At 33.4% G+C, this 56,874-nt stretch overlaps 6 protein-coding genes and 1 non-coding gene across 10 annotated transcripts; 5 read left to right on the top strand and 2 right to left on the bottom strand.

Annotated features, from left to right (window-relative positions):
* Window positions 1-9,757: 9,757 nt before the first annotated feature.
* LOC140803570 (tropinone reductase homolog At5g06060-like) lies at window positions 9,758-12,366 on the top strand. The gene is made up of 5 exons (XM_073159475.1): window positions 9,758-9,876; window positions 9,974-10,181; window positions 11,504-11,720; window positions 11,807-11,913; window positions 12,009-12,366. The coding sequence occupies exons 1-5, from the start codon at window positions 9,785-9,787 to the stop codon at window positions 12,189-12,191; spliced, it is 807 nt and encodes a 268-aa protein (XP_073015576.1). The 5' UTR covers window positions 9,758-9,784; the 3' UTR covers window positions 12,192-12,366.
* A 7,322-nt stretch (window positions 12,367-19,688) lies between these two features.
* Window positions 19,689-22,004, top strand: LOC140803685 (protein FAR1-RELATED SEQUENCE 5-like). The gene is made up of 2 exons (XM_073159581.1): window positions 19,689-21,850; window positions 21,923-22,004. Exons 1-2 carry the CDS (start codon window positions 19,689-19,691, stop codon window positions 22,002-22,004), a joined length of 2,244 nt encoding a protein of 747 aa, XP_073015682.1.
* A 2,442-nt stretch (window positions 22,005-24,446) lies between these two features.
* On the top strand, window positions 24,447-28,094 carry LOC140842508 (aldo-keto reductase family 4 member C10-like). The gene is made up of 7 exons (XM_073210471.1): window positions 24,447-24,665; window positions 25,278-25,328; window positions 25,739-25,815; window positions 26,082-26,169; window positions 26,560-26,835; window positions 27,190-27,438; window positions 27,838-28,094. Exons 1-7 carry the CDS (start codon window positions 24,546-24,548, stop codon window positions 27,922-27,924), a joined length of 948 nt encoding a protein of 315 aa, XP_073066572.1. The 5' UTR covers window positions 24,447-24,545; the 3' UTR covers window positions 27,925-28,094.
* Window positions 28,095-28,660: 566 nt separating this feature from the next.
* Window positions 28,661-34,596, top strand: LOC140842507 (uracil phosphoribosyltransferase). Of its 3 annotated transcripts, none has more exons than XM_073210469.1 (13): window positions 28,661-28,899; window positions 29,002-29,094; window positions 29,228-29,306; window positions 29,810-29,868; window positions 30,146-30,223; window positions 30,698-30,779; window positions 31,189-31,237; window positions 31,453-31,514; window positions 32,216-32,283; window positions 32,482-32,537; window positions 32,645-32,692; window positions 32,778-32,867; window positions 33,743-34,596. In XM_073210469.1, exons 1-12 carry the CDS (start codon window positions 28,753-28,755, stop codon window positions 32,827-32,829), a joined length of 873 nt encoding a protein of 290 aa, XP_073066570.1. In that variant the 5' UTR covers window positions 28,661-28,752; the 3' UTR covers window positions 32,830-32,867; window positions 33,743-34,596. The 3 variants fall into 3 exon arrangements, with proteins under 3 accessions (XP_073066570.1, XP_073066569.1, XP_073066568.1); XM_073210468.1 differs by lacking the exon at window positions 33,743-34,596 and adding an exon at window positions 32,967-33,111; XM_073210467.1 differs by lacking the exon at window positions 33,743-34,596 and having other exon boundaries at window positions 32,778-33,111.
* A 1,331-nt stretch (window positions 34,597-35,927) lies between these two features.
* Window positions 35,928-36,001, bottom strand: TRNAV-CAC (transfer RNA valine (anticodon CAC)). The gene has a single exon. It is a non-coding gene; the product is annotated as a tRNA-Val (tRNA).
* A 3,262-nt stretch (window positions 36,002-39,263) lies between these two features.
* LOC140842506 (uncharacterized) lies at window positions 39,264-42,869 on the bottom strand. 2 transcript variants are annotated; one of them, XM_073210464.1, is made up of 7 exons: window positions 42,451-42,869; window positions 41,964-42,140; window positions 41,701-41,868; window positions 41,106-41,207; window positions 40,913-40,983; window positions 40,742-40,809; window positions 39,264-39,856 (listed from the first exon to the last, which is right to left on the bottom strand). In XM_073210464.1, exons 1-7 carry the CDS (start codon window positions 42,664-42,666, stop codon window positions 39,615-39,617), a joined length of 1,044 nt encoding a protein of 347 aa, XP_073066565.1. In that variant the 5' UTR covers window positions 42,667-42,869; the 3' UTR covers window positions 39,264-39,614. The 2 variants fall into 2 exon arrangements, with proteins under 2 accessions (XP_073066565.1, XP_073066567.1); XM_073210466.1 differs by having other exon boundaries at window positions 41,701-41,853; window positions 42,451-42,866.
* Window positions 42,870-52,371: 9,502 nt separating this feature from the next.
* Window positions 52,372-56,521, top strand: LOC140842505 (BEL1-like homeodomain protein 9). The gene is made up of 5 exons (XM_073210463.1): window positions 52,372-53,580; window positions 54,535-54,902; window positions 55,039-55,099; window positions 55,479-55,994; window positions 56,284-56,521. Exons 1-4 carry the CDS (start codon window positions 52,648-52,650, stop codon window positions 55,974-55,976), a joined length of 1,860 nt encoding a protein of 619 aa, XP_073066564.1. The 5' UTR covers window positions 52,372-52,647; the 3' UTR covers window positions 55,977-55,994; window positions 56,284-56,521.
* The last annotated feature ends 353 nt before the right edge of the window (window positions 56,522-56,874 follow it).

The raw sequence follows: 56,874 nt of genomic DNA, 5'->3' as shown, positions 1-56,874 counted from the left end.
GAATCAAACTCCGGTGACTATAAAAAAAAGTTGTTGACAAGTTTCGTTTATTTCTATGTAAAAGTTCGTGATTCTTCTGGCATTTTTGGCCCGAGGTTTCTTTATATGAGTTGGAAACAAAATAAACCTTGTACTACGAGTAGAGATAATTTGGCAACTTGCAAATAAATATCTACTTTTATTAAAACTATATAATATTTTTTTCCTCATATGATATATAGTTTTTGGTTTTTCCATTATAAAAAATTAAAATATTTTTTCTCATCACATATGTATTTCGATTAATGTTTTTTTTATATAGAATTTGTCGTGAATGATTTTATAATCAACATATGTTGACAACCAGGGACGGATCCAGGAATAAGAGTTGGGGTGGGCTTGAACTCAATATGATAAGTTATATATTATTAAAAAAAAAGTACATTATATCGTTCAACGAAGTTGTGCATTACGGGATTTTAAAATATAAAATTCATCAATAATAGAATTTAATGTGGTAATGATGTTCTATTGAATAAACCGTCGCTAATTAAAACCGCCGATCCACCTTTTTTTTATTTTTTAATAATGTAGCGACGGTTTTAGCAATAACCGTCGCTAATAATTGCGACGGTTTTTGATAACCGTCGCTAAAACCGTCGCTAAATAAAAAAAAATGGGCTGGGCTACAGCCCAGTATAGCCCTAGCGTAGATCCATCTCTGTTGACAACCCTTCTTACATGGTTTACGAGGAATCTTCTTTGTTTTAGGCAATGAATTGAGCAAAGTTCTCCATTTTCCTTTGCTTTCATCGACTAAATTACATGGAGTAACTGACAAATTAGATTATAGAAGAAGCGTAGCGACTGCGGGTTTCATCGTCGAAAAACCAACATATTCTCAAATTTACCATGGCCTAAAACAATTTTTGGGTTTGACAAACATTGACTTCCTTTTAAAAAGACTGAAAACCTCACAATTTTAATGGATTTACAAAGTTGACTGTGGACCACAGTTAATCCCTTAACTGGTTAAAGTAAAAAAATAAATAGGACTAAACGTTGATTTATGATTAAGAAACGAATATTAAAAAATATATATTTAATTAATTAAATGTGTCTCTCAATGTTTATATAAAATAAAATGTGGAGAAGGTACTGAATGGGACAGATGGACACTTATCCAATACATTTTGATCGAATTTTCGAGAAAAAAATATTATTATATTTACATGTCATTAAATTAAATTAATTATCCCTCAATCTATTAGTGAACCATGATCTCCATGAGTGAATCGAAAGTTGGATATATATTAGATCTCACCCGAATCGACTCATCTATTCTCCTGAAGAGAGGTTTTGTTTCATACCCCAGTTCGAATATAAGGAGTACGTCATGCTATTATTGTTCAACTTATTAAATGAACTATCCTTATTTTTCGAAATTGTCTTTGTAACAAGTTGCTAAACAATTTCATAGAAAATAATTTGTTTTTAAATAAATAGATTTGTCATGCATTTTGAAATTGTGATTCCGATTGCCAGCAAATTTGACACTAAAATCTCAAGTTTTGACACAAAATATCGAGTTCGAGACTCCAATTATAACATAACCCTTCGTTATTAAGAGCACCTCGAAGTTGGAACATGAACTTTGTTTCATCGTTGAAAATTGGTGTAGTTTTTAGGATTAAATAATTTTTTTTAAAAAAAAAAATACTCACACTACTATACATGTGGATTATGGATCACAAACAATACTTTCTCAACGGGCCTGCCTGAGACTAAAAGGCCCGATTCATAAGCGAGTCCAACGTAAAAGGAAAAACAACGAAGACAAGAAGTAATAAGGCCCAAGGTCCAATTCATAACTCCTTGCTCTTTAATCCCAATCCCAATTATATAAATGTCGGAAATAGTATATTTCACTCGTGGAATTGATTTGAAATTCAACTTAATGAATCAAAAAATAATTAGTTGAGATTTTAAAGACATTATCAAACCGATTTATCCAAATAAACCAATGAATTTATTATTATAAATCTGAATTTCTTAGCATCGAAAACCTCAATTTCCGTATACGGGGCCAAAGATAAATGATAAAAACTTTTGTGAGACATTCTCACGGGTCGTATTTTGTGAGACTGTTTTTTTATTTGGGTCATCCATGAAAAAATTATGTTTTATGCTAAGATTATTATTTTTTATTGTGAATATCGGTAGGGTTGATATGTGTCTCATATAAAGATTCGTGAGACCGTCTCACAAGAGACCTACTCAGTATAAATATTGCTTTATAAGTACAATACCAAAGTTCACACGTTATAACATGTGAAATAGGATTGTGATCTCATTTGAATTGATAATATGATAAATTTATTACTATAATTTGTTGTTCATATTGTATTAAAGATAAAAACTAAAATAGTATTTTTAAATATGAAAATTCCAGTGGGAAATATTATGTGATATATTTTATATGTGGAGTATATATCCCTGCATGTTGCAGAACAAATCGAATTTTCAAAGAATTTAATGTTTTAGCAATTAGCAGCAGTGCTTCTCAACGATTTTACTAAATAATGGGTTTCTTTCCCCTTTTTGAATAGTTAAATTAAAAATAAATAATTTTGGTTGATTTGAACTATTTTTTCTTTCTGTCTATTATTGATTACAACAAAACCCTAGTGTCCAAATAGAATACAAGTTTTTTTCCTGGAAACTCGAGTCAATATTATAAAAGAACAAATGAACAATATCATCATTATAGCTTTAACTCAATTACAAAGTAATGGGTTGAGTATATAAATTTCTTATATACACTACAACAAAAACGGCTTTCTGCAACATGCATATAAGCTTTCCGCAGCGCGCATTGCACGCTGCAAAGTTCCAAGCCGTTAAAAGTTCAAGATTATCCACGGCGTGCATTGCACGCTGTTAATACTATTATCAACGGCGTGCATATGTACGCTGTTAATACAACTTTCCGCAACGTGCCTGCGTACGCCGTTAATAGTCATAAAAAAACAAAATACTAGCGACGGTTTTGGATAAAACCGTCGCATATCAGCGACGGTCCCGAAATTAAACACCGTCGCTACGATAGCGACGGTCGTAAAATAATGTGACGGTTTAAAATTTCGCGACAGTTCCAAAAGCTGTCGCTAAATTTTGCGTAAATATAAAAAAAATTTACTTTTATAATTTAATAAATTTTAATAAAAAATTAAATTAAAAAATTAACCAAAAATTGAAACAAAAACAGGTATCTAAATCGAAATTAAAATCATATAACAAGAGAAAAATTTTAAGTGTTGTTAAGTGATGTGGAAGATGCAAAAATGTCGATACCAACAATCAAGATGAGCTCTCATTGATTCTTGGAGTGACACAGCCGCTAGACACGGGACGATATCTTGGGCTCCCATCACTGATCGGTAGGAAGAAAAAGGAGGTCTTCAGGTATTTGAGAGACAGGCTCTGGAATCGTATACAAAATTGGCGGGGAAATGGCCTTTCGAAAGCAGGTAAAGAAGTATTGTTGAAATCGGTGGCCCATGCATTACCGGCTTATTGCATGAATGTTTTCTTGTTACCTACATCGCTCCTTGATGAACTTGAGAAGATGATGAATTCCTTTTGGTGGGGAACGGCAACGCAAAATTCAAGAGGTATACACTGGACAAATTGGAACAGAATCTGCACTCGAAAGGAAAGCGGAGGACTTGGTTTCCGAAATCTCGAAGCCTATAATCTAGCCATGCTTGCTAAGCAAGGGTGGAAGCTCATCTCAACACCAAATACTTTGTCATCAAGATTACTCAAAGCAAAATATTTTCCGAAAAAAGACTTCATGGATACAAGCCTAGGAGCGAATCCTAGTTTCATATGGCGAAGTATTTGGTTGTCAAAAGAAATATTGGCTCGTGGATTAAGATGGCAAGTAGGAGATGGGCAGCGTATAAAAATCTGGACACAACCATGGCTAAGAGACTCAAGAAACTTCTATATTCAAACACCGCATAACCCACAGGAGGAGTTGGAATATGTAAAGGAGCTGCTGATGCCGGAAACTAGGCAGTGGAATTTCGGAAAACTCAACGAAATCTTTGCCCCAAGAGATGTTCAGGAAATTATGAAGATCCCATTAAATCTGATGGCCTCAAATGATGACTGTATATGGCACTTTAGCAGGAACGGAAGCTATACAGTGAAATCAGGTTACCGAATCGTTATGGAAACTATTACAAACCAGGAGCAGGTACATCGACTGAATGGGGAATGGGCCAAGATATGGAAGCTACCCACACCTCCGAAATTAAGATCATTCTTGTGGAGAGCAGCGCGTGATTTCCTACCTTGCCGATTGAAACTTCAATCAAGGAATATACATGTGCCATCCTGCTGCGTGATATGCGAATCAGGGTTGGAAAACAATTGGCATGTATTCATTGACTGCCCATATGCAAAGGAGTGTTGGAAAATTGCAAAGCTTGATCGCTTAGTGATGAATTGTGCCAAAGAAGCAGTATCCTTCACACACTGGTTATTTGAAAGTCTGAATAAATTCCCCAAGGCGGCACTAACAGTCCTTTCGGCTACATTATGGAGCATATGGCGCTACCGAAATGAGAAACTATGGAACAGTGTGTCTAGACCTCCGCAAATCACCGTTTCACTCGGCCATGATATGGTGTGGAACTGGACTCAAACTCACAAAACCTATACCAGAGGACAAGCCCCAAGCTCTCGAAGGGACACAGACGATCGATGGACGAAACCTCCGGATCCATATGTGAAGTGCAATGTCGATGCAGCAATGTTTCATGAACACCAAGCTGTTGGCTTCGGTGCTGTGGTGCGAGACTCGACAGGGGAATTCATGGTGAGCAAAACAAGTGTGAAGTACGGTATATGTGACGTTAAAGAGGCCGAAGCACTCGCCCTATTTGACGCGATCGCTTGGACAATCTCTCTTGAACTCCAAGATATTATATTTGAAACCGACTCATTGACGGTGGTAAAGGCGATCACCTCAAAGAATGCTGACCACACAGAGTTTGGCTCAATAATCTCAGGCTGCCGTACACTTCTCGACGGGCATCCCTCTTTCAAGATTCAACATGTTCGAAGACAAGCAAATATGGTGGCTCATACTCTTGCTCGGAATGCCGTAGCTTATGCAAATCCTTTTATTATGATTGAAACGCCAGAAATCTTATGTAACTTCATTTCCTACGATTGTGAGGAAAACGTTTGATTTATGAAATTTTCATTTCAAAAAAAAAAAAAGTGATGTGGAAGATAAAAGAACGGAGATCGGTTTTAAATAGATAATTTGCGCTTTGTTGCGACGGTTTGTAAGTAAATCGTCGCCGATGTCTGTCTATTAGCGACGGTTATCTATTAACCGTCGCCGATGTACATCGGCGATGGTTTTTGTTAGCCGTCGCTAAATGTGGCCTTTAATCGAAATTCGAACTCATTTTCCGCACGGTTTTAGATAACCGTAGCTAAATGTGGCCTTAAATCGAAATTCAAACTCATTTTCGACAGCGTGCTAATAATATGCATGTCGTGAATAATACTATTAACGGCGTGCGATTAATGTACACCGTTAATGTCTGAATACGATTTTTTTTAAAAAAAATGATTTATTTTTAACAGCACACATAAACTTGCACGTCGTTAATAATATTATTAACGGCGTGCGTTTATTGTGCGCTGTCGTTTATTTAATTTATTAACAGCGCACAAAAATGCATGCTGCAAATATCACTTTCCACAGCGTGCGTTTAATGCACGCCGTCCATAATAATATCTGCAGCGTGCTTTTAAGGCACGCTGTTAATAGTATCAAGTTACTATCCGCAGCGGGCTTTATATGCACGCTGCTGATAGTACTATCCGCAGCGTTCTTTTAATGCACGCCGTTAATAGTATCAAGTGCAACACTATTAACGGCGCACAGGTGGGTGCACGCCGTGAAAAGTAGTATTCGCAGCATGCTTTTAATGCACGCTGTTGATGACGTGCTGGGGAAAATCGTTTTTCTTGTAGTGATACACCATTTATAATACCAAAAATATTTAACAACACATTGGTATCACATCATTTAGGTATAGTTTGGTACATGGGATAAGAGAGGGATTGATAAATAATCATCTTTTATCCCATGTTTGGTACATTTTTAAAAAGCTCATGATATTGTCATGAGCCCGTGATAAATAATTTTATATAGAGATAAAGTATCCCTTTTATGAGATGTGATAATTTTAATCTAATGATAAAAACACCACAAATAACTTAATTGTCCTCAATATATAAAAATCATAAACCCTATTGTTCTCTCATTTTACTTGTAGGTAGATTAAAATTAAATAAATACTTTTATTTATTTTTATATATTATATAATATGATAAATATATAAATGAACTCGAGATAATTATATAAATGATTTGTATGAATCTCAACAAAATTATTAGTATCACTCGATTAACCTTAAAAATTTATATTTGACTTGACTCACAAAATTAAGGGCTCAATTATCATATTATATAATATATAAAATTAGGTAAAATAAAAATAAATCATGCAAACACTGTCGACGCATGAACAAATAAGAAATATGAACGCAATCAACAAATTTGAAATTATAAAATTTATTATGATAAGGTTAATTTTGTCATTACAATCTAATATATAAATTTAATCACTCTTATTAAAATCATACCAAACAATAAATGTGATATCTTACATCTTATTTATCCTTAACTTATCCTTATATTATATATCGCATGTTTATCATATCATGTGTACCAAACTATGCCTTAAGGCATAATTTGGTACACATGATAGGATAAACATGTGATATATAATATAGTGATAAGTTAAGGATAAATAAGATGTGGATATTATATTTAATGTTTGGTATGATTTTAAGAAGAGTGATAAATTTATATATTAAATTGTAATGACAAAATTAACATTATCATAATAAACTTTATAATTTCAAAGTTGTTGTTTGACTTCATATTTTTTATTTGTTCATGCGTCGACAGTGCTTGCATGATTTATTTATTTTTACTTAATTTTATATATTATATAATATGATAATTGAGCCTTTGATTTTGTGAGTCAAGTCAAATATCAATTTTTAAGGTTAATCGGATGATACTAATAATTTTATTGAGATTTATAAAAATCAATTTATATAATTATCATTTTATATAATATATAAAAATAAATAAAAAAATATTTATTTGATTTTAATTTCTACCTAATAGCATAGATTTACAAAAATCATTTATAAATTGAGGGTAATTAAGTCATTTGTAGTGTATTTTATCCTTAAATTAAAACTATCACACCTAATAGAAGAGATATTTTATCTTTCAAAAAAATTATTTATCACGAGCCCATGATATTATCATGAGCTTTTTAAAAATGTACCAAACATAGGATAAGGAGGATTATTTATCAATTCCTCCCTTATCCTATGTACCAAACTATGCCTAAAAGTATATTTTATCATATCATATATTATTTTTATAATGAGTCAATCTAGAGAGAATTGATTTTCCGAGCCATTATGTGACCATCGTTGAAGTGATATCTACCTATTAGATGTGATAAAATTGTATATTCAACATGTGAATTTCATCTCAGTGATGTTCACATAAGTGCTCGTAAGATCAAACTTTTATAGATATATATACACTTCACAAATGTTTAATACATTTTATTTTGACTTTTTGTATTAGAATGGATAAAATTACCCTTAATGTCTATTATTTTAGTTCCACAATAAATATTTACAATTTTAAAGCATTATTTTTGGACCGCTATTTATTTTTAATTTTGGTAAAATCTTATATTAATTATAAATTATTATAATTTATTCGGTACATAAAAATTAAAAATAATATTTAAGTGAACAACTTGAATACAATTATGCATCATAATATTAACTAATCGTTTAATCTTGTAAATTATTCGGCATAATTAATTTCATACCACTCTTGGATAAACAACATGGTGAATTATTGCATGGAAATTAAAAATAATTTTTCTATCTGTTTAAAATATTAGAAATTTTTTTTATGTACCACACAAATAAGTTAAATATTATATATATATATATATATATATATATATATATATATATATATATATATATATATATATATATATTTATTTATTTATTGTCTCTAATAACTGTTAAGGCTAGCAGGTTTTATGAAGAGTACGAACAGCCGAATAATCACATAGAAAACACATATATAACAAAAACAATTAGCATAGATACACGAGGAAAAACTCGATAATCAGAATCTTTATTTTTTCTTGCTTAATTGGTTCTATCTAAATTAATATAATTATTCGGTTAATCGGCTATTCTACAATGTGACAGCTATCGAAAGGTCCATAATAATTTTGGATAATCGAAAGCCTGCCGATGTAGTGATTTATGAAATACAAAAAAAAAAAATTATATCAAATATCAATTTTGTAAGACGAGTCTCCTAATCGATCCAATCTGACCCGTAAAAAACTATTAGTTTTAACTCTAGACGTAGATCGAATTAATCGATCTGTCACACACATATATATGAATGAGACCGTCTCACTACTCAATGAAATTTTGTAGGCCAAGTCGACGAGATTAATTAATTGACAACTTTGTTTAATTTCTAGCGTATAGTATTAGATTGCAAATACAACAAAATCATGAGTGAACAATCAAAGAAAGTAAGCAATAATTGGAATTCAGATGGGTCAACCATATTAAATTGATGCTAATAATGTATGGTAATAAATAAATGAATAATTTTAAATATATAATAAATTGATATTTACAACAATTATATAGTGTATTTAAAAAAACAATTATATAGTGAGATTTTGTATTGAATTTTTGACAATAATTTGTGTGAGACGGTCTCATTGGTCGTATTTTGCGAGACGGATATCTATTTGGATCATTAATGAAAAAGTACTACATTTTATATTACAAGTATTACTTTTTATTGTGAATATGGGTAGGATTGACACGTCTCTCAGATAAAGATCCGTGAGACCGACTTACAAGAGACTTACTCTGAATTTTTTGTGTTGTAAGAATTTTTATACAAATCTCGTTGTACATTTAAGATGACTCTAAATAAATATGATTACATATGCATAAGCATTCAATATTTCAATCCTAAAATATATCAAATTATCACCTAATCACAATCGGGGTCAAAAAATCACATTGCCAATTTGGGATTTAAATAATATGCCGGGAAATCATAGAAACAACATAATAAATTTCCACAATAATCAATCAAAAGCACAATTTCAATACCGAAATAATTTTATTATCAAGATCTTCATAATCGGATTATAAAAACCAGAACAAATATACAAAATCATCCAATTAATCGTAATCATATATTACTTTGTTATTATATAATTAAATGAAAAAGAAAAGAAACTTTATACCTTGTGCCACCTAAACCTTTTTTGAAAGTGTAAGTCTCTTGTGAGAAGGTCTTACAGATATATATTAATGAGACATGTCGATTTGGTTTACACGTATATAAAAACATAATATTTTTAATTTAAAGAGTATTATTTTTCTATAGATTGAACAAAATTAAATATTCATCTCATAAAATTAATTCTTAAACAGTTTCATACGAATTTTCGTGTTTTCAAACTTTCACATCTGACTTAAAATAAATAATTCATGAAAAGTAATTTGCTATAAATACCAACCCCATCGAGAGTATTTTGTACAGAAATTAATTGTTCACAATGGCAAATGAAACACAGACTTGCAGCAGAAAACACAGATGGACACTCCAAGGAATGACAGCACTCGTAACCGGTGGCACCAGAGGAATCGGGTAATAAATAATATTTCAATCCACTCTCCCTCTCTCTCGCGATTTTCTATAAAAACTGATTTATGTTATATGTGCATGAATGCTATAAAATTTGCAGTTACGCCATAGTTGAGGAACTAGCAGGATTTGGTGCGAGTGTTTATATTTGTTCAAGAAACCAGGAAGAAATCAGTGATAGGCTTAAAGAATGGGAAGCCAAAGGGTACAAAGTAAAGGGTTCGGCCTGCGATTTGTCGTCGGCGACTCAAAGAGAAGAGCTCATGAAAACTGTATCTTTAGCCTTTGATGGCAAGCTCAATATTCTAGTAAGTGCTTCGTATTTCTTTTTATCATAATTTTCCTTATTTTTAATTTCTCTATTTTGTGTGTTGGAGAATTTTCTAATTTCGGTCATTTAATTTTGTTTTTTTTCATGTTATCAAATTTCAATTATAGTCATAACACAGTTGATTTTTGTCATTTTCACCTAAAATGTTGATATGATATATACGGTCATGTCACGTGACATCATTTCGGAAAAGTACTACTATTCCATATATATAGCATAGCAATATGATCTTGAGTTCCATAATATATAATTTTCGAAAAATTATACATAAAATTTTTTAAAGAGAAGAGAACTGGCCATCCGCCCTCGTAATGTGGTTTGTTTGGGGGGGGGGGGGGGGGGGGGGGGGGGGGGTGACCTGGCAGATTCGTACAGGTAAAGAGCATGCATGTAGCATAAGACAATAATAATATATTTATGTTGAGAAATTGGCCATTCTCGTCGGGACACTTGCACAATTGAAGAAGTTTGTCCTTTCTGTGCAAAGGAACAAAATAGTATAATAAATTCTAAAGAATAAATTTTTTTTTATCAAGAAAAATGTGTCATAAAAAAAAATAAATTGATTTATTTAAATATATATGAGTGGGCGTACATGATCTAGACCTTAAATCGAAAAATATAGGAATGATTGAAAAAAGTCATAAAATGAAATATATTTATGCATAAGTTGGATCAAATCTTCAAAGTGGTTCCTATATTCTATACATAGAGGGACCACTATCGATCGTAACATGGATCACTGTGTACCGAGAAGTAGACAGGGTAGGGGTCGCCCTCAAATTTTTTTTTAAATTTTTATTATTATGCAAATGTAGACTATATGCGTAACCAATATATATATATATATATATATATATATATATATATATATATATATATATATATATATATATATATATATATATATATATTCCTTTTAATTTGAAATCTGATGTTGTTTTCATTAACACTATATATGCTTTTAATTATTTTATGCAAAATAAAGTTTGGTATTATCGATTCCTGATAGTTTTTGTCGTGGATATTAAGATTGTTTTTTACACCATTTTTTTGGAAAAGTATTTCTGTGATGCCATTTAATTTACTTTATATGAGAAAATTGCAAAAGTAGTTACGTAGTTGGTTTGTTTTGTGGCTTTTAGTTAGGTTGAGCAAGTAGTCAAAGTTTGTTCGTAATCTAATAAGTTAAAGTTTTTTTTTTTTTTTTTTTTTTTTTTAATAATTATCGGCCAAATGCGAACGAGGTGTGCTTTACGCTATTATTTTCGTTTAGAACAAATTATTTAATTTCTGTAGGTAAATAATGCTGGAATAAGTTTGATAAAAAGAGCTTGTGATCATACTGCTGACGATTACTCTCGTGTAATGACCACAAACTTGGAATCCCCTTACCATATATCTCAACTCGCTTTCCCTCTTTTAAAAGCATCTCAAGTTGGGAGTGTAGTCTTCATATCTTCTGTTGCTGGTGGCATGGCTCTGCCTGCTATGTCGGCGTATGCTGCATCGAAAGGTGTATGATATATTCAATTATTTAGTACGTACATTAATTTCTATCTAAATATTTCAGTGCTCTTATGCGAAATTTTCGATCCTTAGGTGCAATAAATCAGCTAACGAGGAACTTGGCATGCGAGTGGGCTAAGCATAACATTCGTACAAATACCGTGGCTCCGTGGGGGGTTCGAACGACCATCTTGAAGCATGTATGATTCCTGATCATGATCTGTTCTCCAACTCTTCTATTACATTTATGATGAGAGAATGTTAAGATGGATGTTTGATTTTGATGAATTATAAGGAGGACGTTGATCCGAGCCTGCTTGGAATGTTTGCGCCACTAATGGATCGAACCCCGATCACAAGAATAGCAGAGCCGGAGGAGGTGTCTTCCCTGGTGGCATTTCTTTGCCTTCCCGCTGCTTCCTATATTACTGGCCAGGTTATTTATGTCGATGGAGGATACACTGCTGGAGGAATTTAGTTCAAATTCGGGACACTTTCGATTAGGCAAACATTCATCTTGAATACTTCAAAACTTGTCTCAATTAGGAATATTATGTTATATTTTATTCTGAGTAATAATCTGATAAAAGAACACATGCATGTGAAACAAATTCATTATATGGATTTAATTTAGAATAATTTTTAAATTCTCATTTAAACATTTGAGGATACGAAACAGGTTGAGATATATGTTTTAGATTTTAGGGATCATATATGCCTTAAGCTGTATTATCTGGATAATTCCATGCATGTTTTAGAACAATTTAAATTTGTCTTTCCAAAATAAAAGTTAAGACAAATCCAGTACTTAAGGGACTCGGATCACCTACAGTGGTGGTACCACTGTAGGTGATGCTGTGTCTTAGCATTTTTTTTTTTCAATTCTTTACTTTTTTTTTAACTTTTTTTCCATTTTTTTTTCTCTTTTGTTTTCCCTCCATTTTTTTTCCTTCTTTCACAAATATTAGCCAACAATTTTATATAAAATAATATAAACATTTTAATTATGTTATGTTAAATTAATAATTTTGTCATTAAAAATTATTATATTAAATTTAAACTTTGTAAAAAATCGTATAATTTTTTCGAATTTGATGAGTATTATTAATTTTATTTTTCAATTAACAAAACTTTTAACAATATATTAACATGTTAATGATTAAATTAAAATTTAGAACATTTCGATCATGCAATATCAAAAACTAAAATTCAACACCATATTTCCATAAAAAATAAATAATTCATACGTTTTGAGACTTCGTTTCAACTAACAATGTTAATCGGCTATTTTTAAAATAAAAAACTACTCAAGAACATTATTGGATATATCTTCATTGAAATCTATGGTTTCAAGAGAATGGTGATTTTCAATGTGTTCGTAAACTTATAAATATTTAATTGATCATATTAACAAATAAAATATTAAACTTAATCGAACAAGCAAGCATATCAAGTTATACATTTTTTGAGGAATTAAGTTTTATATTTATGAAAAAAGAAAATTTCATTTTTTATTTCATAAACTAATTTTTTTTACGAATTTGTTCGTTTATATGTTCTAATTTTAATTTAGTATGTTGTTTTTGTTTGCTTGTTTTTATTTTTTTATTTTTTGTATAATGTCAGTTCTTTTTCATAAATGACACGATGCAGTTTTGATATAATATTGATATGTTGTTGAATTGTGAATTGTCACAATAATATTTACGATTAAAAATTATTAAAATTGTAAAGAATATGGGTATAATTGAGAAATAACATCAAAATCATAAAAAGAAAAAACTAAAATTTTATTTTGATTGAGTGTATATTTATAAAATAATCTTTTTTTAAAAAAAAATTGGAAAAAAATCCCAAAGGCTATTACCAGAATTAGTTATCTCACCTCGTGTATGTTTTGCACAGCATCCACTGTAGGTGGTCCGGGTCCGTACTTAAGTTCTTTATTTAGATAAGGGTTTCTTTGAGACGATCTCACAGATTTATATTTATAAGATAGGTCAAGTGTGCAAGGAAAAGAATAAAATATTCAAATTATATTTTATTTGTATTTGGATCGATTTTTTTTAAAAAAAATTGAGAATTTGGACTTTAATTTACTATAAATGAGGAAAGGTTTAAGCTTGATTGTATTCATTATATTAAAAAAAAACTTAAAATAGTAGGTTTGATATAAAATCATTCAATTCCAAATATATCCAAACCTATGTAACAACCTTAAAGTTATGAAATCCCTATACTCCGAAGGCAAACTTTGTGGCATGGCCCGGAGAAGTTAGGTTGATGAACCTATCCCAACCGGAGATATACGGTACACAACGATATTCACAATAAAAAGTAATACTCTTAGCATAAAAAGTAATATTTTTTAATAGATGACTCAAATAAAATACGACCCGTGAGACCGTCTCACATAAGTTTTTATCTTAAAAAAACTATAATTTCGTTTTATATGTAAATTTGTTCACTCTCAAGTTTTTACATGATTTTGCTTTTGTGTATTCTATCAATCGCGAAGTCAAAATACTAATCGCACCAGTCCGAACTGAGTTTTACATAAAATGAATTAATTAATTACAAAAGAACATAGGCATGGACTGCATTCACTGAACGATTATATAAATATACATTAGATTAACTTAATAATCAATCTACCTAATACAAGTTTAGTCACAGCCAAATAATTGACATCATTTTTTTAAAAAAGTATATATGTATTTTTTTACCCCAAAATAAAAAAATTATATGTAATTAAATGTTTGTTACTTCTTTTGTTCTTTTTATCACACTTATGATTACGCAAGAAATGACATCATCTGTTAATTAGTAAATTAAATTTAGAGTGAATATATATGTAATAGACGAGAGGATGTATGTTTACAAATAAAAGAAATATTTTAATATAAAAAATAATTTTTTAAAAGAGTAAGTCATGATGAAATGTGTGTCCGTGGAATTATTACAAATTAAATACTTCATTGATTTTCTCATTTAATGATTATTAAGATAGATGCATTTAATTATTGAGTCTAAATTTAAATAATTGATATTAGTGAAATTTCGGTGAGGGATACAATTTAGTTTGGTGGAAACTCGTTGTCTTAATATCTCTTCGATCTTTAAAGCAACAATATCTCATTAATCAAATTAGTTTTAGGGCCTGCGGTTCATCTGTCTCCACAACATAATATTAAATTTAATGATTTAATTATGATTCTATAAAATGTATTGTATCATGTCGAACAAACTTCATATATAAGCTAATTAAGAATCATCCTCGAGGGATCAATCATATTTGTAATTATTATAAACAATGTAACTCAAATATTTTAGATTATAAAATAATATAAACATCATATTTTCTTGAACGATGCTCATCCTTTAATACGATTTTTTAAAAAAGTTCTAATTTTAGCTATGGGATCTCAATGGCAAGTGGTATATAGTAACGATTTGTTATAACTTTATGCAAATAGTGTTATAACAAATCGTGTCACTTATAGAGCTGATAGAGACTTATAAATTTTTTATATACTAAATTAACTAGGAATATTATTAATCTTTTATTGCTTTATTTTGTCAAACTTTATAAACTTCAAGGAAAATTGCATGTTGCATTCACAAGTATTGAATATCCCTAACTCATATAACCATGCCAAAGATATAAGATAATTATGGGCCAATAAAATAGAGTAATTAAGTCTCATGTGATACCGTCTCACGGATCATAATCTGTGAGACGGGTCAACCCTACCCATATTCACAATAAAAAATAATACTCTTAGCATAAAAAGTAATACTTTTTCATTGGTGACTCAAATAAGAGATCCGTCTCACAAATACGACCCGTGAGACCGTCTCACACAAGTTTTTGCCAATAAAATATTAGGCTGATTAATTTTCAATAAAATATTAGGTATAACTTTGATGATTGTAGGTGAGATTAAATCTACACAAACGGGAAAAAATAAAGAGAAACAAAAAAATTATTGTCAATTAAACTTAACTGTTCTTAAAAAAATGAAAGTGGCAAAATTGATCCTACAATCTTGTTTAATTATTATTTTTAGATTAATTATTTTTATAATCTACGTGGTCAAATTTTACTTTTTTATTCCCTACACACTTATTTCTTTTACAATTGACAAAAACTTGTATGAGACGGTCTTACTGGTCGTATTTGTGAGACGGATCTCTTATTTGAGTCACCCATGAAAAAATATTACTTTTTATGTTAAGTGTATTACTTTTTATTGTGAATATGAGTAGGATTGACCGGTCTCACAAATCATAATTTGTGAGATGATCTCACATTAGACTCACTCTTTACAATTTTTTCGTCAACTTAGTAATGTGACACCGCATATTGCTAGCATGATGTTGATAATTGGTTATATGCCACGTCAATACTCCAAAGTGAAAAAGGACCAACATTGAAGAAGAAACAAAATATCGACTAAGAATAAAATTAATGAAATATCAAAATGAAAATTAAACAAATTACAAGACTAATTTTACAATTTCTCTTAAAAAAATTTGTTTTGTTAATAATATAAAAATCATTACTTTTGAAAAAAATAATCAAGTTTCATACCGTTTAATCCAAAAATTGCCAGTGCCGTTCAAACTTTTATCATATGAACAATTTCTTTTATGAACCTTATTTTGGTGTAAACGGCTAAGCTCAAACTAAAAACATTACACCACGTGATCAACCCCAACCCTACCCCACCCGAACCACCACCACCACCTCTTTTTAAACCAAGTCCAAAGCCACGACTTGGCCAAAGGACTACGAACTTGATCCCCAAAGATAAAAACAATATGGAGGGCCTATCCCTTTTGTATATAAAGCCATAATGCAATATTATAAAAATGGAGGACAGGGGATGATTCGAACATGGATGATGAATGAGTCTCCTTCATCTGCATACACGAGACTCCCCGGTGATTCTGGCCGGTTCTTGACTTCAGATGTACAGATTTTCCGGCAAGACCGTGAATTCTCTTTGCCACCATCCATAACGAAGAGGGTTGTTTCGGCCAGAATTCAGTCTCCCCGCCACTGCTTGCCGGGGAATTCTTGTGCTGCATGATCATGCAAGGGAGCACAAGTTATCTGTTGCAAGCATTGAGAAAGCCGACGGCAAGTTAGTAAAGTCATCTTCCCAGGTGATGATTGTAATAATAATCAAGCAAACTTTTAAGTTTAAATCATCATTATTGTATCTCAATATGTTTGACACATACGTAATACGTTCCGTCTCTCTCTTGGTATGTGGAAAATCAAAAGGGCCCACACACCTTCGTATTTTGTAAAATAATAATAATAATAATAAGTGTACATGATTTTTATTCTTAGTCACATCAAAATTTAGTACCATAGAAATAGAAATAGGATGTTGTTTGTGTATGTCTGATCCGAATCAGTCTCTCTTGTGACATGTAATATAATATATATATATATATATATATATATATATATATATATATATATATAAATTAATTATCTTAAAAAATGAATTCTTGTAGGAAAACAATTATAGTTGATTTGAATGTCTTAGAATATTAAGCACGACCTATTACAAGTAAACGATAAAGTGGGGTCTCTTGAAAGAAATCCCCAAGTTTTAGAGAATTATCTAGTTAAGATATTTAGGTTTTTTGTATATATATATATGTCTTAATGAACAATTTTCTAATTAAAAATAATATATATTAATTTTAAAAAATTGGTCGAATCTTAATGAGAAATTAGGTGGCGTCGTTTTGGGTGGGTATTTTGTGGTTCTGATTCGAATTTTCGAAGTGAAATATTTGAGCAAGGCTTCGTACATCGCAATCTAAAAAGAGATTAGGAAGATTTTATTTAAATAAATTCATAATCATTTTTTTCTATTTAGACAGTGTTTATAAAAGTTTAAAAGAATTATTATTGATTTTTTTTTGTACAAATTTGCAAGATTTTATTTAAATAAATTCATAATCATTTTTTCTAAATATCAACAAATATTATTTTTATATATGTCATAATGCAAGCTCTAAACTCGTGCATGTATTATATAATTTTATTTGTATATATAGAGTAAAAAAAACTAAATCTATGCTATCTTTATTTATTTATTTATTAATAATTAAAGTTATGTCTATATAAAATAATTTCAATTGATTTGGTGAAAGCTTGACTTAAATTACAACTATATCCTCATTACACATGAAACAAGAGGGTTTTATTAATCCAATTTTTTTTTGTTTTTCCTAAAGTAATCCTCCTTTTTATCTCTCAAAATATCTTATTTTAAAAAGGCAAGAATCTGACTTATTTTATTCTCCTAAGGCATAGTTTGGTACACATGATAGGCTAAACATGTGATATATAGTATAAGGATAAATAAAATGTAGGATATTATATTTAATGTTTGGTATGATTTTAATAAGAGTGATTAAATTTATATATTAGATTGTAATGACAAAATTAACCTTATCATAATAAATTTTATAATTTTAAAGTTGTTTTTTGAGTTCATATTTTTTATCTGTTCATGTGCCGATATTACTTGCATGATTTATTTATTTTTACTTAATTTTATATATTATATAATATGATAATTGAGCCTTGATTTTTTGAGTCAAGTCAAATATCAATTTTTAAGGTTAATCGAGTGATACTAATAATTTTATTGAGATTTATAAAAATTATTTATATAATTATCTCGAATTCATTTATATAATTATCATATTATATAATATATAAAAATAAATAAAAATATTTATTTGATTTTAATTTCTACCTACTAGCATAGATTTATATAAAAAAAATTATTTATAAATTGAGGGTAATTAAGTCATTTGTAGTGTATTTTATCATTAAATTAAAATTATCGCACCATCTATTAGGGATATTTTATCCTTCTAAAAAATTATTTATCAAGGGCTCATGATATTATCATGAGCTTTTTAAAAAGATACCAAACATTGGATAAGAGGGATTATTTATCAATCTCTCTCTTATCCCATGTACCAAACTATGCTTAAGAGAACATATTTACTAAATATTTTGAAGGCATGGATATATATAATGAGAATATGAAATTTAAAATACATGAAATTTACCTTCTGATTTCGAAATAACCCGCAATAGATCTCCGGAATACCGCAAGGAAATTGAAGCTACTTGCGAAGTTGGGTTTCGGTGACGAAATTTGGGCGCAAGAAATTTTGGGGAAGGAAAGTACGCCCATTTCCTCGTAAAATTGTTTTTATATCTGTCCGATTTTTTTAAAAAAATTTAGACATTTAGCGACGGTTATTTAAAAACCGTCGTTATTAGCGACAGTGTTTAATAATCCGTCGTTATGAGCGACGGCTTTTAATAATCCGTCGTTATTAGCGACGGATTAATGAAAACCGTCGCGAATAACGTTGTTTCCTTGCATGCGCCGATTTTAAAATTTTTTAAAAAATAAAATAAAATGCACGCGTGGGCGCCAGCTGTTGGATTTTAAATGGGGTTTCGGTGGTTGTTTTGTAAATTTCATATTAAATTAAGAGAGAAGGTTGGCAAAGGGGAACACACGAAGCTAAAGATGAAAGAAAGACCATAGAGTTTATCTAAGCGATTAGCTGCGTCTCATTCTCGTGAAGCACTACTAAACTTTTTAAAATAAAAACAAGATTGTAGATTAGTGGTGAACATGTTTAATTTGTGATTGCATTCACGTCACTTGAATTTATTATTAATTGATTTATTGGAATTTTGCGGGCAACAATGGAACCCATGAATGTTATCTTTATGGTTAGTGAATGAAGTCAGCTTTCAAAAAGTTGGGCTAGGGGGTTCGTTGGTAGTGAAAACAAGAAAATACAATAAGTTTTGTGAAACAAAATTGAATATTTTTATCAATTTTAATGTTTGCGGAGCTAGCTAGCATATTATGTGTATCAATTTTAATTTTGTTATTTTCATATTTAAAGAATGGACGAAAACAGCGGCGATGAAATGTCATACATTCCCCAAGTTGGAGACAATCAAAAGCCAAAGATTGGGATGAAATTCGAATCTTTAGACGAGGCGTTTTCGTTCTACAACCAATATGCACGAGAATCTGGTTTTAGTGCAAGAATGAGCAATAGCAAAAAAAGTAAAAAAACAAAAGAAGTTATCTGGAAAAAATTTGTATGCTTTAAAGAAGGACATACAGATGCAATCAGATGGAGTAAACAATCAAAAAGTGATGAACCAATAAAGGAAAGAGCTCGTGGTGAGATTCGAACTGGATGTAAGTCAAAGATTTCAGTTGTGAAGGAACAAACCGGTCTTGGTTGGGTTATTAGTACCTTCATGGAAAGTCATAATCATCCACTATCAACTCCTTCAAAGGTGCATTTGTTGCGCTCACATCGTATTGTTTCTGCAGCAAAGAAAGCACTGAGTCAACAGTTTGCAGAAGCGAATGTACCTACTTGTCAACAAATGCGATTGTTTGAAATAGAGTCTGGAGGACCTGAACATGTTGGTTGCACAGAAAGAGATCTAAGAAACTACGAGAAAACGCTTAGGGATGAGCACAAGGGTATTGATGCCGAAACATTGATTGATTTCTTTATGTCTGAGAAAGACAAGAGCTCAACTTTCTTTTTTGATTACGAGACTGATTCAGACAATAGATTTATTCGTTGTTTTTGGGCGGATCCTGTGTCACGGAGGGCATACACTGCATTTGGTGATGTAGTGGTGTTTGATATAACATATAACACCAACAAATATGGGATGATTTTTGCACCATTTGTAGGAGTTAATCATCATCATCAGACCATTGTTTTTGGTTGTGGATTTTTAAGTGATGAGAAAACTGATTCTTTTGTTTGGTTGCTTAATAAGTTTCTGGAAGCCATGCCTAAAGGAGCACCAAACTTGATCATAACTTACCAGGATCCTGCTATAACGAAAGCCATAGCTGAAGTTTTCCCAAAAACAATACATCGATATTGTTTGTGGTACATTCTAAACAAATTCCCAGATAAATTGAACCACGTGACTTTCCGTGACCACTATCAAAGCATAAAAAATGTCATCGTATATTTTACGACTTCTATTGAATTTGAGAGATCATGGGAAGATGTTATGAATTGTGCTAACTTGGTAGAAAATGATTGGCTGTCATTGATGTATGAGTTGCGGCATAAGTGGGTGCCGGCTTATTTCAACCATGTATTTTCTGCAGGAATGTCAAGTAGTCAGAGGTCTGAAAGTTCACATGCATTTTTCAAGAGGTACGTCTGTAACAAGAACTCATTGATGGATTTTATAATTCGTTTCAATAAGGCACTACGACACCAAAGACACAATGAGTTAGTTTCCGATCATACTGATATGAACGAGCGGCCAAAGGTTAAATCGAACTGGCCAATGGAACTGCAAATGGTGAATGTATACACGAAAAACAAATGGTTGGAGTTTCAAAATGAAATTAGTCTGAGTCATGGTTATTACGTGCAACAAGCATCTATCGGAATTGAGTTTGGGGTTTACACTGTCATTAATTTTCAAGGTTCTTCTTCTGCCAAACATAGGCTGCTTACGCATGACATACAAAGAGACGATATATCATGTAGTTGCATGAAATTTCAATTTGAGGGTATTCCGTGCAGGCATATGTTAGCATTCTTTCGTATCAACCAAGTGTTCCACTTACCTGATCAGTATATACTCAAACGGTGGACAAAAGATGCAAAAGTTGGCGTACTATACACTATGGCTGAGCAAAATTTGGTCGACGATCCAGAAAGGTGTTTGATGTCTAGACATATGAGGTTATCTTGTAAAGCTTCAGCTTTAATTGATGTAGCATCTTTCAGTGATGAGGGGACAAACTTCTTGGCTGATGAGTTTGATTCTATTGATAGCAAAATGAAGGAGATGAATATTAATAGAACATTAAGCAGTAGAATTCAAAGTAGGAGTACCTTCGATGGAGCCATTGGTATCATTGATCCTTCAGAAATAAGAACAAAAGGACGTGGGAAGAGACTAAAATCATCGAAGGAGAAATCAATATCAAAGGGCCGACAGTGTCGTGGATGCGGGCGTCGAGGTGTGTCACATGACAAACGCAACTGTCCGAATTTGAAAGACGGGTATGTGTGTTTTTTTTTTTAAAGTTTATAATTTCTTTAATAGTAATACGGATGACAAAGTTCGTTTATCAGGTCAACACTAAATAATAATAACACAGATGAGAATTCAGATGAAGAAGATTTTGGATCAATAGATGGTAACTCAAATACATAAATTAATTTTTGCATTTAAATATTGTTTCTTTGATAATATTTCACTAATAATCGTTTTCATATTTACAGGTTGTACAAACACGTGGACAACTGGAATGGACTTCGACGACTGAAATTAATTTGTATGTTTTTATGTTGGATGGTGCAAAATTTTAATAAGATAATGCTCTGCTACAATGTTTGAGCTATATTAAAGTTAAATTTTAATTACATATTTTGTTGGAAAAACATTGTGAAGTTGTGTTCATATTCCTTGAATAATAATAAGATAGCGCTATGCTGATTTCTGATGCAATATTTTCTGCAGGAATGGGGCTGATCGAAGTTGCAATTGGTAGGATTCAGGGTGCTTGTCCGTAGTTATTTTAATAAGATAATGCTCTGCTTCAATTCATGGTTACAGTCATTGCAAATTTATTGCATGTTAGCGCAACAGCTTTTGACTATATTTAGAAATGGACGAGTCGTGACTTGTGAGAATGTTACCTTCTTCCCTTTTCGCATCATGGATGATTATAATAATTTACTATTGATGGTTTTCTATGCAGCTAGATGCACCTCTCTCAGAACTCATGTGTCACAAGTTCAACATCTATTGGATATGTCATTCGTCTTATGCTACAGAAGAGACATAGGAGTTTTTACACATGCACATGTGAATAAGCTTAGCAAAACTTCATCATCAATGTTACCTGATGAATTTTTTTAGCTGTCAGAAAGCAATGCAAATTCTTGAGATAGGTTCTATTATCTGCTTTAATTAGCCATGTCTTTTGGATTGTTCAATTAATTAAAACTATTGTCATATATTATTTTCCATGGAAGAGAAAGGGCAGACAGTGATTGTAGGATATATGAGTCCAGACTGGGAATGCTTTTTCTACTACCAAAACGGGAATTTTGCTTCAATATGCACGCATTAAAATTGTATTAGCTTGAAACTGCTCGAACGAATCAGGAACGATATTTTTTCCACATAATACATACATAGATACCATATGTAAAAGATCTATTTGAGTGCCACAATAGCAACAGAAACAAACTTCCTCCAAATGTAACTTCACTAATATAGAATTGCATAGCTAATATTGATATTTCATACCATGAGTGTCACAGCATAATAGTTAAACATGGGAACATAATCAAAAATTGTTTTTATATCTGTCCGATTATTTTTTAAAACTTTAGACATTTAGCGACGGTTATTTAAAAACCGTCGTTATTAGCGACGGTTTTTAATAATCCGTCGTTATTAGCGACGGATTAATGAAAACCGTCGCTAATAAAGCTGTTTAAAATTTTTTTAAAAAAATAAATAAAATGCAGCTGACGCCCACGGTTACCCTGCACCTTTGAGTGCAGGGTAACAATTCTCATATATAATATCCTCAAATTATATATACTTCAAAAGTTGATAGATTTTTAGTGTACTTCCTTTCCGGACCCTCTCTTAGGAAGGCTATTTTTTTTAATAAAAAGGGAAATTAAACCAAAATTTATAAAATAAATTAATATGTATAAAAATTTATTAAAGCATTTATTTACTATTATGTTAATCATTGAAATGTTATTGCACAACATTGAGAAAGGGCTCTAAATTTTTGCAAAACAAATGATTTCAACAGAAAAATCAATGTTTTTTTTGTGGGACAAAATTAGATTCTGTCAACAGAATAAAAGGTATATTAATATATATTATGTGTACATAGTGGTATGAGTTACTAATTTGAAAGTCTGTATCAGAGATTACGGAAATTAACGTAGTTTTTTCACGGGCTCATTCTCTGTGGATTGAGCCCGTGAAATGCCACATTTTTTTAGTGAATCATTTCATATTAATATCTGAAATTTACCCTCCGGGATAAAATCATGGATATTAATTAGTACAAAATATGTTGTACACAAACCAAAATGCGAATAAATCTTCATACATCGCTAAAAGGAAAGAGTATCAATTTATTCGATGGTCATTATCCCAAATATCACATAAAAGATTTTGGAAATAAAATACAAGATCAATTTTTTTAAAAAAAAATAAAACATAATAGCTATTGACTAGATTTCTTGTGAGATTGATTCACGAATTTTTATCTGTGAGACGAGTCAACCATACCGATATTCGTTTCATAAAATATCTTATTCGTATTTTATTAAACGAATACTCTTAGCATAAAAATTAATATTTTTTCATTAATTATCCAAATAAAATATTCGTTTTATAAAATACGACTTGTAAAATCGTCTTACACAAATTTTTGTTAGTTAAATGAAAACAAATTAAATATTTATTTATTTATTCAAACAGGCAGTATTACAAAGGCGTTCACTTTGGGCCTCGCCGGCCAACACAAATAAATTGGACGGTAATTAAATCAACGGTCCAGATCTCCATCGGAGATAATAGATGCATATTTATACACGTGGTCAAATGAAATGAAAACAAAACAGTCCCTTTCTTTGCCGTCTATAAAGCGGCAGCTCTCTTCCCTCAAAATCATTCACTCTATTTTTCTGCATTTGTTTCTTAGCTTAGAATTCTTTAATGGCGGAGGAGATTAGGTACTTTGTATTAAACACTGGAGCCAAGATTCCATCGGTCGGCCTTGGGACGTGGCAGTCGGAGCCTGGTGTCGTAGGTCAAGCTGTTGAAGCAGCGATCAAGGTATTCATTTGTGTTCGCATTGTACTTGTACCATCTTTATTTTTGTGTTCGATGCGTCGTTACGTTTTTTGAATCACTTTTAATTGGTCTCTATTTTTCCCTGAAGTTTCTTGTGATATGGAATTTTATTGGGATGTTGTGTCCGATATCAACTGTCCTGACTGGATCCTCTGATTTACTAGGTTTCGGTTGACAACCATAATATTGCAGAGAAACGATGTCATCTTCTGATATGAAGTGACTTAATAGGATTTAAAGTGAGGAGAATTGGAACTCAATTTGTTAATCCTTTATTCAATAAGCTTCAATAGTCTTACAATAACAGAATAATAACAAAATAATGCTAAAAACTGAAGATCAGCACATCATGGAATTATTAACAGAACAAAAATTTTTTAAATATGCATCTCATTGACTTAATCTTCCACCATCACCAACTAAATTATGGGGACTAAGTCTTCCATTTTCTCCACCTCCTCGTACGTGTCAACTGTCTGGCCTTGTGAGTAATGGCCCATAACATCTTCTCATGGGTTTAAATCTTCTGTCTTTAAGTAGTTCGTTGAACAAGCATCATTGAGGGCTGATGGATTTCTTGTCATTTAATTGCAGATTGGTTACTGCCACATCGATTGTGCTCGAGCTTATAACAATGAGAAGGAAGTATATACCATCTTCTATTGCCATTTTTCACTGATAAAAAATCATTTTGCTTATCATATTAAGTAGAGAGTTTAAAGAATCATTGCAACAGAGTTTTCTAGTCTGCATTGAGAGGAAAAATCTGGTATTTATAGATATAATCACCATAGAATTCATGATTCTTTTGTTCCTATAGTTTAGTTTGGAATGCAAATTAAGGAATCTTGTTAAGCATAAGTTTTGTGTATAGCATCTTTGCTTGGTACAAGACTGTTTACAAGTGGATGAATCTGAAACACACTTTTCACTTGGAAAATGCACAACTGGCAATCTGGTTAAATCAGCATTTCGCAATTTCGAAACATTAATTTGTGTGGTTGTTTATTCATGTGTATGAGACCTTGAGTCTTACTCTTGTTCCTTCTTGTCAGATTGGTTTAGTCCTGAAGAAGCTATTTGATGATGGAGTTGTGAAGAGGGAAGATTTGTTTATTACTTCGAAGCTCTGGTAATCAAAATTTTGTTGATAAAAGCATTTGGATTGTTATCTGATTCTTATTGCATCTAGGAAGAGCAAACTCGGGGGTTATTATCAACGTTTTGTATGATATAATTTCATCATGTCTAGATAAATGTGATGTCTGCTAATTGATTGAGACGAAGCCAAACTGGAACATGAGAACTTTCAGCCCCGTATGGTTCATAGACCAATAGTCTCATACTCGTTCTCACTCCTGTCACATCTGTCCTCATTTCCTGTATGTTCTTATGCAGGTGTAAGGATCATGCTTCCGAAGATGTACCAGTTGCATTAGAAACAACACTGAAGGAATTGCAGCTTGACTACATTGATTTGTTCCTCGTACGTAATTTTATGTGATATTAGTTTATTGCCTAGCTTGTGACTCCTTGTTTGTGAAATTCTGTCGATTTTTTTACCCTTTCAGAGTGAGAAAAGTTTATTGATTGGCAACTATATGAATCACTTGTACATTATATATAGGTGAATTTTTACCATAAGCCCTGAGATGATGAGATCATCAAAAAGTTCATCAATTCCATTTTTGGAATTTCAACTGTGTTGATCATTTTATCAAAAAAATTCATTTGTTACCTGGATTTTGATATGATTTTGTGCATGAAGTAGGGGCAAGTGTTTGAGTTGACCTGTCTTGTAATTTTACCAGAAGATCAAATCAAATAATGAATAAAATTATGTTCATTGGTTGATGGAGACATTATGATTTTGCAGATTCATTGGCCAATCAAGATGAAAAAGGGATCTGTTGGCTTTCGGCCTGAAAACCTTGTCACCTCAGATATACCAAGCACATGGAAGGCAATGGAATCACTCTTTGATTCTGGTAAGGCCCGGGCAATCGGAGTTAGTAATTTCTCGATGAAAAAACTTGGCAATCTGTTGGACGTTGCACGCATTCCTCCAGCTGTCAACCAGGTCGAATGCCATCCTTCATGGCAGCAGGCTAAATTGAAGGAGTTCTGTAAATCTAAGGGGGTTCACCTAACTGTAAGTCAACAAAATCTCAATTACTCAACTGCTGCGAAGATTGAAGTCCTTATTGAATTACGAAACATCCTTTGTTTGATCGATAATTGTTTGTTATATGCTACATTTGAAGAGCTTATGTGTTGCATATACCATTGATTTATTGGTCCTATACGTATTTTAGATGACTCGTGCATGCATTTTTACATACATATGCCAGGGAGTATTTCATTCTGTGTAGCACAGACAGCTGATAGATTATGTTGCCATCTTGACTGTGTGTTTTGTATCAATGGTTGATTTTAAGACTAAAGAATTCTTCAATATTCTCTTACTGTATATTTGTTTTCCTTTCAACATGTTCATGTTTTATAGGGTTATTCACCATTGGGTTCTCCGGGCTCAACTTGGCTCAAAAGTGAAGTCCTGCGGCATCCTGTTTTAGTGGCTGTTGCAGAAAAGTTGGGCAAGACTCCTGCACAAGTTTGTCTTCGATGGGGTTTGCAGATGGGACATAGTGTACTTCCAAAGAGCACAACCGAATCAAGGATCAAAGAAAATTTTGATCTTTTTAGTTGGGCCATCCCAGATGATTTAATAGTCAAGTTTTCTGAAATCGAGCAGGCAAGTTAATTCTAATCTCCGTTTTAACTTTGTAAATAAGAACAAAATGTATTTTCACAGCATATATAGTTAATTTGCTCGTAAACCCATCATTCCTTAGAACATGCTATAACCTAGAAATTAGCGAATTGAAAACCTCGTACTTTTTAACAGATAATTGCAAACCCCCGAACCAACAAATTTTAGTGGTATATTTGCTTTTTATGTCTGTATGCATGAAATTATTCTAAAATTAATATAACCCACGAAAGGTATAAATATGTTTCTTTTATTTTTAGTTTTTAGCACTGTGTTCTTAAAAAGTACTCGAACGTACTGAAAAAACAAAGAAGATTACACTTGGCTATTGAAACTGCATTGGCACATTGTGAAATAGATTGTTTGCTTCCACATGTACAGGCAAGATTGCTTCGGGGCACATCTTTTGTCCACGAGACACTCGGCGAATACAAGACAGTTGAAGACCTTTGGGACGGAGAGATATGAACACGAATTTTTTAAGCCAGAGTTTTTCATGTTTTAGATGAATTTCTATCATGTCGTAACAGTACATCTTGATATCTGCTAGAACTAAATTTATTCTTATGGATTCTGTTTGAAGGATTAAGCGGCACAATTGTTCTGGTGATACGTTCAAGTTGTTCGTAGTTCTCCTCTTCAATAAAAATGATCGCAAAATTCACTCTGTATCAACTGTTTCACATGAATAATTAAAACTTCCATGATAAACCAAAACTTGCATAAATTTTTGTTCTACAGGATTCTGCTCTATGACGTTTTATTCTTGTAATGCCAAAATATTGGATGCACAAATATATCCAATATTGGGTTTGGAATAGTTTTTTCCACATTAACATTTAGTAGCTAAAATGGTGATGGTATGACTCACAACTTTGAAGTACGCAAGATATCAACAATATGATCCATGTATATAAAAAAATCTTATCAAAAATAAGAATTACAATTATGGTGTGATTAGACATCCAATATCTCAAATGCAAGATCTTTGGATCATTCCCCAACTAAATTTAATTATTGCTCGAGATTTTTTTATGACCTTGTATATAACCAATGCTTTAAATTTTAGAATGTTACTTTATTCTAGTTCCATTAAATTAGAATAAGATTAACAAATTTGAATTTTTTTATTTCAAATCTTTATTTGTTTTGCATGAAAAAAAAAAAGAAAAGTGAGAGAGTATTAGCATGTGGGAAGCCTCACGATAACTTGCTGCACTAGCACCTCCATTGAAATTCGGACTCCTTGCTCATCTTTCGTCTTTTTTTTAGCTTTGGACGACTTTACGCACTAAAATGGCTATCAAAATGTCTATTTCCTCTTTCCTTTGTTACCCTCCGGATTCTCCTCTTCTTTCCTCTGTATTTTCCCTTTCCCTGCACCTCCTCCCACCCAATCATCCCTCTCCCACCTCTAATTTAAGTATAAATCCCATTCCCAAGGTACGGCTCAAATCACACGCGCCACTGTCATTTTCGTTTAGTCAATTCCCATTTTCATTCATTACTGCAATCATTGCTAGAATTGAGTCATTTTCTTGCTAGATTTTGAATTCGGACCGTCGTAGACGACGAGACATGTCTGTGAACTGCCGAACGACGGCGGAGAGATTACCCACGTCCGGAGACAGAATGCTGGTCAGTTTTTCATATTTGGCTTCGGTTTTTAGCTTTCTTACGATGTTGGATGGAGAGGGAATTGCAATTTACTTAAAAGAGTGTTCGATTTTGAGAAAGTTAGATTTTTATGGTGGTTGTGGCTGTTTATCAGGTATTTGTTCCGCCGCATCCTTTGATCAAGCATTGGGTTTCAGTTCTTCGGAATGAACAGACGCCTTGCGCTGTCTTCAGTAAGTCCAATGTTTTTGTTCAGTTCTTCCAATTCCCTTTTGGCAATTTTGATATTGTCTTGCTATGATGTGTAAAGTAATTGTTGAACTTTGTTGTGTCATTTTCTTTGACGTTAAAATTGGCCATAGCTTTTGGTTCATTAGTAGCCGCTCGGTCTGAAAACTGGTTTTTGACCCCAAGGCATATGCTTTATTCTAATGAGCAGCAAGTTGGAATTGAGGTTGTTTGTGAGCGAAAAATGGCAATACACTTGCTAATCCGTTGAAATCTGGAGCTCAGTTTATTGCATGATTTAAAATATTTGAATAAGCCCACCAGCTATTGGGTAGTGATAGTATATAGATTAGTGCTAAGTTGTGAACTAGTTATACTAGGTAGAGATATGTACTTAAATTTGAAATTTTGGCTACGGTGGACTGCTTTTGTAATCCCTATTCCCTTTTTCGCTTAGGTTTTCTTTGATTTTAATGTGCTATTATTGTCTATTTGTACTATATAACAGAGAATGCCATGGCCGAGCTTGGGAGATTGCTTATCTATGAGGCATCAAGGGACTGGTTGGTATGATCTGCTAATTTTATAAATTTTTCTAGCTTATACTATACAATTGATGTTAAATAGTAGTAATATAGAGAAATAGCATGGGGCTATATTGCTACGGAAATATTTTGTTATAATGCTTATGCACATCAATTATTTTGTTTTTGGCTTGTTTCCCAAATGTCACCATTTAGTTTGATTTTTATTTTTACGCGAAAACCTCTTCCTAATGCAGAATTTTAATGCTGAATTTATGTTGATATTTGAAATAATAATCTGCATTTGTAATTGCTACCAGCCAACTATCAGTGGAGAGATTCAGTCACCATTGGGTCCTGCAGCTGTTGAATTTATTGATCCACGGGAACCAATAGTGGTCTCTCTCTCTCTCTCTCTCTCTCTCTCTCTCTCTCTCTCTCTCACACACACACACACATGTGAGCATGTATACGCTTAATCTTACTCGTCTGATTGTGGTTATGAGTTTTAATATGTAGGTGATGTTTTACCATAAAGCTCTGAAATATATATGCATCTGAATCAAAATATATAGTATACTATATTTGACCTCATATACTCTGTTATTTTTTTTACTTTTATAATGATATTTACATTTGTCTAGAGCTCATGAACCAAGACAAAATGTCTTCTGTTCTGATTTTGAATATGGTAAGAAGAGGGACATGGTTAGTGCGGTGTTGGAAAATTTTGTCTCTCTGCTTATTTTGTTATCAAAACACTATTACCATTTTTGAGTTCTCAAGACATTCAGTGTTCTTCTGCATCATATATTTGACTTCACTTTGCTAGTTTGTTGCTAAGAATTTATGGATTATATTTTGCAATACAGGTTGTTCCCATATTGAGAGCTGGCCTTGCATTAGCAGAGTATGCATCATCAATTCTGCCAGCAACAAAAATATATCATCTAGGTAAGGGAATATTTGCATCCTGTGATTACTGAAAATTAGTTATATAAGCAAGCAAGCAACCATTTGCGTGCGTGTATAAATTTGTATTAAATGAAATAGGGGTATTTTTGTACATTTACTTGAAATGACCAAAAGTTGCGTTCTGGGGTTGATACTGTTGTCCATGTAAGTTTTCGACTTTATTATTGGCATACTAAACTCCCATGGCATAATATCTAGGTACCAGATAATTGTTATTTGTGAAAACAGCATTCTTTTTTTCAAAATTTAACGTCAACATATTAATCCATTCTAAGGCAATTCACGGTGTTTCCAATTAAAACTTTTTTTTCATTTTTTATTATTCGGGTGTCTAACTATTAGGTATTGTGTTTCATTTATTTTTCTCTAATGAAACTGGTCATGCTAGGGATTAGCAGAGATGAAGAAACACTTCAGCCAACCATATACCTGAACAAGTAAGAATTAATTCTTGTGCTATGAAGTTCAGTTGATTCTCACATTTTGTTTTTTTATTGTCCTGAAGGCTATGTCATGTCCTAGTAGATGTATTCTGTGAATGCATAACCTAGAATCTTTTGTCATTCATTATTTAGTTACTGTGTTATAGCTGCACCAGTCAGCTTGTGATAAGCCAGAGTGATAAATGATAAGATTTTTCTCTGCGCATTAGGTTGCCTGAGAAATTTCCTGAAGGATCTCGAGTATTTGTCGTAGATCCCATGCTTGCCACAGGTACTTACGTGATATTGTTTGGTGCATGTTGTGCTAATGTGCATTTGTTTTGTTGAATGCCTCGTATGATTCACTCCAAAGACAGCCTTTTTCCTCATTTTTTAGATTGTATAGAGATTCTTTGGATCAATTAGACTGTCATTTTTATTGGCCCTTGTTCTCTCTTAATTCTCCCAAGGCCCGTCATATAAAATTTCAGATATTTTTCTTGTTTGGCTTACTGTTCGAATAGTGTATTGGGCATTTTACTGTGAGATTTGCTCGTTACAAAATATTTCTTGGTTCAGGCTTATATTTAGCTTTAACTTATATACCTATCTCTATTATCATCAAGTCTTTTATAAAGGCATAGTCAAGCTGTCAGTTGAGGTTACGTTCTTGAACACAGTTCTCAGTACTGATTTTCTTTGTTTTCTGTTACAAGTTTATGAACTGATAAACACTGATTTGAATAGTTAATATTAATTAAAACCTACAAATAAAGCTGATGAAAAAGATTTTACCCCGTCATTCATATTTGTTATCAATTGATTCGTCTGAACTTCATAACGTCTAAGTTATTGAATAAAAGATAGTCGACTACCATATTCACATGCTATAGTAGAGTTGTAACCAAAGCTTAATCCCTGATTGTGCTTGGCTCCTCATTTAAGACAGATGGTAATGCTTACGATCTTATATGTGTGCATGTGACTTTGTAGGTGGTACAATGATTGCAGCTCTTGAACTAATCAAGGGGTGCGGGGTGGACAACAAGCAAATCAAAGTGGTCAGTTTCTATCTTATTTTAGTGAGCGCTGGGGCAGTCATCTTGATTGTGGTTGTATTTGAAGGAAGGCCGTGTTTAATTTGTTAATGTAATTGTTATTGGTGGAAGCTCACTTTAAAGTGGTCTTATAAATTTTCAATCTTTCTTTCGTTTTCCATCGGACGTGTATCTTCTGATCTAACCATATTTTTTACATAGATATCTGCTGTTGCCGCTCCTCCAGCTCTTCAAAAACTTAGTGAAAGGTTCCCTGGGTAATATTTTATTTAGCCAAATTTTTTAGGGGTGTTATAATAATGGCAGTGATGTTTTTCTGTGTTACAGTTATAACTATAAGTCATTTGACCACTCATATTTTCAGGCTTCATGTTTACTCTGGAATCCTCGATCCTACTGTTAATGAAAAAGGGTAGGCTACTATACACAGTTAGCTGATATATTACCACAAACTGCATAGTGCTGACATGTCCTGAATTTGCTTGATGATTTTTAAGATTCATAATTCCTGGACTTGGGGATGCTGGAGACCGTAGCTTTGGCACTTAAATATCAAATTTTAGACCTTTGCCTTCTCATGTTCCAAGGTATGAAAAGCTATACTTGAATTTTTGAAGTATCGTTGAGCTGAGTTCTTGTTATAATTTTTTGTGTAATATGCAATATTTCGCTTCAATGGGCATCAGTATTTGGAAAGTAATCCAAAATGACTGAACCTGTTAAATGAGGAATTACATTGTATTTTGGTCTCGACTATCAGCTACATTATTTACAGATGAAAATTATTGTTTTAATTATGTTATTTGGTGAAAAAGGATATTTTTTGTCCCATATCTTTCTATTCATGTTTCGTGAATTTTTTCTGATTCTTTCCAATCTTCCACTATAGCCTGCGCTGCCAATGCCTTCTTGTGCTATGGGATCTTAACTTTTGAGATACATTCCATCTACATTTTAGGTATTTTAAGAATTATGACCTAATTACGCTGAGGTTGTAAGTGGAATGAGTTCCTTTTTCTTCCCACAGAATTTACCAAGCACACGGGGACACGTGCATTGTATACCATGAACAAAATCCCCCACTTGATATGACTTTTTAAAAATCAGAAACTTAATTTCATGACTGAATTCTAAGCCTGTTATCTATTTTCTCCACTTTAGAGAGGGGGACCCAAAGTTGTCGTTGTTCGACCAAATCGTTCAACTCCATCGGTGTGATTGGTACCATGACTATGAACATGGTAACCGTAACTTTGCGAGACCTGAGCCAGTCCTAATGTGGCAACGTTTTGTTCCAAAAACTTTATCCACACGAAGCTGAACAATCCCAAAAGCACAATGGCAACAGTAACGCACATTATGTATACTGATAATGTATTCATTTTCCCTTTCGGATTGGAGAGTGTGAGGGCATGATGGGCTTTTAAATATATGAACGGAGTTTAGATTTGGTTAATTACAGGAGATTTGGTGAATTCATTGTGGATTGTGAAGCAGACATTAAAGTTGCCAATTACCTAGAAAACGAGTCGAGCCATTAATACGAAGGAAAATCGCCAGCGTCTATCCCTGGTGTCCTACGTGATCTTCCCTGATTTTATTCAATCAATGGCAGTAAATTTTATATATGCATGCCATTTTATAAAATAGCCGTAAAACAAAAATTCAATAATACTAGTTACATATAGCTAGATTCTACCTCGTATTTTTCTGACGTTGCCTTGATGACAGATTAGGCCATTTTATGTAGTTGGCTGTTGTATGACCTCAAACTTGATCGGTGCTTACATCTCCTGAATTCGCTGTATAATATTTGTCGGTCCGTTTTTATTAAACCTCTACACCACAGTTGCAACGGCGAGAGCCGCTGCTGTTGCCACCCCGCAGCCGAGGCTTGCTGCTTAGACAACAGCAAAACAAGCCGACCAACAGAATGAAGCCACAAGCTGCTGCCAAAGCTTGAGCCCATCTCCAGTAGTAACATCCCATTTTCCCTAAGCAGCTTTCCATCGGCTTCTGGCCACTTGAGCCGATCCCTTCATTGACTTATGCCATAACTTATTTTCATACAGCTGAAATCCTTCAAAACCACGAGAATATATGGGTATTTGTAGTCGAGAAAGGAACTGGAATTCTAAGAAGAATATCGGGATATATCAATAATCAATGGTCGAGATTTGGGAGAAATTTACGAGAGGGCAAGAAAACATGGGCATAACTTTGGAACCATTATATTGGAGAGATGGATCCCAAATAAGATATTTAATACAATATTTATAGTTTAATTGTTGGTCTCTCTCATAAAAAGATCAGACCTCTGAATCTGCCCTTTTAGCTCGATGCAACAAAATGTCGATAAAAAAAGCCTTGTTAGTATTAATTTTATATTATAAAAAACGACGTAGATTTCATTTTCCCGCAAAATGGTATGGCCGGCTACTTAATAATATTCGCGTCTGCTTTTGGACCATCAGCGTGGTGTCCATGTCTTCGTTAATACTGCTCTATATCGGCAATTCCTTGCATTAAAATATTATTGATTTATTTAGAATCATCAACTTAACCAAGCAAGCCATTATTTTGCTCGATCATGTATATATAAAGGTAAGGGTCCGATCAAACATACTCACAATTTGGCGGCTAACCATGCAAAAATCTGAAGTATAAGATTCAGAATTCCAAATAAAATTATATTTTTTGGAATTCTCAATCATGCGTTGCCTCATAAATGAAGTAAAATTTCTAAAACCAAGTTAAGATGCGTCTTCTGCTGTTTCTCTCACGGAATTTTTCCACTTTCTGATATCCTTTTTTCTTTTCGTCTTTTTTTTTTTTGGTTTATTAACTTTTCAATTTCATCTTCTTTGTTTTTCTTGATTCTGACTTTATTCTCTTTTTTTTATCAGTGCTCTATATTCGTCGGGAGCTTTGTGGCTGGAGATATCCTTTCATATCCTTTTTTTCCTTTTATTTTCGTCTTTGTTTTTTTTTTTTTTTTGGTTTTTTAACTTTTCAATTTCATCTTCTTTGTTTTTCTTGATTCTGACTTTATTTTTATTTTTTTTCCATTGCTCTATATTCGTCGGGAGCTTTGTGGCTGTAATTTGAAAACAATTGATGAAAATGGTTTATTTTTTGTTTTAAAGTTAAGGTATATATAAGAGTTTTTGTTAATTTCCATTTTTTTCCCTAATTTGAAAACAATTGACGAAAATGGTTTATTGATAATGCTAAACCTCCTTATATGAGTAAAAGGTCTTTTGATCCAAACTAAAAATTAAATCGAGAAATGTGCACGAGTAGACAGAAACCCGAGAGAGAGGACATCAAACACAGATCTGATCCAAGCATACTTCCACAATATTTCGTCGAGAATATGTTCCACATGATAATCGATCATGTGACACTGGAAATATCAAAACACATCATAGTTGTTTAAATATTTTTTTATTTCAACATATATAGAATTTTTACAATATTTTCATTTTCATTAATGCAATTATTTGAATGTGATAGATAATTTAAAAAATTATTTCAATTTTGAACCCAGTTATATAGAGAAAATTGTTTTAAATAAATTTTTACTATTATAAAAAAAGGCTTTTAAAATCGATGAGGTTTTGAAGTGAGAGTAGGGTAAATAAATTTGTCTGAGCCCGGGTTCGAACCGGGGACCTCTAGTGTGTGAGACTAGCGTGATAACCAACTACACCACCCAGACGATACGGAAAATATGGTTATTGTTAAATATATTACTATAACTACGTGATGTGGCAAACCCTGCGATTTTTGGGCCATTTAATATATTGGCCAGGCCCATATGTGTGGGCGTGTCAATCCAGTGGTGGTTAAAATTAGATCCTTCCTCGATGTTTTAGAATAACATTATAGAAATCAATCATCAGTGACAGTTTTTTTTATATATTAAATGTTTTTTTATTAAATTGTTATGCACGTTAATTTATTTTACAAATTTTGGATTATGATCATGAAATTATGGTTTAGTTTCTTTTTAAGGTAATTTTCTTAAAAAAAATAGTAAATATATTGAAATTATTTCGACATAAATTTTAGATATTCACATTGTCAAATTTGGATATTAATCTTGTATATTTAAATTTTAGTAATTCTAATACTTTAGTTTTCTAATTTTAGTCATTTTTCACATGAATGTTAATGTTATATTGCACACGTCAACACCAACTTGATATCATGTCTACATTACATTGATGTCAGACTGAAAGTGACTAAATTATTAAAAAAAACAAATATAATAAATTAAGACTGAAATTCGATAAATAGAAAACAAACATAACAACGAATCGAACACATGCGACAAGAATTGCAATTTTTAAACTTTCTAGTATATAAGACATGCTCAAAGATCCTCAAACTTGGGCACAATCTCTAGGCTTATACGACATAAATTTCCTCAAGAATATTTAAATTCACTCTTGAAGCCGATAATATTTTCATAGTACACGTGTTTTTGTACATCTATGCATAAGATTACAGCAAAATTTAAATTCCAAATTTTTTTATTATTATTATACAACTTGTTAGAACGTCGTGAGAAATGAGGACACTGTTTATATATTTGCTTGTGAATAGTTTGAATCATTTTGTTATCGGTGATCAATCCATGGACTTAGTTAGTCCAGTGTTCTCCTTTTTGTTATGGCAAAAATACGTGTGAGACGGTCTCAGGAGTCGTATTTTGTTAGACAGATCTCTTATTTGGATCATCAATGAAAAAATATTATTTTTTATGCTAAAAATATTAATTTTTATTATGAATATCGATAGGAATGACTCGTCTCACAGATAAATATTCGCGTCCTCTTTTTTTATTTTTCAGTTTCACTCTTTTTGCACCGGGGTTGTGACGTATCATCTTGTCAAAATCATTAATAATACGACTCATGTTCGCGCCGAATACTGATATATGAGTAAAAGTTCTCAAAGCAGATCAAGGCTGCATGGCTAATAATTTCGAACGTAACAAAGTAATCACGAGCTTGAAAAACTTGATATTTTGGGTGGCAAAGAATTTGCTTGGCAGGTAACTCGAACACGGCCTTTCAGGATATGTCGGAAGGAAAAGCAATCGTGCTCGAATCAGATATGCATGAATATGCAATGAATTTTTATGATTACCGTCACTGCCCAATTTTGTTTGTGCAAAATTTCAACGAATCTTATGGAGCAACATGGCACTGTGTGGCTGGAAACCACTTCGGATCTAGCATCACTCATTTGTGGGAGCTTCATTTTTTTTTCTCTATGGAGATGATGGAATTCCTTCTGTTTAAAGATGGAACAGGCCTATGTGCAAGCAAGCTGGAAGAAGTCGTGGGATCAGTTCTTCAAAAGGCTGCATAAATTGGAGAAAAAAGCCTTTCGAATTTGTTGGTTTTGAGGACAGGGTAACCCGCAGCCTGAGGACTAGATGATACTATAGACGAGTTAATGAATCTAAACCTCAGGATGCAGATTACCTAATCCTCATTCACCCAATAATATTTTTGTCTTCAGTGGAAAATATATGCATGGAGGAGAGGTATATATAATGTCATGTTGGATTTGTTATTCGAGGTGGTACGGGGTAAAGAAACTCGGGTTTGTATAATTTTTATCACAGCTGCCATGTAAGATTCGTTGATTCCAGGTTGGTACCGGGGTAAAGAAACTTGTTATATAAAAAGATATACGATAAGGTGCTGTCTCCTATAATCATTGTTGATTCTGTTCCTTTATAAACCAATAACAAGGAAAGGGCATTTGCTTTTATCTGATTATGATATTTAAAAATGATGTTGGCTGAACAATTTAGAAAATTTCTGAATTTTTTGGCTTACTACAGCTGATAAGCTGCTATATGACTAGCGAAAAGCGAACATTTTCGCCTGCTTCATCTGATGATCTGCGTGCTATGGCTTCTGCAGCTCGAATGGGTTTTTAATAAACCTGTTTAAACCATCACTATCACTTACTAATCTTTGATGATTACTGGAATAAATCCCACATAATATTCCACCCTGATTAGAGCCTTGCTCATGGAGCAAATGTTCTTATCTTGATGAGCAGAATCTGATGCAGTTTCCTCTACTTGTTTGAACTGAAACACTTGGGACATCTATAGATAACAAGATCAATAAAGCTTGCTATCAGTGATTCATGAAATGACTAAATCTTAGTTTGGGTCGGTGCGCAACTGTTGAGACTTGAGACTCGTTGAGCATCGAGCCAAAATGCACCTGTGGGCTGTGGACGTGTTCAATAAGCTACCAGAGAATCAACCATACACATTGCATGTGCATAAAAACAATATCGGATTTTGTTGAAATGATAATTTTAACGATTTTATTTTAATTAACTTTAAAGAAATAAATTTTCTTTAATTAAATTTTTTATTATTAGAATAATATATTATGGTTGATAAATTTGGCATGGCAACGATTTTAAAAAACTGAATTTATCTTTTATGAAATATTTTTCCTCCATAAATGAAACTAATCGTGTGTGATATTTTTTATTTCCTAAATTACCCATCACATTTGCTGAAGAAAATATTTAGATACCAAATTAAAAAAAAAAAATTATATCAACACTTGGAAATAATATCTGAGTTCAGAAAATATTCAAAGCAAGTTGCGTGGATCAAGCGTGCTGCTCTCGAAGTGTCTTAAGGTTTCATTAGAAATAAAAGATCTTTGCTATCAAAGAACGCAAATAAATTACTCGTGGGGTAAAATTTCCAACTGGATATGTCTTTCACGCATTCCCACAGCAGAAACAGCCGTAATTCATTCTGAGAGAGGAACCCTGAATTTGTATCTATATGTCTGGTATTTTGTGCAACTATCAAGAATATCATGGCGCAACCACCAAGAACGTCGTGGCGCTGTAATTATATTATCGGGAAAAAAAAATGTGACATTCCGGATCGAGAGATGCAAAATATTTAATGCAACACTTAAACGTATAAGAAACAGAACCATGATTTCTTCACGAATGACCAAACAGCTCAAAGAACTCCACTGGAGTGGTGCAACTATAAATGCCGAAATTATACAATGTGGTATGACCATCAATATGATGATGTTTCTCAACTCTACGGCTATAGAAACAAATACTTGAAGAGAGAGACAATGACGCAAGACACAATGCTGTACACTGAAAACTTGTCGCGGCAACAACTACAAAGCTTGCCGCCACAGAATACTCGTATGTGTCTGATGAAAAATTATCTACCTAATACTGGTTGTCTTATATTTTAGCCAAAACTGGTCGATGCTTGCAGAGAGACAAGTGGTGACGCAGATCGAAGCGCACTAACTGCTGAAAGGCGCGTGTGACAGAAGCTTCTTCAATGTTTCATATGTCATGAAAACAATGCCCACACTCGGAACAACCTTGTAGTATTCTGGCATGATTCCTCTATATAAACCACGCAACCCTTCAGTACGGATTATTTGTCGAAATATTCCAAACAATCCAGTATTATACACTCGGGCACGACCAGCAACCCCTTCCAGTTGCTTTCTTCTCCTCACAAGGTCCAGTGGAAATGTTGCTGCGATGAACAAGAACATAGAAAAATGCATCATGCATGGTTATTCATCGAACAAATTCATTCCTTTTATATTTCAAAGCCAACATCTCACACAAGAAAACTATTTTACTAACAATGAAATGATCGGCAGTATTTACAGCCATTCACCAATAAATTCTCCAATTAAAAAATGAAAGGCAGTTTTTTTTATACCTAAACCAAAATCCAACAAGAAAAGCGATTTATTGGCTTGCTCTAACACACCAAACTTCATCTTCGCCTAAGATATAGGGTGAGAGAACTTTACGAGGATGATCACAATAATGATATTGAGTTTGTGTCCGATGAAAAACAAATTGAAAATTTTGTGAAGAAGTTTAATAAGTTTGTAATATTCTATTAGTTGTGAAATTTTGAACGCATTTTAAATTTGAAGTTATTGTGTTGTAGTTATAACATGTGATTTATTATGTTGATGTTGTGGAATCTGCCTAGGGGCGCCTAGAACCTGCCTAGATGGCCCAGGTGCTAGTCTGGCGCTAGTGAATATTAGAACCTTGTTGTCATTGAGTATGTAACTAAATTTACTTTTTAGAGGGGAAAAAGTCATCGAGTATGAACTAAATCTACTTTTTAGAGGGGAAAAAGGATACTCAAATAGCAAATTGAATTTCACAAAGAGTTTCAGAAAATCCAAATAGTTATCACTTGACAGTGAATACTCACTATAATTGCAAACATGTTACTTCAAACTGTTAAATAAAATATAATATTACACTACATGAAACACCAAATGGTCAGTCCATATAAGAGTAACAAACAGCCATATAATGACGAAAACAAAGATAACTTCAATGTTGCAAACTAGATCGTGTAAATAAATATACAAAATCACAGATACCTCACCTGTTGATGACGCAATGCCAGAAAGACTGCCACAAGCAAGGCTGACCAAAATTGTGGAATCGTCGGGCCTATAGAAATCAAAGTTTCATAAGTAAAATTCAAAAATATGTGTATGAAACATGCCAACAAACACACTCCATTTTACACTAACACAGATATTATTTCTTTTACCTTAAGGAATGCCAATGAGATCTCAAACTCTCATAAACTGAAAAGCTTATAGCTATACTGGGTCCAACACCCTGTAGTAACAAGAAGGAAAAAGAAATGAACATGGAATTATCAAAAAAAAATTATCGAAAAAAGTCTTGGAAAGAACAATTGTACATAAGTTAAAAAAAACCAATAAATATTCAAAACATACCAATAATGTTGCTCCCATTCCCTTGTACAGACCAAAAAAGCCTTCATCTCTGCATATGGTATTGAGTGCATGTCTTATTCCCTGATAGTATATGGCATTCCTCTGCCAATTCCCAGATGATATTAGACAAAACTCCATAAAAGTAATCACAACAAATAGACCGACAGAGAATGGACAAAATGGGACATGGAATGTACTGCTTCAACCCTTCACCCACCCCTCGTCACGTAAAAAAGACCATCACATAAGAGATATGGTGCCAAACCAGTAAAGGACAAATCACTAGTACACCAAAATCCACCACATGTCAACTAGCTCACTTGCCGATTGTTAAAAACTAAAATGCATTTTTCATTCATCGTTTCACTCAGTGACACAGGTGATGGTCTCATTTGTTGTTTGGTAACTTCTTATTAATCTTTTTTACATTATTCTATATAGTAGGAAGGGATGGGGACCACAAAAACTTCATGCACAGACAGAAGCAATAGAAAAGTTTGTCACCTCAGTCAAAACCACTTAACTGGAAATGAATTAGCCACAACAACACTAAGTGAGTCCCTAACAACTAGTAACTGTAAAATTTTCTTTGCACCTGTGCCGCGAGCCTTGTTCTTACAAGATCCAACGGATAAGTGGCAGATGCAGCTGTTATTCCAGCCAAACCACCACCAACAAAATGCACAAAAATATCTGAACTTGCATTTTTTTCCCCGTGCCTATCGAGGCCAGGAATGGATTTCAAGATCTGCAAAATATCTAACTAGAGTGAAAAAAGTAGCGTGAATAGCTGCATAATCAGTCAATTATATCATTTAACTGTATCAAAACCGCAGTGAACATCTCATAATTACTCACACTCTTGTACTGCTCGTAGGCATAAAAATTGACTGCAGTGTAAGGAAGCCGGTGAGCAATTGTAACCAAATTCCCCTTCCAAAAGGCCCTAAATCCTTCTTCATTAACAATCCGTATCGCTTCTCGCCATATACAAGGCTTACTCATCACTGTAACATCTGAGTGCATACCTTGCACCTTAAAAGGACAAAAAATTACATGAAAAGGAAAAAAGGAAGTTAAAGACAACATTAACGTATCTGACATTGTATGCTAACAAATTTAGCATCGAATCCAAGCAACAAAAGAGGTTTAGATTTCTTCAATACAAAATTGCAACACCGATTTCTCCATGCTACCCGAAATCCAAAAATTCCACGTGACCATTCAATTTAGTTCATTTTCGTTGACAAACAGACAAATCTTCCTTATATTTTCAAAAATAAAATTCGGGGTTCAGATAAAAAATAAAAATCAGAAATTTAACAGAATAAACTAGCAAATAAACCTGAAACAGAATCGTGAGACGGGCTAGAGGAGCAGTACAGGTCTTGCTGAAAGCTCCCGCGATTCCACCGGCGAGGAGCTGCTGCACCGTGCCAATCTGTGGTATAGGCTGCTGTTGCGGCTTCGGAGGAGGTTGCGGAGTCGGTGTCCTCGAGTGGTGGCATTGAAGAAATTCCCTCGTGGCAGAACCGCCGTCCATCCCCACTCTAGCTTCCATCTTTTCTCAAGAAACCAACTGCTAAACCAAAATCAAGATCACAGAAATCGAATTCTGTCAATCTTACTGAGAACCATGCGGTATCAGAGTGTTGTTGGAGATTTTTCAGCGGAGATTAGTGGAGAAAAAACCCCTAAGCAAAAACCCTAATTGGAAGGTTTTGTTTGAAATGACTGAGGAATATTACTTGGAATATAACTTGCTTGCCAAGCCTAGTTTGAACGGGTAGAAATCGGGGCGGTCTTTTTCGTTTTTCATAATTATAATTTTTTTTAAAATAAAAAAGAAGGGGGAAACAAAACAGACATTGGGCTTTAGACATGGCCCAAATCATTTGATAGGCCCAATAAAACAACACAAATTAATGTCCAAAGCAAATTCCTCCATCTTTAGGTATAACTAATCAATTATTACAAATTATCTAGATTCCTTATTATTTAGTTAAAGATTATCATTTTATCACATAGAAATGGCATTAGCTAAATTATGTTGGCAAAAACCTGTGTGAGACGGTCTCATGGGTCGTATTTTGTGAGACGAATCTCTTATTTGGGTCATCCATAAAAAAGTATTACTTTTAAGACTAAGATTATTATTTTCCATTGTGAATATCGGTAGGGTTGACTTGTCTCACAGACAAAGATTTGTGAGACATTTTGCTATAGTCACAATTTTATTATTTCCTTCCATATAAAATTAGGTGAATATTCGAAAAATCCAATAGTTATTTGAGACCACTTTAAATTAACCTAGAAATGGACAATCAGTTTTGCGGATCAGATCGTGGAGTTTGAATCCTGGAGAATGAAAGTCGCTCTCAGAGAGTTGACGAAAATTCCAATGGGACAAAAGAAAAAATCATCGGCAAAAAAACAGACTACTAGTCAATATCTACATCGCTCAAAATATCAAATTTTCTGCAAAAATTTCATAGCATTAATTTCAAGCAAAATTTCACTTTCTATTTCCAGACTTCAAATATTTCCTTCAGTTTTATTCCAGTATTTTATCAGCTTTAAGATATTTTTACGCTTTCTAACTGCATATTGCTATAGATACAAAAATATGTTGCGAGATTATTTTTCAATTTTATATTATTTTTTGTTTTAAGCGACATATGTTCTTAAGAAATTGAAACTAACAACAATAGATTAGGGATTTATCATAGTCGTTTTGTATTTAAAAATTAGATTTTTTAAGTTTTTACTTAATATCAGTGTTCTAAAACCCGGGTTAAGTGATCGACTAAGTGCTAGACGCTGCCCGACTACATCGAAAAGGTGCTAAGTGGCCAGCCTAGGCCCATAGAGTTTTTTTTTGGATTTTTTTTTATTTTTAAATTTTGAACGTTTAATTAAACCAGAACATTATATTACATGAGAAAGAATTACAAGTTTCTGCTTTTAATTTTTTAAGGGTAAAACCACAATTTGTTGGTCTGTATTTTTCCTAACACACCACTCTCATCTTTGTCTGATATCAAAGATAATTTTTTTCTTTATTTTGATTTTCTTCCATTGCTTTCTTTTAGAAAAAATAGTACATATAAACATGGAAAAATATATTATATTTCTTTATATTTTCCATGACTGTTTTTTTTTTAAGAATTATCTCCATCTTGTAATCGAATTTCGACCAAAAAAAACATATTTTTATTCCACCTTCGATTTTTCATATAAAAACCATTTTTTCAATTTATTTTTTCATCACTTCAAAAATCTTTTTACCAGTGAGTTTGATTTGTAAAAGACTGAAAGTTCTTTAATATTGGAGATTGTTTTGTAGTGTATAAAAAGGGTTTTTGGTTGCTGGGCTGGAAAGTGGCAGCATATGATGATGACGCCTAATAGCAGCAAACTATGCATAGGCCGCCACTTTACTGTACCATCCACAATTGTGGGGCACTCAACTTTCACGGCAATCACCCATGAGGCCGTACTACATATTTTCAAGTTTCACACATTCGAGTCGATAAAATAAGTAAATATATGATCCATAGTGAAGAGTTTGCTTCTAATTATCAATATTTTCTTGGAAATATGTTGCACTTGATTTTTCAACTATGATTTATATGATTAACATGATTTAGAAGTTATTGTATTAGCCTGAAATTTAACGAGTACACACCAAAAGTTAACAATGATGGTTCCGTCATAGTAATATATATATATATATATATATATATATCTATATATATATATAGATATATATATATATATAAAAGTTGTATATTAAATATAGATTTTTATCTTTTATCTATACATTTCACATTTTTATTTGATAGTCGGTTTAGTTTAGTTATGTGATCCATATTTTCTTCAAAATTTGTAATGGGCTAGCAACAACAAAAGTTATCTCAATCGTTCTGAGTACATCGAGCTATAAAATTTCTTAATATGCGGAAGTAATCTGACTAAACTCGATTGAACTTTTATAAATAGCACGGATAACGTCAACGGACCTAGAGATCAAGTAGATGAAGATTGCAAACAATTTGTTTATGAAATTTTAAATGTGGTTAAATCCTTATACGTCTTCCAATTTTCTGTTTCCAAAAAATTATTATTAGAAGACTTTGGTAGTCACAAAAAATTTGAAAAAACTCATTTCAGCATGGCTTACACATCACCTATTGAAACTCCTGACTAACACACATGACAACTAACAATCTGATCAGAAAAACTATTCCTTTGGTTAGATGTAATTTAGAAATAACAAACTTCACACAAAGTAATCATCAAATGATCAAATAAACAATTAAGTGTGTGCTTGAAAAGTTCAGCATTTCTTCTATCAGCAGGGCTCTCAAAACTTCGGTATTTAGGACTTTTCTCATGAGTGTGGAGTATGAGAGTTTTTAGGCACGATCCATTTATAGATGAGATGCAACGTGCAATATTGAACAACCTTTTTTTTTATTATTATATACCAATATCGATGCCAAAAATGGTAGTTGACATGTCTTCGTCCTTATTCAAATATTACAAACAGGTAGTGCGCAAAAATTATTACACTTGACAACATTCAAAAACATTCTCCAAGAAACGAGACAGATTGAAAATTACATCTTCGATCTTTTCAAGATGGAAAACCCAGTATGAATTTCTGGCTTCGATGGTGTATTTTTGGCAGTCCTTCGTTGTATAACTTTTAAAGCCTAGACTAGTTGATGTGTAAAAGCCTCCTCTTATTTTGTAATCCCACCAAAACATTAATTGTCCTTCAATTTTCTATTTTTTTGTAATGTCAAAATAAGACATAATCAAACTGAAATATGTAATAACTTTTCAAGACATGATCGATTCTATTCCGTTTGATTTGACTTTTAAATTTTTGTGTATAATATTTTAAATATACGATATTTATGTATATGTATGCGAGTTATATTTCTAATCGATAAATTTATATTTCTTGTACGTAAATAATATTAGATTAATCGATTTGTATAATGATTTTGCTAATATCATTATAATCATGCATAAATGTACATAATAATATTACTTTAATTCAATATTATATTTCCAAAAATACTCTAATATATTCTCATCTAAAATATGTACACCTTACGAAAAAAATTACTAAATTTCGAGTTGGATAAATTTGCCAAATAAGTTCTTGTCTAAGTTTCTTGAAAAATAAGGATATTCAATATATCATGCCGGCTTGTGGACAGAAAATCGTAGGGTTTGAAGATTGCGGGATTTTCACAGAAATGATCTTACGGACTCGATTCATTTAATTTTGACAAACTCCACCTATGCAGGAGAGGGCATTTATATCATGACAGCTGATATTTTTAGTGTTATTTTTTGAATTGTAGCTGTTATTTATAGTAAAATAATAATTCAAAAGATGTTCAAAAAATAGTTTAAAAAGTTAAAAAAAAATTAAAATAAAATTATTGTACGTATGAAGAAATATGTATGCAATAATTATGAATGAAGAAAATAAAAATGGCACCTTGGGTGCATCGAACGTCGCTAAATTCGGGGGGGATTTATGGAAAGGGGAAGCAAAAGATTCTGATGAGCAGTGAGACTGAGACTCTTTAAACTGCGCAGAGCTAACCCCACCCCTTCTGGTCTTGCTTTTAGACTCGCCAGTAATAATTATTCACTGACTGTCAATTAATATTTTTACTGTGCGATTGAGAGAAAATGGCGTGTACATGACGACAATTCCAAACGTATATGGATTTGGACAGTAGCCCGAAACTCCGCACGTAGAAACGAATATTTACACGTGAGATCAATCAATTGTATCGATATTTACAATAAAAACTAATATTTTTTTTTATGAATGACTCAAATAAGATATTAGTATCACAAAATACGACTCATAAGAACGTCTCACATAAGTTTTTATCTTATTATTTTTTACAGAAATTATCAGCTTATCATTTCATTTCATTTGAAATTTTTTTAAATTTATCTAATATTATAGTATATTGTGTAAATATAATACTTAAATTAAATCAGCGACTAAAAATAAGGTAACTAAGATTTAGTGTCAGCAAAGTAGACTACTGACACAACACGTGGACATAATAAAACTAAAATCTATCTTCCATCGTATCATATTTTATTAATTAAATAATAATAACGATGATGATCCCATCATCGAATAGCGTTTCCTGGTACTAAAAATTTATTTAATACAAATTAGGATTATAATATAAATTAAAAACATTTAATTATGATTTTAAATTATTCCGCAGCCTTATTTATTAGGACCAGTACTTGGTCACGTCAAATGACAATGATTTAAAAATATAAAGAAAATAATGGGATGAAGCTCGTCTTATGTTACATGTTTTGGACTATGTTTATATTTTATTGCAAACAGAAGGCAAACACATCGTAGACATTGCACATGTGAATTATGCATTTGAAATTATTAAAATAATAAAGATTCAATTATAAAATCAGATTACGATTATATAAGCTTTTGTTTCTACAATATTTGAGATTTGCATCCATGTTAGAGGTGAAGTTGAATCAATTTATGTGAAAAACAATAAAATCTAACTTTTAACTATTCAAGCGACGTGAATTTTAAATTCGACCATTAGTTCTACTCTCTTAAAACAAATGCAATGCCAAAATGAAAGAACTAATGGAACTTGATAGAAATAAATCTCTGACATACTTTTGAATTGATAAAAACGGAAGGAATTCATCAAAACATGAAAAATATAATAAATTATTGTTGAAATCTAAAATGAGAAGACCTAGAATGCTAGAATAACTACTGGAAAGCTTGAAAACTAATGCTTAAAGATTGAAAATGAGCAGAGAGCTTTTTGCAGATTTTTGTGCGTAGAATTGTGTGTGTCCTTCTTGTGTTTGTCGATGTCCTTTTTCTTCCCGACGCTTGGGCGGTTCTTCTCCACTCCTCCATAATCCATGTTTTCCGCCTTTCATTCCACGATTTCTTCCCTCTATGCAACGATCTTTTCTTTCTTCTGCGCTTTGGGATCAGTTTGAATCGATACAAATTAATCTATACAGTTAATGAGCTCATATAATTTAATTGATCTTATAATTAAACTAAATTTCTATTGATGCGATCCTGATGAAATGGGTGAGCCGGGTCGGGTGCTCCACCGGATCTACTATCAATAATTAATAGTGTTTGGGAATTTGAGCAAAGTATATTGTTTCGATCGTGGCCTGCAAACAATGAAAAGAACTCGTGAATGGGCGCCGGAGGGGTATCCGGCGTGGCCACTCCGATGCTTCAGTCAGCAGGTGAAGATGATAACCAGTGTAGCTTTTAGAGAAATAAAGACTACTGGTGTAAATATGTGTGTTAACATATGTGTGAGAGTGAGTTCTCCAGAAAACCAGAGAGAGGCCTCTGAAATGAGAAATGCATACCTATTATTTATAGGAAAGAAAATCAAAGATTATCTCGATTTGCGAGTACACTTACCACTCATAGCCTTTGATGTTGACTCTTGTCAAGCCACCCTATTTTCCCATCGTGTCATATCAATAGGATTTTGTCAGGCACGTTTCTCAAGACAAGACTTTATCTTCTGAACCACTCGAGTGGGCACTGTTATCGAGGTACCCGGATAAAATGCCTCCCGGGAGATTTATACAAGAGCCCGGACCTATGACTGCCCGGAGAGTAGAGCATGGGCTTGCACCTGCCCGGCTCCAGAAGAATCCACCTGCAGACTTACTCGGATTTGGGAATCCATTTGATATTCCGGGTCATCCATGACTCGAGCTCTTACGGGGGTATCATCACACATCCCTTAAATAGTCGGGCTAGAGTCATACTCGCTGTCCCGATCAGTCATGCTTGGATTCCCAAAGAGATAATCAATCTTGTTCTATAAAAGCATCGGGGGCTTCATGTCTCCCAGAAATGAGATGAAATGCCGGAGTCTCGTGTCTCATGGACTTGGGATAAGATGTCGGGGCCTCGTGCCTCCCGGTCTTTGTATAAGATTCCAGGGCCTCATATCTTCCGGACTTAGGAATGGTCGGGGTACGGACCCCCGAGTCAGGTTTGAGAACCCTGTGCTTATAAATAACCAAGGCTTGGGCTGAGGAGCATGTCTCGAGACTCGGGAATGATCGAGGTACGGAGCCCCGAGCCAGGTTTGAGAACCCTGGGCTTATAAATAACCAAGGCGCGGAGCCTTAGGCCAGGGAGCGTGTCCCGGGACTTGGGAATGGTCGAGGTACGGAGCCCCGAGCCACGTTTGAGAACCCTGGGATTTTAAATAACCAAGGCGCGGAGCCTTGGGCCGGGGAGCATGTCCCGGGACTTGGGAATGGTCGAGGTACGGAGCCTCGAGCCAGGTTTGAGAACCCTGGGCTTATAAATAACCAAGGTGCGGAGCCTTGGGCTGGGGAGCATGTCCCGGGACTTGGGAATGGTCGAGGTGCGGAGCCCCGAGCCAGGTTTGAGAACCCTGGGCTTATAAATAACCAAGGTGCGGAGCCTTGGGCCGGGGAGCATGTCCCGGGACTTGGGAATGGTCGAGGTACAGAGCCCCGTGCCAGGTTTGAGAACCTTGGGCTTATAAATAACCAAGGTGCGGAGCCTTGGCCTTCATGAATGGTTGAAGTACGAAGTCCCGAGATAGGGTACGGAGCCCTGGACTTTCAAAAATGTGCCGGGGCCTCATACCTCCCGGGCTTAACAGAATGTGCCGGGGCCTCATGCCTCCCGGACTTAATAGAACGTGCCGGGGCCTCGTACCTCCTGGACTTAATAAGAATGTGCCGGGGCCTCGTGTCTCCCGGACTTAATAGATTTTGTTTCTCCTGCTGTATTAGTTTTATTAAAAACCAAATCACTAACCTGGAAATACTGAATCCGAATTCATTTTCGGTAGAGTGAAACTTCTCTGGTTGAGCTATATTAGTTGACTAATATAGCTGTATGGTGCTGAGTGCACAACAAATGGTCTTCCACCTCAATCCGGGATAGTTGCTGAACTTTGAGCCCATATCAAATCCACATATAAGATCTGAGTGCCGAGCTGGTCGGACTTGTATGTTTGCCAAGCAGAGTTGGGCTTATTTTTGAATGAAAACCATATCTACGTCTTGAGTTCAATTTCCCACAGACGGCGCCAATGATGCGATCCTGATGAAATGGGTGAGCCGGGTCGGGTGCTCTACCGGATCTACTATCAATAATTTATAGTGTTTGGGAATTTGAGCAAAGTAGATGGCTTCGATCGTGGCCTGCAAACAATGAAAAGAACTCGTGAATGGGCGCCGGAGGTGTGTCCGGCGTGGCCACTCCGATGCTTAAGTCAGCAGGTGAAGATGATAACCAGTGTAGCTTTTAGAGAAATAAAGACTACTGGTGTAAATATGTGTGTTAACATATGTGTGAGAGTGAGTTCTCCAGAAAACCAGAGAGAGGCCTCTGAAATGAGAAATGCATACCTGCTATTTATAGGAAGGAAAATCAAGTATTATCTCGATTTGCGCGTACACCTACCACTCATAGCCTTTGATGTTGACTCATGTCAAGTCACCCTATTTTCCCATCGTGTCATATCAATAGGATTCTGTCAGGCACGTTTCTCAAGACAAGACCTTACCTTCTGAACCACTCGAGTGGGGCACTGTTATCGAGGTACCCGGATAAAATGCCTCCCGGGAGATTTATACAAGAGCCCGGACTTATGACTGCCCGGAGAGTAGAGCATGGGCTTGCACCTGTCCCGCTCCAGAAGAATCCACCTGCAGACTTACTAGGATTTGGGAATCCATTTGATATTTCGGGTCATCCATGACTCGAGCTCTTACGAGATATCATCTATATCTAATTATTTTGGCTCAAACAACTTTATTATACATATTTCGCATGTATTGGTATATCATGTAATGACAATTTATAATAAAATTTGAATTTATGATAAAAATATTGATGTTATTCACATTTCAAAAATTTATTATTACGATTATTTTGGATATACAATTCTCAATTCCAAAGAATAGAAAAAATAAATAAATTTATGTAGGAAGGAGCTATTTCTTTCAATCAATCATTTCAAGTTATCAATGGAAAAGTATGAACCTCGAAAGAAGTGATACGCTAGAAAGCTACTATTTGTTTGGCGGATACAAGAAAGTGTAGGCAACCCAAAACTCACCTCTACGTACAAGTTATCGCACGTCATTAAATTCTCTCGTTATAAATTTTTATTAAAAAAATACAATATTTTAATATAATAATTTCACACATTTATATAAATTCACCTACAATAAATACTTTTATATTATTTTTTAAAGTCGTCAGACATTTATATATCTCACAAAATAGATTTGTGAGATCGTATCGTCAAATTGTCTGTGTTCGATAATTGATGACATTAAATTGCAAATGGCCAAAATTGAAATAAACTGGTTGGATATTTGCGTTTGAAAAATAATAAAAAATAAATGTGGTTGTAAACTATTGTAATTGGAAATGAATTTCATAATCACAAAAACATATTTTTTTTTCCTCAAAATTAGAAGTTCAAGATTGAAATAAATGCTGCACCATAGTTTACAAAATGTCAACATTCTACCCTGGTCGAACAGGAAATGATATTATTGCGTACCAAACATCGGTACATTTTAGACATATATTTATCATAGAAATATATATATATATATATATATATATATATATATATATATATATATATATATATATATACCATACCTAATCTATTAGAGTTTCAACTTGTTGAATGATTTGATATGAAGGAAAAAAAATACTATGCACGTGTATAATCATTTATAGAAAACTTATTGCCAGAGGTTAACAAATCTTTTTGCTAAAGTACCTTTCTTTTCCAACTTGTTAAAATCAAATTATCTATAACAACTATTTCATATTCGATCTGATTTTATAAATAAAATTTGTTTTAGTCAGTAAATAGAAATAATACATGTGTATTTTTTTATACCAAGATCAATATTAGGAATTAGTCATTTTTTTAAAGAATTAAATCATAGTATAATTGTTTTTAAAAAAAATAGAAGAGCAGTAATTTAATTTTAACATGAGTGAGTGAAAGGCAGACATTAATACACACCCACCACTCTCTCCCCACCAGTCTCACACACTGAGTCTCGGAAACAAAGATACAGTACTTTCACTATTCAACGTCGGAACTGTGTGGATTTTGTCTGCTAATAAACCAGAGCCATAGATAGATTGATCAAGTGAGAGAAAGGGAGATTACTGATTACTCTCTCCCACATAATATATATTTCTTTTTGATTTTGATCAGTTTGAGAAAAATAAACAAATAAATAAAGGTAAAGATACACACACAAACACGCACAGCCTTTGCTTCTACCCATCTCTTTCACTGTTGCTCTTCCTTTTCATCTCTTTAACTCCATCTTTTTCCTACAATAATCTCTTTTTTTTTTTCTTTTCAAAACTCCATATTATTATTACAGAAAGATTCCTAGCTAGCAACAGTACTTAAGAGTACTACAACTCATGGCTGAAGGATTTGAGCCTTATCATGTCCCACAACAAAGCAGAAGAGATAAGCTGAGGGTAAACCCACAAGGGTGCATAGATAGCCATCTTTTAGCGTGCGCGCCTCTTGGCGTCCCTCTCTATGATCCATCGCTCATCTCAGCGGATTTGATCAGCTGTGCTGCTAACCTGCACCACCGTCAAGGGTTCCATCTTGAGACGAACGGTACCAGCTCCGGACCTAAAGAAGTGGGTATGAATTTGATGGGTTACGTGGGTGGAATGAATATGATCAGTGGGGCAGCAGCGGCTGCTTCGTCTTCTTCACCTTCCACGAATCACATGCTTGCGGATCCGCAGCTGTCTGTTCAGATAAACCCTAGCACTATTCAAGATATCAATAGTGGCCCTTTTATCTACCCACACATCAATTATAGACCAGTTCTTGGTCAGTCTTTTCATGGAAATGAAGTAGTGTATACCCGTGAGCCCAATAGTAACTGCGCAGCAGCAGCAGCAAGTGGTCAAAGCCTGTCTTTGTCGTTATCTTCGAACCATAATAATAATCTCCCACTGGAGCTGAATCTGCAGAGATACGACTCTACAATGTTCGGTAACAGCAAGGTGAGTGGAGGCTATTATGTTGCTGGAAATGGCGGTTCTTCTTCAACACAGTTGTCCAGAAGTTCAGTGCCTTTAGGTCCCTTTACTGGTTATGCTTCGGTGTTGAAAGGATCAAGATTCTTGAAGCCTGCGCATCAATTACTGGAGGAACTTTGTGATGTGGGTAGGGGGATTTTCGAGGGTAAAATTGCAGTTGATTCATCTTTGTTGGAACCGCCATTGGAAAGCCTTAGCGGAAATGGAGTTGATGACGATTCTTCACTGAATTGCAGTGATGAGAGTGAACAAACTAGGAAGAAATCAAGATTACTTTCTATGCTTGATGAGGTATGCATCTTGACCATATTCTTCGTATATATTTATATACAAGTTTATCCTTTTTTACATATACATATATTAGTTTTAAAGCTTAATCTTCTTATTTAATCATTTTTAACAATATTCATCTTAAATTTCGTCTTCTGTCAGAACTTCTGGTTTTTTCAGGTTATCCTAGACGCTGTGTCTAAATATAACTCAGATTAGATAGGCTTTTTCCAGGTCCTAAACACCATTGTGTACAGATTAGATAGGCTTTTTCGAGAGCCTAAACACCATTGTGTACAAGTATGAATTAGTGGCTGGAATAAGCATTTAGCTTTGATTATTTGTTGCAGAAATTGATGTCCAGGGCTTTAGTAAACTGAAATATGTGCAGCAAAGATTCCTACATGGTAGGAAATGTGTAGGAAAATAATGTATAGTTTGGGAAAATTATGAACGAGGGAATCTAATAATGTGCACAAAGATTAGGACAGCGATGTTCTGAAAATCCAAGAGCATTGCCCCAGGATTTTTGTGTAGGGTCAAAATTAACGTTTTTGTGAATATATTTATATGATATAATGTAATTTAATACCAGATGAATCTATATATATTTAAAAAATTTGAGATGAGTACTTATTGTTGATAATGTTAGCAGGATTGGCTTGCATCTTGCGTAAAGTTATTGATCGAATAATTAAATTAAAAGCGTTTAAGCCAATTTAATAATTTAAATCATTATTAAAACATGTGAAGTATAAGCTGAAGAATGAAGCTTTGGTGTTATTGTGCTTTATCTCTTTTAAATTTTTAGAAGTGGAGAATATGATTCTGTGTGTTTACCATATTTATAGTACCGCATTACTTAATTAACATTATAAAGTTATTTTTTTCTAAAGTACTGATAGATTTCCTCATAGAACATGGTGTATTTTATGATTAACAGACTTTAATAATTTTTTCTGGTAAATTCATTAGGTTTATAAAAGGTACAAGCAATATTACCAGCAAATGCAGGCGGTTTTCGCTTCATTTGAATCTGTTGCCGGATTAAGCAGTGCTGCTCCATTTGCTAGTTTGGCCATAAAGGCTATGGCCAAACATTTCAAAATTTTGAAAAATGCCATAATGGATCAGTTGCATTTCGCGAATAAATCACAGGCCAGAATGAATTATGATCGGGATGAAACTCAAAGATTTGAAAATATGGGAAGAGGGACGTATTGCCAAAGGCCATTTCACAGTCCCGGATTCATGGATCAACCAGTTTGGCGTCCACAACGAGGGCTTCCTGAGCGAGCTGTCACTGTCCTTCGGGCGTGGTTGTTCGAGCACTTTCTACACCCGTAAGAATTGGTCTTGCTTAAAAATTCACACAACCACATCGATTTTACGGTTTATCATGTTCTCATGTGACGATTTTACTTGTGCATACATAGTGTCTCTCTCTTATACAATGATTGGTTTTTGTTACGTCTGTAGTTATCCAACTGACACGGACAAATTATTGTTGGCAAAACAGACTGGTCTCTCGAGGAATCAGGTACGTGTCCTTTATTTATCCCTTGCTATACACTTTCTATTGATATATACTGTAGCTTGTTATAGCACTTTCCAGCAATTTATCTCGAGCAACGATGTGTATGAAAGCATTGTTACAGCTAGAAGATAAGAGTGGGGCTAAAACTCGAACCTCAACAAATATAGGGGAAGACATAACTATAAATCTTTATGTATATTTATGTGATATCTAACAATTTATAAATCTATATGAAACTTTCAGGGGGAAGAAAACAATTTCCCAAGTCAATCCCCTCTCGTTCCCCTATTGCGTGAAAAAAACTTGCATATTTTCTGTCTCTTTCCCTTTCCCGATGTCTGAGGTGTCCTTATGATGCGAACTACATATTACTGTGCCTCAGGTCTCGAACTGGTTTATCAATGCAAGAGTAAGGCTTTGGAAGCCGATGGTGGAGGAGATACACATGCTCGAAACTCGTCAGGGCCAAAAGGCTTCACAACAGGATGACCATTTGCCAACAAGTTGTTCGATTGAGTGTGACAACACATCCTCCTCAATACAAAGAAATGGTGATTTCTCATTGAAACGAACTCGAACTGACTTGACTGAAGCTGCTCCGACTGGAGTCGAGGGGCCAATGAATTTGCCTTTCAACAAGCTGTCACATAATCCTCACTTGGGCGTCGGTACGAACAATATCGGTGGTAGTGGCGGTGTTTCTCTAACTCTCGGCCTTCATCAGAATGGTATGGGATTATCGGATTCGTACCCGATTACCGCGGCTCGACGCTTTGGCCTGGATGCTCATGGTGAGGAATATGTAGTTGGTGGATTCGCAGCACATAGTCGACAAATTGGAGGGCAGCTTTTGCATGACTTTCAAGAATCTGATCACTAAATCCACCTTCCATACAAGGTATTCTTAATGCAGTGCACCCTAATTTTGCATTTGAATTTCTTTAATATACTCCTTTCTGAACTTTTCATGGCTTGAATTCATAGCTGATTAACACCTGAAAGCTACTTCCACAACGTCTCTCTTCTACTTGTGCGAAATAAAAGGACCATTGTCTATTAAACTAATTAATCAGCAGGATTATTGTCTTGTAGATCCTTTATCAAAGTATTAGAGGAAGCCAATGGTTTCATTAAAATTTTGACGATTTTATATTGGAACATGACATCATCTTTCTTTCTTCTTACAGCGACTACGACTGGAATTATACGTACCAACCGATCACTGATGATGTTTTCTGTCTTTCGACATGTGCTGAGATTATTTTCTTGGACAGACAATATGGTACCACACCAGAAATGTAGCAAGGTGGTATGAAAAATGAATTAAGTTATAATGTTGTTTTATTGTTAAATTTGGAAGTGCGAATAAGTTGACTGTTGGTAAATGCTAAAGGATTCGTTACTTCTCTTATTTTTAATCGTTATGTGATGATTCAGTTGATTGATTTTTATAAATTTATAATAACCCAAAGTAATTACTCGTTATATAATTTCCACTCATGAGTAGTTTATCTCGTAATTCGTTTCTTTATTCGAAGAATTATATTTGGCACCAACCATTCAACAAAAGTTGTAAAAGGAGTAATTCTCAAGTCTCGAGCGACCTCTCTTTTGTATTCACTTAATCAAATTGTAATCTTCATAAGCATAATATATAAACGGGCTCAAAAAATTATCATAATACAATGTAAAAAAAAAAAATTATGGGAATTGTATTATCTTAATATAGAGTTTTGGAGGTAAAATATGCGTATAATGCTCTCATTTTTAATCAAATT

The sequence above is a fragment of the Primulina eburnea genome, chromosome 10 (genome assembly GCF_022965805.1).
Source record: "Primulina eburnea isolate SZY01 chromosome 10, ASM2296580v1, whole genome shotgun sequence".
In the NCBI taxonomy this organism is placed as follows: domain Eukaryota; kingdom Viridiplantae; phylum Streptophyta; class Magnoliopsida; order Lamiales; family Gesneriaceae; genus Primulina; species Primulina eburnea.
Note: the sequence above shows the minus strand (reverse complement) of the source record. Positions and strands in the feature narration are given on the sequence as shown.

Coding starts and splice junctions, on each gene's coding strand:
- LOC140803570 (XM_073159475.1), top strand. CDS start 9,785: ATGGCAAATGAAACACAGACTTGCAGCAGAAAACACAGATGGACACTC. Junction 9,877..9,973: donor GGTGGCACCAGAGGAATCGG/GTAATAAATAAT, acceptor TAAAATTTGCAG/TTACGCCATAGTTGAGGAAC. Junction 10,182..11,503: donor ATGGCAAGCTCAATATTCTA/GTAAGTGCTTCG, acceptor TAATTTCTGTAG/GTAAATAATGCTGGAATAAG.
- LOC140803685 (XM_073159581.1), top strand. CDS start 19,689: ATGGACGAAAACAGCGGCGATGAAATGTCATACATTCCCCAAGTTGGA. Junction 21,851..21,922: donor TGTCCGAATTTGAAAGACGG/GTATGTGTGTTT, acceptor TTCGTTTATCAG/GTCAACACTAAATAATAATA.
- LOC140842508 (XM_073210471.1), top strand. CDS start 24,546: ATGGCGGAGGAGATTAGGTACTTTGTATTAAACACTGGAGCCAAGATT. Junction 26,170..26,559: donor ACTACATTGATTTGTTCCTC/GTACGTAATTTT, acceptor ATGATTTTGCAG/ATTCATTGGCCAATCAAGAT. Junction 27,439..27,837: donor AGTTTTCTGAAATCGAGCAG/GCAAGTTAATTC, acceptor CCACATGTACAG/GCAAGATTGCTTCGGGGCAC.
- LOC140842507 (XM_073210469.1), top strand. CDS start 28,753: ATGGCTATCAAAATGTCTATTTCCTCTTTCCTTTGTTACCCTCCGGAT. Junction 30,780..31,188: donor AACAAAAATATATCATCTAG/GTAAGGGAATAT, acceptor TGGTCATGCTAG/GGATTAGCAGAGATGAAGAA. Junction 32,693..32,777: donor CCTACTGTTAATGAAAAAGG/GTAGGCTACTAT, acceptor ATGATTTTTAAG/ATTCATAATTCCTGGACTTG.
- LOC140842506 (XM_073210464.1), bottom strand. CDS start 42,666: ATGGAAGCTAGAGTGGGGATGGACGGCGGTTCTGCCACGAGGGAATTT. Junction 41,208..41,700: donor GAACAAGGCTCGCGGCACAG/GTGCAAAGAAAA, acceptor GGGAATTGGCAG/AGGAATGCCATATACTATCA. Junction 39,857..40,741: donor TGGCATTGCGTCATCAACAG/GTGAGGTATCTG, acceptor TGTTCATCGCAG/CAACATTTCCACTGGACCTT.
- LOC140842505 (XM_073210463.1), top strand. CDS start 52,648: ATGGCTGAAGGATTTGAGCCTTATCATGTCCCACAACAAAGCAGAAGA. Junction 54,903..55,038: donor TTCGAGCACTTTCTACACCC/GTAAGAATTGGT, acceptor TTACGTCTGTAG/TTATCCAACTGACACGGACA. Junction 55,100..55,478: donor CTGGTCTCTCGAGGAATCAG/GTACGTGTCCTT, acceptor ACTGTGCCTCAG/GTCTCGAACTGGTTTATCAA.